Here is a 71,874-nt window from a genome sequence, read left to right as displayed (position 1 = left end):
GTTAGGAATCCAAGACTCTGGTTTCCTGTCAAACATCTGCACAGAGCTTTGTTCAGCTTCAAAGCTTAAGTCAACTGCGTTTAATGTCTGAATTTGTCTCTGAAGCAGCAGCAGCAGCAGCAACTGACAGTAACAAAACCCTACAGGAAATAAACTTGGAGTAGAGCATATGTGAGCCAGGTCTCGGTTAGATCTATCTCAAAAGTCAGGATAAAAGGCAAAGCCAAGAGGACTTTGCATCAGCAGGTTAAAGCGTGGTTGCCAATTGCTTGTTGGAATTAAAGGCTCTGATGGGGCTGTTCTATTCACCCCCCTCACACAGCGAGGCTTTAAGTCAGCCAAGGGTCTTATATTTCTAGCTATTTTGGTGCATTCTGAAATTGTTTCTATTCTTAATGTTCTGTAGTCATTAAATTACAGCCAGCTGCGTCCTGTCACTGACATCTTCCTGCAAACTGCCTTTAAAATGTAGTGCTTGCAGTTCATAGACATTTGGTTATCCGAGAGGTGAATGGCAAACCAGCATTTAACAGAGCAGAGAGCAGCCTTGTCCTGCAGCATATCACAGTCAATGCAAAGCACAGTCAATGTGTAAAAGCGGCTGGACACTGAGGAAAACTGGCCATGAAAGGGGTTTAAGGCATAAAGGAAATTAAAGCACAAACTGACTTTGCTTAAAGGGGCAGGAGTGATGTTTTGACATGTGATGTAACGTTTCCCACATGGCTTCAACCGCAGTTGGTTTGAAACCTTTGTACACATTTTCCTTGTGTGCAAAATGACCCTTTACAAGAAAGGAGGGAAAAAAAAAGGCCCCAAACCAAACACAAGCCCTTTGGCCATCAAAACCACTCTAATTGAACAATTGAACCCGCCTGTGTCTCCCAGGTGGGGCAGTTTGGGATGCTGCTATAAAGCAGCAGCTGCTGGGGAAGGGGCCTGGTTGCTGCAGGGGAAAGGGAAGGGGTGAGGTGTGATCCTGCTCTCAAGCCTGCCTCCGGGATTCAGGGGAGCTCACTCAGTTCTGGCCACTCGGATCTCCTTCCTGCTGTGTGTTCGACCGAGTAAAGGTAAAGATTGTTGAAAGCAGTGTCTGGTGTTGGGGCTGTCAAGGGGTTGGTGTGCTGAGATGGAGCTGCTGTGTGAGAGTGTTGTTTTCCAGCTTTGCCCTTTTGGAAGGTGTGGGTCAGAAGGGGTATGGCATGCTCCACAGTCAAAACCTGCCTTTGCAAGCCAGGAGCCCAAATGTACGCAGCCTGAAGCTTGACTGGTCCCTGTCTTCTTCTTCACCAAGTTTCTACTCAAAGCTCATGTTGTGGAGCTGTGTTACTTGCTCTGCATCACCTTATGGTTCCCCTGGGAGGCAGGAGCTCTGCACAGCCCAGACGCTGTCTGGCACTTACCAGGAATAGCTGGTGAGCAGAAAGGTAAACCAAAAGGAAAGGGCAGATTGTATATAAAAGAAGTAAAAAATCCCAATGAGAAACCATAGGATGCTCCTGTAAACCGGGGACTGAAGAGTTGTATGCAAGCTACAAGCAAGTAAGCAAATAGTGGTAACCTCCTTGCCAAGTGCCCTCTGCCTGTCTTGCAGGGCAAGTGTGAGCCCTTCTTAGCCCTTGACAAGCACCCAAAGGGCAGGGGGATGTGGATGTGTGTTTTGCTGTGCCCTATCATCCCTGCTCAAGGGCAGCTGTGCACTAGGATGTCAAAGGTCCTCATTCCACCACTGCCTGCCTGCAGTCAGGGGTTTCTACTCAAGGGACAAAAGCAGAACTACTTCTGCCAAGGCCAGAAGCCATAGGATCACGGGGAGGTTTGGGTCGGAAGGGACCTTAAACATCCTCCAGTTCCTAGGGGAGGGGGAGCTGCTTTGCAGGGCAATTGGCATTTGAAGTGCCCAGCGTGCAATGCTCAGAGGACTGATGCTGCTTTGCCATAAAAATACCACTCCGAAGTGGCTCTTGACAGGCGTTTGCCTCCGTGTGTGTGGTAGGGTCAGGTCCACGTGCTCAGGACTCTTCCACAGTGTCTATTTCTGTGGCTGTTGTCTGGCTCTGAGGACAGTGGATTCAGTCCCCCAGCACTGCCAAGTAACACCTGACAGGCAACACTTCCATTTCCTCCTTTTACATTGGAGTTATCTGGTGCAGAAAGATTACCTGATAGCCCCCTGAAGAGCAGGGAATGCTCCGGATCCCAGTGGGATAGCGAGCAGCAGAGCTAATTCCTTCTTTCACCAATTATCTAATTTTCAAGCAAGTGTTGCTGCCAAGTGCTTTGGCAAATAGACTGAGGCAGTTCAGGCTGGGGGAGGAAGAAAGCAGACAGTGACTAAGATCCCCTGTATTCCTTATTTTCAGTGGAAATGAGCATGCTGCTTCAGAAAACAGAAGTGAGGGGAGGAAAAGCAGGGGTTGGTTTGGGGTTTTGGAGGTTATTAAATGTGGATGGGGTTGCAGTCAAGGTCATGACAGCTTCTTGAAGGGGGGTATTAGCCCATGGTTGAAACACGCACAGTTAGCAGGGAGAACAGCTCACACGGTCACTCTGAACATGCCGAGTTGTATGGGAGAGGGAAATAAATCAGTGCGCTTGTTAACCGTGCAGCATCAGGTCACAGATTGCAGTGAGTGGGTGAGACAGCAGCGATGAGGCAGCCCTGCTGGGTGATCAATCACTGCTGCCATGGCCTGGTCTCCTCCGTGTCGGAGGCTTCCCTCATGTTGGTGTTTGCCTGCTTCTGTCCATCCGTGAGTCACTCCTTGGCGCGCTGCCCTCCCCACTCCTCCACACGCGCAGCAGCAGGAGGACCAGGAGGAGCATGTCCCTGGCCAGGCATGGGGTGGGCTCGGAGTCAGTGGCTGGTCTGCAGCCAGAGGACTTCCTCCAGAGTGTGTTTTACCAACAGGGGGGTCTCTGGCCCCAGTGGATGATGTCTCGCTCTATTGCAGGCATCTGGCTTAGGATGGGGTACCGAACCCACCGCACCAGTGTGCGGCTGGTACCAGGGCATCCCTCACATGGGATTTTTGCTCTAAGCTGTTTCACTGATGGAACCGTTGCCACTGCCCTTGAGATGTGATACGACCTTTTAGCCCTTTGCAGGACGTGTTTCTGAACAGCATCCTCTGATGGGAATGAAGCTGTGGCTGCCCCATCCCTGGCAGTGTTCAAGGCCAGGTTGGACACAGGGGCTTGGAGCAAGCTGCTCTGGTGGAAGGGGTCCCTGCCTGTGGCAGAGGCTGGAGTTGGATGAGTTTTAACATCTCTTCCAACCCAAACCAATCTGTGAAACCTCTGATTTCCATCACAGGAAAATGTGCTGAGGTTTAGTTTTAGCATCAGACTGAATTTAGGCAACTTCTGGAGAGGCACGGCCTGATTTCAGCATCCAATTGAAAAGCTTTCTGGGATATTTAGAGGAGCTACACCTAGAGCTGAGATTTCAAACAGTAGCAAGGTCCATGACCAGAGTAATGTCATAAAAGGTAAATGTGTTCCACCTGGGGGTGCTTCTTATAAATCCATGATAATCCAGCCTTGGAGACAGGGTACAGGACAGTGCATGGGATGGATGGGTCTGAACCAGTGATGGCAGTTCCTGCATCCCTACAAGAAAGAATAATGCAAGTGATAGCTAGAGGAAGCTGAGCGCTGGGGACAGCAAAAGCCTCTGGAATTTATTACTGCGTAGGTTAGTGCAAAAAGCCCTGCAATTTTGCACAAATGCAAATAGGAGGCAGGCACCTCAGCATAAGCCAGAGAGAGAATGGAATGCAGAAAGGGTATTAAATAAGAGATGAGAAATGCTGATAATAAATGATCATGGCTTTAAGGGAAATGGATGACTCTTCTAAGGTGATTTTAATGAGCAAGTTCGGAGAGAGAAGTAATTCTGGAAACACAGCTCAGAGCTTTGCATTGGGAAGCACTGCAGTGCATCCAGCAAAGCAGCCTGGGGTGAAGTATGAGTGGGTATCAATAACATGTTTGGAGAGGAAAAGCTCGCCTGAAAGTGCTGATGCATTCCCAGCACCTCTTGGCATCAGGCTTTGTTACCTGGGGCTGATCTTTTTTGCCCTGTGCACCAGGTTAAAGAAGATGCAAGGTTCACTGTGGTGTGAGAGTGCAGTCACATCGCTGGACACTTGGCAGGCTTCACTCACAGCCTGCCCACATTTACTGGTGCAGGGAATGTGTCATCTGCCCATATTCCCACAATGGGGAACCTAAAGCAGCTGTAGGAGCTCCCAAAACACATTTCTCAGCCTCCTCCTTTGTGTGCATCCCCGCCAAGCTCAGCTTCATCCACGGGGTCCTATGTGTCAGGAGCAATCCAAGGAGCAGTTTTACAGCTCTGCTGCAGTTCAGACACTAAGGCTCTCCTCCGCAAGGGCAAAAGCTGTGTCCAGATAAGGCTTCAGCATCCCTTAGCGTGGCCTTTATGTACTCACTGAAATCCCCTTTGTTGTGTGGGGTGGATGTCCAGCACCGGAGGTTTCCGTTCCATACAGCACCCACAGCCTGTGCAAACCCAGACACATCTGCAGAACTGTGGCTTTGCTGCACCTTTCCTTTCAGCCCTCCCATCGGTGGCCCCTTTACTGGGCAGGAGATCTGAGCATCTCGGACAGCAGCCTGCTTGGTCAGTGATTTGTGGATCCTCATCATACACCGAGCAGGAAGGACTGCTCGCTCTCTCCAAGGAGCACTTGAGGACATGATACAGGCTGTGCTTGTTGCTTCTCAGGATATGGTGACCTTGTAAAGGAAAGGAATTCAGAGTGCAGCTGGGTTGTAAGAATTACTGCGCTTCTCTTCACCACTTCTGTTGGCTAACAATGGGCTGCCTGTTTTTAGGTAAACAATAACATCAAATATTAGCAAACAAGGGGATGTGTGACTTGCTGCAGTGTATGAATGTACAAGTGGGATGCTGATAATCCTGGGACCAGAGGCAGCTACTAGATGAATAGTAGTTATGGCTATTAACAGCTGAAATGTGGAACTAGACCCATTCCCCCCCAAACAGGCAAGTGCTAAGGTCTGTGATAACCAGTAACCTGGTGACTCATGAGTGAAAGAACAGGATTTGCAGTTGCTTTTTTACCTGTAAGCAAGAACGGATTTGGCTCCTGGTGATCCCAATAGACAGGAGGTTCCTGGAGGAAGATGCTCAGCTGTCCAAGGGCTGTTTCACTCTGGAGAAGCCTGCATGCTGGGCACAAGGTTGTCTTTGATTTGCTACCAGTGATCTATTGAAGATAACATTAATCTTGCAGGAGAGCAGCAAGTCCTCCTGATGACTTCCCCCCCACTAAAAAGCCCTTCCAATTCATGGGCCACTTTGGGACAGGCTCCACCAGCTGCATTTGGGGTCTTGTTTGAGACCTGGAGCTGCCTTTCAGCTGCAGCGCAGAGTGGAGCAAGCAAGGCTGTTCTCTTGAGGGACTGCTTCCTTCCAGACTGGGACCACAGGATATCCTGTCCGTGCAGCTCCCAAGGAGCGCAGCCCAGCAGAGCAGCCTGTCTCCATCATTTGCAGCAAGATAAACACATGGGCTAAGTTTCCCTTTCCTAAGGGCTGTGTGCTCATAGGTGTCTGCAGGGCAGGCGCTTGTGCTGCCAGCCTGCCACTCAAACTGCAGGCAGAGCTCTGAAGGTCGGTTATAGGAAGTGAACCAGAACAAACAGCCTCTTTATCAGGCTCTATTTCCTAGCAGGAGGCTCCAGCTTTGCTCCCTGAGGGAAGCTGCCTGCAGTGAGATGCCTGGGGAATCATCTGGCTGTGGCTCAGCTCACTTCCACGCTTGGTCTCCTCTCCCACATCTGCTTCCTCTTCCACCTCACGCTTGGCACCTTCTCCTTCTGGTGGGTGAGCGCAGAGGCGCTGCAGGAGCCGGTTTGCTGCTCTCTGGGTGAATCCTGTGCTGGTGATGTTATCCTGGATTGAATTTCCCAGCGTTTTCCTCCTGGGAGGTTAACCTGGTTTGTGCTTCCACGAGCTACCAGGAACCCCTGCCTGGGTTGCTGTGTACAGGGTGTTTCTGATGCCAGCTGGCTTTGACACAAGCTGGGTGTGCTGTGCCCTGCTCCACAGCCAAGGCAAGCATGATGCTGCTTGGCCAAGCCCTGAGAGCGCAGTGACCTGTTTCACACCAAGCCATCTGAACAGGAAAGGGAACAGGCCCTGTTATCACTTCCCACTCACTGAAACAAAGGCTTGTTCACAGGGTCTGGTGCTTTTCTCCCCAGCTCTGTTTCTCCATGGACAGTTGCCACACACCAGCACGTACCGATAGCATCAAAGTTTTCCTTGGAAACCCTCCAACGGGATTCAGCTTGGTGGACCACACAGTCACTCGTACGCAGTTTGGGAGCTACTGATCTGCCTGAATCCAGCTACATGTTTATTTCTCTGTGCCATTGATCTCACACTTTTCTCATTCACCAGGATGCAGTTAGTATTTAACATCAATCTCAGTGTTATTCTTTGTGCATCATGCATTGCATTACTTGGTATGCCTGCACCCACCCACATCCATGTACCCCTTGGAGCAAGACCACCCCATCCTTCAAGGTTAAACTCACTTACTCTCTTGCTTTTAAAATATACTGAACAGTTGCATGTGCCTAAGCAAGGACAGAACATTTAGAGAGGAGAGGGCTCAATGTGTGTCTTCAAGGTGTGCTGCAGGCGTGACCATCCACACCCAGAACTATGGGACAGAAACACAACATCCCTGCTATCAAGTCTCAAGGAACTTCTCCATGGTGGTTCCTACCTAGGACTTTCTCCCAGCTTTTCATGGGTCTCCAAATCATGCGAGCATAGGGGAGCTACTGGGGTAAGCATCTTTGCATGCTTTTCGCTGGGGTTATTTGAACCCCCCCGATGTTGTGGGGCCCATGATGGGGATTTAGCCTCTTCGGTGTCACATTGTGGAGTATATCTTAGCCTTATCCCCAGGTTACTGGTCTGATGTCACTGCTTTCTGCACGCAGTTCACAGGGCAGCATCTGTTGAAGAGCAAGAAGGAAGCTTTGCTAACTGGCCTCAGGCAGTGGAGCAGGAGGCAGCACGGGCATAACCTGTGCTTTCTCCTGCTCAAGCTTAACACAAATCTCTGCGTGTTTTCTGTCCCTGCATGATTTTATCCTAACGGGTTTGCCATGAGGAGAATCCACTCATCCTGCAAGATCTTTATCTGATGTCTTGGGTGTTTGCTTTTGGGGATAAGCACAAGGTCTGAGAAATGGTTTGGTGGGCTTGTGTTTGGCTAAGAGGTGCAAAAACTGCAAGGCAATTCCGTAGGGCTATTCCTTGGGAAACTGCTGAAATCCTGTTTCTGTACGCGGGGAGGGAAAACAGCCTGGAAGAGGTGCTGCTTCCAAAGCTTTCAGCTTGTTCCTACCAAACTTCACTCCAGCTTGGCTTACACTGCATTAAAAGTATTTTAATTATGTTTAGGGCCTCATTGGCAATAAGCTAAAACAAGTCTGACTGCAGCTGAGATTACAGCATAAATAACTTGGAAAAACTGCTCTTTAGGAAAGGTTATTCTGTTATGGGTAGCTTGTGTAGCAAGAGGTCTCCTCAAGGAATAGCTCTGGCAGGAGGACCTCAAAAGCAGTGTCCTGTGGGGAATGGGTGTTCTTCAGTACTGCCCTGAATTGGAGCTTACAGAAGAACATGTCTGCATTCATGCAGTCTGAATAAGTTGTGATTTCAAAGCGTGCCCTGGGATGTGACTGTTGCTGCCATCGTTCCCGCTTCTAAAACAGTTTGTTGGCAAAATGAAGCGTGAGCGTCTGACTCAAGCTGTGGGAGCTGCCATCAACCCTCCACCACTGCCTCATTCTGTGGCCTTGGGCAAGCCCTGTAATTACACTGGGACCTTGTTTCCCAGCCCTGAAACTCGTGTAATAAACTCACCCTAGTTTTTCTGTGACGCTTAAAGCCAGCCACTGCTTCTGCCTTTCTCCTTCCTGCCTCCTGCAGCAAGAAGCTGCATTAATTTCGCTGAAGATGCTTATTGTAATGAGGGCTTCTCTGGATAAGGGCAGCAGTGAGGTCTGTGGTGGCCAGCCAGCACTTGGGAGATGTGCAGGGGAAAGGCACTGTGTCGTTACAAACAGCTAATTACATTATGATTAAGTTCATTACTGTTTCTTGCTGAAAGGATCAGTATTCAGAGCCTGGTGCGTTCTCACAAGAAATCAGAGGGATACAGGGTCTGTATTCATCTCTTTGAGAGCTCAGTAGATCCTTAGCAAAGACAGTGAAGGGCATGAAATGTTATTTAAAGAGTAGCTACTGTGCCTGTATAGGAACCCATGTGAGGTGCAGCATGAAATTTGGGGACAATCTATCTTTTTAAGTAGCAAGGTTTTATTCCTCCTAAGTTAAGCAATAAAAGCTTACAGCTATGTGTTTTACTAACAGGCAGTTTTAGAATGGCTGAAGTACTCTTGCACCTTCCCTCTGTGTGAACCGCTCTTTGTGGCCTCTTTAGTGAGCATCTTTCCCAATTATAGTCTCTTGCTCCCCTTTCCCTTCCTCCTTTGATTCTTGTTGCTGTTCTAGACAACACCACAGTCTGCACAGATTTGGACATTTCTTTATGGACACACAGGGATGCACATTAACATTCTGGTTATTCATCAGAGGTTATTCCAGTATTGAATAGTCATCACTGTTCCAGCTGCCCTCTGATAGGAACACCAAGCTCTCAGATAAGCAGAAAGAAGGCTGCCCGATTTCACTCTAGCACTAGTGTATGCCACTGAGTTTCTTTCCTTTCTGACAGCTGTTAAATAACTCCAGGTATGCTCTGTACCCCAGTGACTATCAAGGGATGTTGCTGAGCTGAGTGACTGCCCTCCAGCTGTGAAAAACCCCAGGAATGAAGCAAAAGATTACTAAATTAAGGTGAACAGAAGCTGGGCTTCTGGAGGTTCAGGATCAGTACAGTATATAACAAATGGGAGTTTATTGCATATAATAAAGGAATTTCTCACTAGAGTAAAGCACTACTCGCTACTCCGACGCGTTATGTAGCTCTGCTATTTCCTTCTAAAGCATCTGTGCTGGCCAGTGCACATTGGTAAACCAGCGAGACTGGAGCAAACTGCATTAGGTGTTTTTATTGAGGTGCTGCTGGTTTGCGATTGATTCTCCTGGGCAGAAAGCAAACAGAGACAAAACACAGCCTGCTTTGGTTTTTCCTTTTCCAGGTAGATACATTTTTCCAGGATTGGGGTTTTTGTCCAAACCATGCTGGACATCATAACTGGTGTAATAGAAGACCTGGACAAGCTGTTGATATGGTCATTTACAACCACTCCTCAATCTGGGACACGGACAAACCTTTGGTTTTTTGTGGGATATTAGATACGTAGCAGCCTCTAAAACCACTGTGGACCAAAAGATACAGATGGCCTTTTAGGCAGGAGTATGGATTAGTCTCTCCTAGTCTGTCAGCTCTATGTGATGTGAAACTTGCTATTTCCCTGTGGATTTTTGTTTAGAGAAAAGCTATCACACTAACGCTTTCAGGATCTAAGCAGTAGAGAATTTAATACCATTTCCCCAAGTAAAACCTGTAAATAGACGTTAGGAGGGTGCATTCCTTTCTGTCCTGCTTCCCGAGATGATGGATGGGTAATGCCAGGTTGTGTTTTGTCAGTGCATGTGTCTGTGTTTGTTCATTTCAAAAACCCAAGACTTCAAATCTTAATGGGAAAGTAGGTAAAGGGGGCAGAATGGAGAAGCAGATAGACCTCTGGCTTCGTGCCCGGAGCAAACTTCTCCTAACTCATGTTGATGCCAAACCTCCTGATCAGCAGCCAGAAACTTATTATTCCAGCAGGTTTATTATCGCACTGGTCCTATGGTGAAAGATGGGATGGAAACAGGAGTTGCCCACGGACGTTGTGTATTGCTGGAACAAAACAGAAACCCCCCAGAGAGAGCTGCTTCCTGTGCAGTCCAGCACCACACTGCAATGCACTGTGCACCCATCCAAGCATTGACAACAGAAAAATTCCAGTAATGGTAAATTTGCCACAGCTCAAAGGAGAAGTGCAGCGACACCAGCCCAAAATCAGCTCCCCTGTGAAGGTGAGAGGCATCCTGCATTACACCCCCCTCTCACAATGGAGCAGCTCTGGATTTACACGAGAGCAAATCGGTACCAAACTCTGGCCATTGTGCCCTGGTTTGTTCTTGTTTGCCATACACAAAAGACAACTGCGTTGAGTTCTGTCTGAGCAGCAGCTCCCAGCTGAGCTATTGTCGAGGGCTGCCCCATTGTCAGGAGGTGTGGTTGGCACTTTGAGGTTTCTCCAGCCAGGCACCAAAAATCACAAGCAGCTCCTGGGAACGCAGGCCTCCAAATGGCCTTTCTGAATTCTTGTGCAGATTATCAAATGCGTTGTCATTAGGGTGGAAACTGGCCCTGCCAAAATCAGTGGCAAGAGTTCTGCTGGGCTAGTTGGAGGCTGAGCTACCTCATCCCTGTTTTAATGGCATTGCTGGTCATTCTCCAGGGGAAGAAAAGGGAACTTCAGGGGAAGGTTAAATTCGTCTAAGTGATTCTTAGCCCCTCTAGCTAAGGGATAATTTGAGTGCAGATCCCATTTGTGGGTTACACTCTAACCTAAAGGGACAAATGGAGAGAAGAACAGAGCAGAAATCCCTTCCTATTGCTTAATAAGCAGTTATTATTCCAGAGCCAGCAAAGCCAGTGGTCTTAATTGAGTGAATAATGTTTTTCCACTATTCCTGATCTTCTGTAAATTAATTACTAATTGTTTTCAGCAGCACCCATCTGTGACAAGCATGATCAGGAGCTTGAGTCAATTATGAGATCACTCTGAACCTACACCAAAAAGCAACAAGAGTGAAGGAACAGCTGCTCCAAAGGCGAGGTGAAAATGATTTGAAGGTACTTCATGTCCCCAGGTAAGCAGACAGACATTGGGAATCCTCCTCCTATGAATCGCATTGTGCTTATCAACAGGGGGTTCTTTGTGATTTGCTTTGTAGAACAAATCAAGGTTGCTTTGGCTCTTTTGTCCCCAGTAACCTTGCTAGAACTATACAGTCACATCTGGCTTTTAGGTCTCCTGCTTTCAGATCCTGATTATTTAATTGCTTTCCCTGCCTTTTCCAGAACTCTCCTCAAGGGTATTTTTGAATTTAAGGCATCCTTTCTCTCTTGCACAAAGACATTAACAGATGCAACGCGCCAAAAGGAACTAGTTCTGAGCTGCTCATCACCTAGGGAAAACGTACTAAAAGGCTCTTGAGAACAAACTGTAGAGAGAAGTTGGTAACTGTGGAGCTAATGTAATTGTGCAGGCTCTGTGAGGATAGTGGGTTTGGGAAAACATACTGCTCTCAGAAATTCCAGGCATGAACTGCTGCAACAACGTGCTCCTTTTGATTGCATAGCGTGTGTTTTGGGTCAATACTGTGCAATGCAACCTTTCATCCGGAGAAGAGACCCCAGAGATTGTTCAGACAACAGGCTTGGTTGGGAATAATACGGTTCCTCTGATCCTGTGGAAGCGTGTTGGTGCTCTGTTTTTTCTTGCAAGCATGTATGACATCCCCCTTCAGAGAGGCCTGTTTTAAGATCCAGCATTGCAGCAGGCAGCTAAGGACCAGACCCCCAGCTGCAGAAAACCAATTGAGGCCTCTCGGTTTTAATGAAGTTTTGAAACTCCAGCATCTGGCCCCCTCATCTTGGGATGCAGCTAATTACAGCCAATAATTAGGTTTCCTCATCCTCCCCAGATCCATTCTGTAACCTATTTTCAGTACTCCTGCAACAGTAGGCTGTCTGTACCCCCAAAACCTATCCAGAAGCCCCTTCCCCATAGTGTTCCTATCAATAGTCATTCCTGTTTTCAGTCTCACCATCTGGCTATAAATAAATCCCCATGGTTTATTTCTAAATGCTTTAGAAGGGGGAAATAGATCTTTCAACACCTTCGTATTTCACAGAAAGCCTTCAGGGTCCCACTTTTCGATTTCAAAGGTCCACCTGGCAATGAATGGAAAACCTGCGACAAAGCATGCTAATGGTGGTGCTTCACAGAAGGACAGGAGTCCAATCACGGTTTGCTTAGTCCATCTCTTGGGGGGGTGGAAAAAGACTCCAATGATTTCCAAGACCAAGTGGCCTCCTTCGCTGCAGCAGGCTCTGTGTGTTAATTACAGCACAGCTGGCATCGTTCGGGTTCAGAAGAGATCTGCAGCACACATCAAGCTGCGTGATGCAAACCAGTGTGAACGCGTTCTTCCCACCTCTCTTGAGATGCCTGTGTTTTTAACATATGCTGTGAGCACCTCGTTTTGATATTGTGATTATGGAAAGCAAGAAGAGGCAGAAAGCTGCTCCCTGGGAAAATGCTTTTAAAGTGGTTCAGCAACTTACTTGCTTCCGAACTACAGCTTGTAATGGGTTTTAGTGACAGCTTAAAGCTGAAAAGGACCATTCTGAATGCACTGAACTCAGGCTGGTCTTTAGACATGCCTGCTGGTGCTGGGAAGCATAGACAAGGTCTTTTTTGGTGGGTTTAAGCTGAAAAGACTTTGTGGAGAGAGAGGGGTTGCAATATAAAGCCTCTTCTGTTGTTCTCAAATGTATTTCTGCTTTCTTTTGCTCATGTGTCTGGGCCTTATTCTAAACTGCGTGGAATGGATGCCCCTGAGGGGACTTAGGGATTTCTGGAAACAAAGCAGTAAACTTCTGTTTATCCCCAGTTGAGAGTAAGAGGGAGTGAGGGGGTGAAGCCATGTGTGTGTGTGCGACAGATACACTCCAATGTAAGCTGCTTGTCTGCTTTTGGTTAGAGCAGCTGATTTTGGGTGCCATGGTTTAGTGTGAGGTGTCCCTGCCCATGGCAGGGGGTTGGAACTGGGTGATCTTAAGGTCCTTTCCAACCCTAACTATTCTATGATTGTATGATTTCCCCCCAGCAAGCCCCAGGTAGCAGGGATGCAGTGGCACAGTGAGGGCTTTGGGCTGGCACAGGGATTCCCCACACTGGAGGCAGTTCATGGTAGTTGTAATTCCCTTTTTATGCCAGTTGTGGGAATAGATCAAAAGGAGAGAGAGGGTGAGCTGGCATCTGGCTGGGTCTGATCCAATGTAAGGCAGAGGTGACCTGGGGTAGCAATGTCCTGTGTGCAAGCAGTGAAACGCAGGTTGATCCACAGCTGCCAGAAAGCAGTGTTTGTAGTGCTTGACGGTGCAAAGAAGCCCTCTAAAGGGCATTATCTACTGCTCCAGGCTGACACAGCAGTCCTGTGAGTGTGCAAGCTGGCCATAAGAGCAAAACAATGACCTTTTGGAAAGCACCAAATGTTGGGAAGCATCCCTGACTGCGGTAACTGGTTTGGTATCCTGTGGGAGAACTGCCCAGAGCACTGAAAAACCAAGGAGCTGCCAGCAGGGATGGATGGGTTCCCATATAAGAGAAGATTTGCACTGCAACATCCAAATGGCAGCATGGAGAGCTCATTGCTGCTGAACACAGAGCTGCTACCCATGTGTAGGATGAGCACAGAGATGTGTTTTATCAGCTGTTTAATAAGGACTCGGTTGGATTTTGTGTTGTGATGCCTGCATCTTGCTGTTTTACTGATGAGTGTCAGAATCCACAAGCTGATGTAATGGGGTGGCTGCAAGCCATGGGAAGGAAGAGCCTGGGAGAAAAACAAAGGAATAAAATCGACTGGCTCTTGTCAAAACAACCCTTTGATGGTGGGATAGGTGACAAAAGACGGGGTGGGGAGAGGGTGACATAGCTGCTGCCTTTCTGAGATACAATAAGCCCCTTCACTATCATTCTAAAAACAAGTGTGGCTACCAAGGGAGAGAATAAGATGACCTGATGGTTGGTAAAGCAGCAAGATGAACAGTTCATGGAGAGCAAAACAGTGAGAGGAACAACACGTAGGAATGTGTGCATGAGCAAAAGGGACAACTGCTGCTGGCACAACTAGGAGTGATGCCACCCAGGCAGTGGGTCAATCTACTGCAAAAGAATGAGGTTCACCTGTTTCAGGGGACTCCCAGAGCAGATTCAGTCACATGCATCAGGAGACCCCAGTGCTCCTTTGGATATTTTCCTTTGTTCTTGTCAGGCAATTCCAGAGAGAAATTCACAGCAGAGGAGGAAAGACAGAAATGAAGCAGAAATGTGTTTAAATCCTCTTGGTGATGATACAGGTGTTTAAAATACTGAGAACCAGCTCCAAGGGAGTTAAACCATAACCAGTAAGCACCGAGTATTGTTGCACTAGGTCAACTTTACACAGGCTGAGAGACTCCATCTCTTCCATGTGAGATTTCCAAGGAATAATGGAAGAACAGGGAATGGCATTGAGGCCTTCACTGCAGGAGAGTTAAGTGCATGAAAGCAGGGGGCATCAGAGAAGCACTGATAGAAAAGCCCAAGCAATGCAGTTGGTACATGCACTGAGAAAAAGGTACAAATAAAACTTCGGGGCTAACTGTAGATGGGAACAAAGTAGTTCAGTCCTTCAGCTTGGTGTTTGTTCTTGTTTGATTGCTGTGACACTAAGGGATATGCAGTTTAGTTGCATCCTCTGTAAACTGAAGTATCTGCATCAAAGTTACCAGCCTCTGTTGTAATATCTCTTTATAGCGAAAAAGAAAGCAGGGTCTGAAATATTTGACTAATGATACAGGACAGAACATGAAGTCAGAGCTAACAGTAAGATGTAGGTGATAAAGCCAGCATCAGGACAGATAAGATATGGACAGAGACGTTATGCGATAGCTCAAATCTGGTTAAAAACAGAACAAAGTAAGGTTTCTTTTGAGAGCCAGTATTTTTCAAGCAGCTAACCGCCTTCTTTATCACTGGGAGGCATAGGGAAGTGGGTAGGTACAGGGGAAATTCCAGCCACATAGAAATTCTCAGCCTAGAGAAGTGTTTCAGGCCAAGGCTCCAGCACCAATGCCTGCAGCGTGACCTGATACTGAAGTGTGGGGACTGACATCTGAGAAACTGCCTTCTGAGGCATGGCAGATCCTACCTGTTGCTGAGGAGGTGGATGAGCCTTCAGCAGGTAGGAATGTACAAGTCAGAAGAGTCCAGTTTCCTGCTGAAGCAAAGCAGGAGTCTCCTCAGCAGCAGAGACCAGCTGCCTCTCCAAAGAGGTGACTTAACATCCTAGGGATGCTTGCTTCATGCTTCTCGCAGAAAGCTCCTCATCCTTTCCCTGCTGAGCTCCTCACCAGCTCTTTAGACCCTGTTTCCTCATGGAAGGGGCAGGAAATACAAAAGGAGTTAAGATCACACTCGCATCAGGTCAGCTGCCACCCTCCAAACAGCAGGGAGTGCATCTGACTTGACAGTACAGCGATGATTGAGAGCTGTTTGCAGCATGTAGGTATCCGATGTGCATGAATGAGGACAAAACTGGGAGGAGAAGGGAAGGAAACCAACCCCCAAACCATGTCAAGTTTCACATGGTCATGCTTTCTGTAATTTAGCCAACTTAAGACCCTGGGAGGGGGGAAGTTTCCCAGCAAACAGCACCATGCTTGAGGGAGGAGCCTGAGTTATCTTATTTGAGCTTTAGAAAGAACAAGATTCATCTCTGTTGGAAGGAAACATCTTCATCGCTTCCTTTAGAAGGTTTATCTTGCTCTTTGTCAATGTGTCGTGGTTTAAGCCCAAGCTGTAAATCAGAACCATGCAGTCTACTGCCCCCCCCACCTTTCTTCCCTCCGCTTCTGGAGGGACGGGGAGGAGAATCAAAAGAATGCAGCTCCCACGGGTTGAGATAAGAACAGTTTAATAACTAAGGTATAACACAAATCACCACTGCCGCCACCAACAATAACAACGACAAGAGAAATAACAAGGGAAGAGAATACGATACCGCCCGCCGGAAAAGACAGCCCGACCGACCAGGGGACGTGCCCTTCCGGGTAGCTCCCAGTTCCATCCCCTGGCATGACGTGCTGTGGTATGGAACACCTCCTTGGCCAGTCTGGGTCAGGTGTCCTGTCCCCGCTTCCTCCCGGCCCCTCCTCCTCCCTGGCAGAGCATGAGACTCACAAAATCCTTGGTCAGTCTAAACATCGGTGTTATCAGTTTTTTGTTCCCAAGCCAAAAATCAAAAACACAGTGCTGCAACAGCTACTAAGAAGGAGAAAAAAACAAAAAACTGACTGCCACTGCTGAACCCAGGACACAATGTCTGCACTGTACTGATGTCTGTAGGGCCAACGTGCACTCTACAGCATTATCCCTTTGAAAGTGCTGCTGTTCTGAGCAGATCTGGTGGGCAGGCTGGATACGGTTTGCAAGTTCATCCTGCAAAACCCTGCCCGCATTCGTTGTATCCTCTCCCTCTGGGTCCTTCCATCAGTTGCACATGGTATGTAAGCATGAGGCTATGTTTCCTGAGGAATGGATCAGAGCTGATAAGCCAATTAAGAAAAGTCTGGGAGCTGTTGTCTTGCTGGTTTTGCAGTGCATGTTTCACAGCAGGGGATAGCAGCACTGATTTGATCAGAAATCATTCGTCATTATTTCTTCCAGCAAAGCCTTTGACAGCTTGCTTTGTGTAGTGTAGTGGAATATTCCACAGGATGGCAAAGCAACATATATGCAAGGATCTGTGGAAGACACTAATTGCAACCGGGCATGGGGACAGGCATGGAAAATACCGTGTAGTGTGCCACCTTCATTGACACATAGACCATTCGATTCCCCATAGGTCTTGCACCTCATTTCCTGTAGACAAGACCATTCTGTAATACTATCACAGACAGGGAAGAAAAGGAAAAGCAGAACTGGCAGTGGTTTGTGGTGTTTTACACTACAACAAGGCAGCGGGGAGCTCTGGTTAACAAAGGCAATCAATGTGGAAGTTTCTTCTCTTTGCTCACAGCCGAAGCAGAGGTTTTGCCATCCTCCACCTGCACACAGGTTCGAAACGAGTCATCGGCACTAGCGGGCAGTGAGGAGAGTGAGCGCTTCCACAGAACAGCTTCTGGTGAGAAATCCTTTAAAATGAAACCGTAGCCATCTGTCGTGGTAAAGCACAGACACACTTCTCACCTTCGCAGGGCTGACAGGCATTGACAATTAGTCCTTGGGACCTAAGAGGTCTGATTGGTTTTCTCCTCAATTTAGCTTGGGAAGGCAGCAGGGGCATCTTGTATCCTGGGGCAGGAATTCGGGCTCCTGCAAGGCAGGAGAATTGCAGTCCTTTTGTAGCAGCCAACGTTTTCAAGCGGCAGGGCTGTAAATCTGAGCACTTCTACCCCTCCTTATGCACTTAAGTGACAAATTAAAGGCTTGAGTTTTCTTTTCCCACAACTGCTGCACATCCAGACACTCCTCTTGACTTCTAAATCCTAACTGTCCAGTTTGAATGGGAGCTGCAGGTGCTCAGGCCTCTGAATATCAAGCTGTTATAAAGGGTGTGAATGAGACTTACACAAGTAAAGGGTCCATTGATTTGTTGGCTGAACTGGAAAAATATTTCCCATGCTCTGAATGTATTTGAATTGATCTGAAAAATGGTTTCCTTTTAACCAAAATGACCTTCTGCTACCACATGTTTGTGCTGAATAAAATATTTCATTTCATTCTCTGCATTGGCTTAAGGAATAAGAACCTCAGGTAGCTGAAGTCTTGGAAGATCAGGAGCTTTGCTCTGTTCTGTCATTTACAAATGGCAAATTAAATACTTCCACTTTTCTTACAAAGAAGAAATCATTTTCTACCTGAAGTGTTCATCAAGTTTGATATGGACACAAGACCGCTTCTTATTGACCCAAAACTTCACATTTCAGCAAATAAATCATGCTCCCGTCCCAAACTTCAGGCTTAGGAAGTGAACTTAGGACATCCAGAGGTTGATGGTGGGTCTCCAAATGAAAACCTTGGATTCAAACTCTCCTGCTCCATGGTCTGTATTAGTCTGACTGAGCCTTACCTAGCCCTTGTCCTCCTCTTCCCCTTGTTGCTGTCATCTAGGAAGGAACCTATGCCAAAGTCTTGTCAATGGATGGCCCTACTTAGAGTAGGGAAAGGTGAGGGGGATGTTGTAAAGAGGTGAGGAGTATTTAAAAATAGTAGGATAAATGTGATGCAGAGACCATAATATGTTAGCAATGAAAAATATATATGAAGGCTACAGCTTCAAGGCCTTGACATAAAGGAGCAGACGGTACTTTGAACTGTTGAATGAAAGCAGGATGGCAAAGAGGGAAAACCAAAAGGAGGCGTGAAGAATGGGTGATGTAAGTACCTAGGAGAAACACATTAAAACATGGGCTGTGGGAATGGTGAATCACCTCCATCGGGTTATAATAGGACAAGGTGTTACCTGAAAGACCTTTGCTGCAGCTTGTCAGAGTTCCTGTAAATCAATACATAGTCCGATGATGATGTGAATGAACCATAATATTTAAGGCCTTCCAGTTTCTCTGAAGAGTTCCATACACTGAAGAGGGTCATTTTGAAAGCAGCAGGCCAAACTTTCTTTGTTCTAAGCGAACCTTGCTTAGGCTGTAGTGCTGCAGCATGTATTCAAAGATTGGTTTGAACAGTTCTTTGTAAGCAGCTCTAAAGCCTCATGAGTTTTTGTGGCATGGACAGTGGCTTTCAGCCACGAGCACTACACTCGTCAGTAAGCGTACATAATGAAATGTGACAGCAGAGCAAAGCATTTTATAGGCAAAGTGACTGTCCATGATGATGGAATAATAAATGCAGAAGGGGAAAGGCCAAGTGCAAATGCTGAGATGCATTCACAAGTGCATTTGTTTCTGCAGCTGCTGGAGTGCCTCTTGCTCCTGTGTGGATCCACTCAGTGAAGCATTTGTAGTTAATCACCTCATTAGGAAAGTGGGCACCTCACACACCTCTGAGCAGGGAGCTTGTGCTCTTTATTGCTACTATGGTGCTGGCAGATCGACCTAGGTTATGAAAGGATTAAAATGGATGATAGAACAGTCTGTTATCTCCAGCAAGCAAGGTACAAATCTGTCAAAAGACTTCTCAATAAGTCCTAGGGCGGTTTGCTAGTTCAGGATTCATGATGCTGCAGCCTGTGACAGCAGGATTTGACCTTGCTGCATAGTGAATTGTGCTGTGCCATTGCTGGAGACCGGTGGAGGGCTCCTTCTGTGACTTCCTCTGTACCTGCTTGTTTTCTTTATGTATTAAACTCTGTGTTATGGAGAAAGGGTGGCATTTACCATGAGTTAGGGCAGTGTTTGGCTTTCTTGCTAGTTGATGTCTCTGCAGCCTATTGCAATATAAATAACACCACTGCTGCCCAGAAAGGATGGAACTGGTCTTCAACATTAAAGGTCTGTAGTGGTAGGTGACATGGCTTAGCACCCTTCAAACCTCGATGGTGCCTGCAACACAGCTGCTAAATTGATAAAAATAGGCCACTTTTATCAAACATTAATCTGTATAGAACACAAGGTGACTAGAAAATGGGGGAGTGACAAGGAAGATTTGCAGGCTGTGGAAGGAGCGAGCAGCCCTGAAGCTGTGTGGCCTTCACCATTGAAGTTTTCTATGGTTTCTGCACTAGTGCTATTAGCTAGAAACCCAGCAGGATAGCAGGCTGGGTACAGAAGTAGAAGCCTCAGTCAAAATGCTCTGAGTTTCTTCATAAGGCTGGGATTATTAATGACAACTGTGCCATGGTTGTATCAGGAGACCCCAATTGAAATTGGAGCTGAAATACATTGGTTATCCACAAATAGAGGGGAAAAAAATCTGATTCAGAGAACTTACAGCTTAAAATGACAAGGTTAAAACCCAAACAAGCAAGTAAACAAAACAAATCCCAACAACAGAGCAAAAGAGCCAAAGTAGGAAATGAATTCCCAAAGACAATACAGTCCACCCACAGTTGTATGGTGGATTAAAGGGCACAAAGTTGAGTCAGAGCTCAGGAGTCCCAATTCCCTGCCTGCGCAGCTCTATCCTTTCAAAAGGAGGGGGAAGAAAACCCAAAGGCTAAAATGAATAGAAAAGATATTGATCCCTAAATGTGGTTGAGATAAGCAGGAGGCTTTATCATAAAAGGTTACTCTGACGGTAGATATAAGATACCATCACTGGGTGGCAGAGAAGAAAACGCAGCATGCAGCAAGTAACTGTTATGTCTTGGAAAGGTGGTTAAAATTCCTCCAGTGTCTTCTCCAAGCACTTGTCAGAGTGTTTCTGCTTTCAGGCATCTGAACTTGGTGCTGTGAAGAAATCAAGTTTGCTTGTATCTGCTAAACTGTGTTCACAGCCACTGTTCATAAATGGCTGATGTTACATAGAGTGCAAACTCTCTGGACAAGGGCCTGTAGGGACAGGCCAAGGGGAATGGCTTTAACCTGCTAGAGGGGAGACTGAGATGAGCTCTTAGGCAGAAGCTCTTCCCTGTGAGGGTGCTGAGGCACTGGCCCAGGGTGCCCAGAGAAGCTGTGGCTGCCCCATCCCTGGCAGTGTTCAAGGCCAGGTTGGACACAGGGGCTTGGAGCAAGCTGCTCCAGTGGAAGGTGTCCCTGCCCGTGGCAGGGGTTGGAGCTGGATGAGCTTTAAGGTCCCTTCCAACCCAAACCAGGCTGGGATTCTGTGAAACCAGGGATCTCATGGTGGAGGTGTCTGTGACCTGAGGTGATTGATAATCAACTTCCCGTTCCCGAAGTCAAGCACCAGCTGTTTTCCTTCACTAATGGAGGGTGATCCAATGCTGTTTCTACTGAAAGTGAGCAATTTCTGCTTATTGCCATAAAGGGTGAATTAAGCCATGGAAAACGGAGGGAGAAAAGCACGTTTACTGGTTTTCTCACTGGGTTCTGTCTTGAATCTCTGGCAGAATAATTTAGCACAGAGGAAGACTTGCCACAGCATTGTCACAGAAGAAATGGCCCAGTTAGTGTGGTTTTCACAGCGGGCATCCTGGCATGCTTTAATGGTGCCAAAGAAGATTCTCTCTGCAATCACTTATACATGATTATAGAATCATCATAGAATCACATGCCCGGTCCAACCTGGCCTTGAACACTGCCAGGGATGGGGCAGCCACAGCTTCTCTGGGCACCCTGTGCCAGCGCCTCAGCACCCTCACAGGGAAGAGCTGCTTCTTTATATCTAATCTAAATCTCCTCTCTGTCAGTTTAAAGCTATTTCCCCTTGTCCTGTCACTGCTGCTGTAAAAAGTCCCTCTCCAGATTAAAATATTGATTATTATTAAAGGCCACTCATAAATCCAATAAGCACAGTAAAATGTACCCACCTTCACTGCTGGACATAAAAAAAAGGCTGCCTTGAATAATCTGTGCCTCAGGAAGGTTTTGGCCAGAACTACTCAGGCAAAACTCCATCAAAAATGGTCAGCTTCTCTTTCATGGCAGGATCTAAGGTTTTCACTGCCAAGAGTGATTAATGGCTTCGCTGCTTTCTACAGTTTTGGGACAGTCAAGTTGAGATTTCTATGGGCCAGGATTCAATAGGTGATTAGAACCTACCGGACTCTCCTGAAACACCCTTGTTAGCAAAGCCAAGCAGCAGTCCTTCCTGGAAATGCCTTTACTTATTTATCTATGCTTTTGGTTTTTTTTAAGGTTGGAGCTGAAATAGCCACACAGGTTAAAATGCTTAATTCTTGGTGTTTGCTGTTCCTGCACTCCCTCTTCTGGATTTCCAGAATTATTTAGTAAACATCTTATGCCCACATCATAAGAAGAACTCGGGTATGGGTCGTAAAAACCATCAGTTGTAGTGATAAGATGTGCTTTGGTAGCAGACATCACAGAAAGGAACTACTCCTAAATAAATCAGGGTACAGCCATAGCAGCCAAGCACTTCTGTGCGTACATATTCCATGTGAAGGTTCCCTGGGATGTAGTAGAGCAAAAATAATCCTAATGGTGGTGCAGTAGTTGCAGTACTATGGGTATGAGGTAGGGATAGGGATAACCCAAAGGCATCACTGGAGTGTGCTCTCCAGACTTCTAATTTGCTCTCTCTTGAGCAGTGCAGTAGAGCCCAGTGTTTAAATTTGTCCTCCTACATGGAGGATCATCCCCCCCCCCTCAGTTTTTCTTCCAGATGGTGGAAAAATAGCATGGTTAGATCAACATTCTCCTGCCCTGCTTAAAACCCAGCTATTGTGGGAACATAGAGCTGAAATCAAAGTTAATGATTTCTGTTTGCTGAGCCTGAGGGAAACATAAAACCATGCTGAGGAAAGCGTTGCATTTAATGTTCAAAACCATTAAAAACCCGTGTAGACAAGGTGGAAGTGCCATGGGTTAGTGGTGCGCTTGGCAGTACTGGGGAACTGTTGTACTTGATGGTCTTAAAGGTTTTTCACTACCCAGCTGATTCTATGATTCTATATTTCATGCTTTCAATATTCTTCTAAATCTGTTTCCTACCACCATTTATCTGCACATTTATCTCCACAGCCCCTGGTCAGCATGCTGGGAAACTGAGCTAATAGTGGAGGCCAACAAAAGTTCCTTGCACACCTGTATTTACAGTGCCCTTTTCTAAGTTGCAGACACGTTTTGCTTTCATTTCGAGCACCAGAATCCGGGTAACACACAGAGAAAGAAGTCTCAGTGTTACATAAAGAGTCTGAATGGAAGCTGAACAGTCACTTGGCATTGATGTTGTTCCTCTTTCAGTCAACTCTGTGTAGCTGTAAGAAAGTCTTGAGATGGTTTGATAAGTGTTTTCAGTGTGTAATAATTAAGCTACATACACACCTCATTTTAAGTTTAAGAGGTCTACCTTACCTTAATAAAGTACTATGGAAAGGTGCTTTAAAACATATACTGAACACATGCTGGTTCAATGTGCCAAGTCAGCTTCTTCTGGGATCTGAGCATGCAAAGAGGTCCCAAAACTCCATGGCTTTAAAGAAATGTTCCTGGATTGTGGGGAATTCCTGCCATGAAGAAGTTTCAGAGTGCAGAACTGTGATGTTTCCTGCCCAGCTCATCACTGCTGTCCCCCATGCCATGCTGCAACCTGCGAGGCAGGCAATTTCTGCATGTGTGGAAAGGAGCTTCCCTGGCTTTGGGGTGCACTCCCCTGCCATTTGAGAGAGTCTGTGCTCTGGTCCTATAAATGCAGTGATGTGTGACTTAGGTGAGTCATGCCAGCCATTGCTTCACACCGGGGTACTTGCTCAGATCTAGCATATTGCTGATATGATGCGTCACAGCCTAAGGAGAGGACCAAGTCCTGCTTCCTCTTCTGGAAAGCCCCCAGCAATCCTGCGGGGTAGAAAACCCTCCTAAGAGGCTGTGCTACTTTCAGAGTGATGAGCCTTATAAACATCAGCTGATGCATAACAGTATTATTGTGGTCTGAGCACCTGGGTGTTGCAGGAGAGTGGTTTTATAGGACATCACTGGGAATTACTAACCTGCATAAAGACATTCTCATACCTCATTATTTGCAAGACTAGAGCCAGTAATTTTTGCACGTTTTGGTCTTTGTGTGCCGTGTGATGGTTCAGACAGAGTAAGGTTTGTCATAGCAGGCAATGAAAGTTGCTGCACCACAGTAAGGCTTCATGGCTGCGCTGTCAGCTGTTAGCAAAGAAGTGAAATTGACAGGACTTGGGGAAGAAAAAAACATACCAAAACAAAAACAGAACCCAAAGCAAACTCACTCTCTGTAATATAAGAAGATACAACTTGATCCCTTGTAATGTCACATATCACCTGTTGTCATAGAATCATCACAGAATCCCAGACTGGTTTGGGTTGGAAGGGACCTTAAAGCTCCTCCAGCTCCAACCCCTGCCACGGGCAGGGACACCTTCCACTAGAGCAGCTTGCTCCAACCCCTGTGTCCAACCTGGCCTTGAACACTGCCAGGGATAGGAAAGACTTCCAGATGCTTTGCCGCGAATGGAAGCTAAAGCTCTACAGCAGTTATGACCTATTTCATAGTAAGTGATGCCTGTGCCCCGCAGTAGCTGTGAGTTAAGGAATTTAAACCCAACCAACCAAAGCAACAAAAGCTTCCTGATCTCTTTTCCTTTAGGGAGGCTGCGAACACAGAGCAGAGATCTGATGCCCCGCTTATCCTGCGGGAGCCAGGCGCTCACCCGCACCGGCTGCACCGGGATGCTGAGCACGGCAGCCGGCGCCCGGCGGTGCGCAGGGAGCGCAGGCACGGCCGCCCCCTCTCGGTGGAGCCCCCAGGGGCTCGGTTGTGCTCCGCCGGCTGCGGAGGGGACCGCGCGTTCGGCGCTGCAGGGGGAGGGACCCGCACGCCCCCCGCCCGCAGGTGCTGCCGAGCGGCGGGACCCCCGCGGCGGCCGGCCCGGGGCTGCACGGCGCGGCGCGGCCAGCAGGAGGAAGGAAGAGGAAGTGAGAGCGGCAGCGCCGGGGAGCCGCCGAGTGCCTCGGCCAGTGCCGGGATGGGATAGCGCCGGGGCAGCGCAGAGCGGCGCAGGGAGCGCGGCCCAGGGCTGCGGGGCCGGGGCGGTGCTGCCCGCCCTGGGAGGTAGGCGAGCGGCGGGAAGCGGCGGGAGTCGGTGGCCGGGGCAGGCTGCGGCGCCGGGGAGGAGGTCGGGACGGAGCGGAGCAGGGCAGGCGGGCGGCGAGCCCCGCACCTGCCCGCGTAGGGCGCCGGTAGCCGGTGCGTCGCGGAGGGGAAGGGGGCGGCCGGGGGGAGCGGGCGCCGTTGCCGTGAGGAAGAGGAAGCGCAGCCTCGTGCTTGTCAGTGCGGAGGGGCCTCGGCCCGGCCCGGCCCGGCCCGGCCCGCCCAGCGGCTCCTCCCGCCGCCCTGCCCTCCCCGCCGGCCCGCGGCCGCTCCTGCCACAGCCGCACGGCGCTGCCCGGCGCGACTTGTGCGGCGCCTCCTCCTCCTCCGCCGCCTCCTTCCCGCTCCGTCCGCCCTCAGCCCCCTCCCGTGCCCCGGAGGTCGGAGGCCGCGGGTGAGGGGCAGCGGGCGGGAGCCACGCACCTCCGGGCGCCGGGAGGGGGGGTGAGTGTCGGCGGCGGGGCCTCGCCTGACCCGGCGGGACCGGCGGCGGGCGGGCGGGAGGGCTGCGGGGCAGGCGCGGTGAGGGGCTGCGGCCGCAGCAAGTGTGCGCGCAGCGCGGGAGGAGGAACCTCGGCGCTGGAGCAAGTGCATCCGTGCGGCTCCGCGGGGTTACCCCCGGGGCATGCATCCCCCCGCGGCTGGCCTTTGGGACCCCTCGGTGGGGTGCGTGCGCTCATGGGGCTGATCAGAGCGAGTGCGCTCGGGATGAAATGATGACTGTGGAGTGCGGGGTGGTGGTTATGCAAAGCGGCGGTGTGCAGCCTTGCAAAGCGAGCGGGGCTCGGGTCCGAAAAGTTACGGTTGTTAAAGTTTCTTGGCTGGAAGCCTGTGCGAAGTTTGTTTTGAATCTCTTTTCCTTGCAGAACTGATACAGCTGCCCAGCTCTTCCCCCCGAGAATGGTGTAAAGTAAATATAGGAGTTCCTGAAAAATAACAGTGAGTACGCCTCAAATCGGCACCGTTTTGTTGTTAACTTTGTAAGAATAGCTCTGAACCTGCCAGGGCTCAAAGTGTGCAACAAACACGTTGAGAGCGCCAATGATAATAACGGTGCAGGAAATGTACCGTGTGTTAATTGCTTTAGTATAAACAGGGCTGCCCGTGAGCCGCGTTTCATGATACAGCAGTTATGGTGCAATCTCAGCAAGGGATGTTTTGAAGCAGGTTTGTAAGCAAATGGGTTTGCTTTTGCTTTAGTCCCAGCTGCCTGGCTAAAATATTTATCTCCTGGTTAAAATATTTATCTTTTGGGAAGAGGAGGAAATTGAGTGAGAGCCGGGCAGAGTCCTGTGCCTGTGGCTGAGCGTGTTGTTTCCTTTGTGCTCTTCCTCCTTGCTGTCTCATCCTCAGTTATATAATCTCATAGACATTTATGGATCATTCATTGTTCGCATTAGTCCCATTCTTTCCATGTCATGCTGCCTGATTGAGTGTCTTACACAGAATATTAACACAGCAAGGAAAAATACGTTTGAATTTTCATAGAGTTCTTCCAGTTTAAGCCGCAAGTTTGCTTCCTTTGGAGGTTTTCTGTCCCTGATTCTTCCCTCTCCCCCCCTCCTTTCTTTTAGCTGTATCAGCAGGTGGTAAGGATCTAATTTGATGACCAGTAACTGGATAAGAAGGAGGGAGAACAATGACAGTGTGTTGGTTAAAGCCCCTCTTGTATACTGTTAGGAAAATCTCCGTTAACACAGGTGTCATAAAGCTGTTCAAAGTACGGCAGCAACTTTTAATCACTCACCTGTTGGAGCAAATGAAGATTAATTTGGCTAAAGCATCCCTGTGGTGTGCAATGAGTATTATTGAAAGGTGCTGTCAGTGCAGTCTGTGGATCTGAGTGTGATGTGACCGGTCTAGAGGTGTACCTGACCCCTGGTTTACTTGTGCCAGGCATATTGCACAGGGGTAATTGACTTTCTTTCGTGCTGTACAACACAGTTGGCCTCCCTGTAGCTTGCAACTTTCCTATGAGTGTCATTGTCTGGGGAGTTTTTTAAATGAGGAGCTGTTTTCCATACTTACTGTTCTGATATTTTCCCTTCTGTTCTCCATGTGCCAGGAAAAACTTAATAGGCATACAATACAAATGGAGTTTGATGAGGGGATGGGAAAAAATCTTACCTACTTCTTCTGCAGCAGTCTTATGTGGTCCCTGAAGGGATCTGCAGCTCGGTTGTCATTACATTAACTTGCCTCTGTGTAGTTTTAAAAGCAAGTACTTCTGTTTCCTCAGTGTTCAGGTGCGGCATATTGTGTATGTAGTCCTAAGAAGTGATTTATTGTTGTTTAATGCTCTTTCACCCTAGTATTCACCAAAAAACCCCTTATTATGCTATGTAAAGGTGCAACTGTTACTGAAACCTTGCTGTGTCCCTTGTACTTCCTGACAGCGAATTGCAGATCAAGGGTAGCACGGTGCTCCACCCTTCCTTCCGTTGTTTTTTCTACCTAGTAGAAGTCTGTTTGATTTTAAGGTTTGTGCTCACAGACATGCTTTCTCACAGTGTCCAGCCTACGAAGTGGTGTTGGACTATGATCTCATGTTTTCCATGCTGATACACAAGGACCAGAGCTCCCATGTTCACATACAAGATGTGGGGCTTTCTTCTTTTGATACTCTGGATGGGTTCAGCGTGTGATGGAGAGAAGGGCTGATGTCTACAGATTTAATTGTAACTAGGAAGAAGTTTCCATAGATCTCTGCCAGTGCACCTGCAGAGTGCATGCAGTGTCCTCCTGCTCCAATGACAGGCTGCTGCTTTTGCGTGTATTACCAACCACAACGTTTCTAATTCTGTGATTCTCAGATAAGGATTGCTTGGGACTTAATTGAGGCCATCAAGTACAGTTTCCATCTCGAACTGTGGCTGCTATCACTTCATTCTCAGTTTCCTTGAAGTGAATGAGCTCTGTAAAGTTTAGGAGCTCTTTTTGTCCTGCTGTGGTGTGCATGTACAGTATGGCCTTGAGTTAAAAAAACCTGTTTGTAGAAAGTGATGGGATTTTGGGAGCCGTGGAGGCTTGAGATCATCATACACCCTTGGAGCAGGCATAAGTACTGTTTTCTTTTCTGGTTTATTTCTCTGCACGGTTATACCTGGGTCTAGCAGATTTCTCCTGCATCCCTGCACTGGTCTGAAGCTCCAGATTTGAGGCAGGATAAGTTGGTTGCTTTTTGCCTCCTTACTCAGTCATTATCCCGTGAAAAAGGAGGTTTTACAGTTGTGAAGTCTTTGTGGTTTGAACACTTGTGACTAGAAACGGCTTTGTAACAGCCATCAAACAACCAGTCAGGTCCGTGCTGTATCTTTAAAAGATTTCCCTGCTTTGAATGAGGTTTTTTTATTGCAAAAGGTTCTTGTATTCGTGGCAGGAGGAACGTGCCAAGTACACGTTGTTAAGCTTGTGTCAGTTTAACAGAGCAACTGTTTAAAGGATTTCGGATAATTTTCCTTCTACTTGAGTCAGTTGCCTTTTTTTTTTCTCCTTTTTCCCCCCTTTCTCCAAATATAACACTGGAAAAGGAGAGAAAGAGAAACTAAAAGCAATTGGCAGTATGTTGGCAGGCATTTGATAGTAGGGACTGTAAGAGGTGATAATATGTATGTGACACTTAACACAAAATAAACTGCATGCATATGGTGTTAGAGAGATGAATGGAAGAATAATCACAAAATTGTGAAGCTGTCTTTCAGTCAGCAGGTTTGCATCAAGCTGTTTGCAGGGATTTGGTTTTGTGGCGTGATCTTTCATTACTGCAAGTGTTGCGAGACACAGAAGAGAGGATGAAAGGTAATGTCACAACCTTTCTGCTGGTGTCCTCAGCTTTCTGATCACTGTTAGCATTTAAGAGGAATATTAATGAGCAGACTGTGCCCCAGGGGATAGCTGACATGCTTCCTCTTCGCTCTGTTTCAGATCTGACAGAGGTAAACTTCTGCATTCTGGACAGGCACTTAAGTGACTGGTGGCACATGTGTGGTACCCATCAGTAAGCTGCTGGTTTCTCAGGCTGCTGAACAGGTCGGTTTGTGAAGCTCATGCTTGCACTTGGGAGTGAGGTGAACAGTGATTCACGTGATGCCTGTTTGCAAACACTTGGAAATGTATTGATATATTTCTCCTAATGGCAGGTTTCCATTGTGAGTACTTGGTTTGTCTGTAGTAGGCTTGTTTTCAATGGCTGCTAGGAGAGGGAAGTTGGTTGTGAGAGAGTGGAAGTGATGGACGAGCCATTCTTCTGTTCACCAGTAAACTGCATGATGAAGAAGACTTGGAGAACTGTTGGTAGGGGATCTTCTAGGAAGCTGGTTTAGTTTATGTACGAATGAATTTACTTTGGTACATTTCTAGAGAGCAGCCTTTGAAGTTCTTTAGAAAGGTAAATATACTACTTATACAAATGTATGAGTGACCTATTCTTACTGCTGTTGAGGAGCTCAGTCTCCTTGCTGATGCTTCTGCTGTGTTCCATTTACAGTCAAACAACACTGCAAAACTCCACAGCAGCTAGCACTAGCACAGGCGAGGGAGTGGGAACTAGCAGACAATGATGAGGGAAAAGATTTTCTTTTTCAGATTGAATCCAGTTGATTTAAAGTGTTTGTGAAACAGCATCTCAGTAAAAAAGTTGGGGGAGGGGGGAATAAGAAAACAAAGTGCTCCCAAACAGATCTATTACAAAATGATAGCTGTGTCCTTGCTGTGTGACTGTTCTTGCCTTTTGCTTCTGCTTTCCTTCAGTTTCTTATTTCTCAGAGCTCCTTCTTGCATGTTTGCCACCCCTACATTGGTACCTCGTTCTTTGGTCTTTCATGTGTCTGTTTAATCCAGCTCTCCTGGTTTCCTTAGAGTCTTTCCCAGGCACCCCTTAAATTGTTACTCAATGAAATTATTTTATTCAAGATTTGTAAGTAAAGTGTGCATCCCCTGCTGTGTTCTTTCGAAGTCTCTAGCTCAAAGTGTTATTGTACAGTCCTAACTTATGGGGGCATATGAAGTGTAAAACTGTCCCTGAAATACTGCATCATCAGGGACTGGGTCATTTTTATCAGTCACATGAGTACAAATATGATGAGTATCTGGCTTTTTTCCTTTTGAGCTTGCTTCAGCTGAAAGGGAGGCTGGGTCCCTGCTTCTAAGAGACCCTCCAATTCTGGTTATGTGATGGCTTAGAACTCCCATTCTTTAATGGGGAGTGATGGAAAGAGTTTAACAAAACCTATATTCTGGTAAACTTCTATGAAGTGGAGTTGTTATCACACTTTTTTCCATAGATAGAGAACTGTCTTAGCTCACTGTTCGTATATTCTTAGTGCAGGCATGAATTTTGGTGCTGAAATTTGTAGCCAAAGTGAACGTATTACTTGACTATTTTTCTGTCTCCAACCAATGTGCATGTATTGTGTAGTTCAGCAGAAGCGTGATGGATGTGTGGGTGTGCAAAAGCATCTCATGTAAGCTGGTCAGGCTAGACTGACAACCTGCTGTACGCACCATTGGATCAAGCTGGAGGACCATAGTGGGCTGACTCTTTAAATTGCTGTTTCATATAGGAAGGGAGATGGTAATCTGTTGAGGAGAGCTAGGAGGAATTTGTAGTAGTCACATAAACCCCTTTGGCCAGGCAATGCTGATTTGCACATTTCTTCTCTAAGAGGAGAAAAATGGCTGACACAGGTTGGTATAATACAGTTTTTACTGCTAGTGCCAATGCATGGATTTGTTACATTCCGGTACAGTCTTTTCCATTGCTTTGCTTTCTGGAATACAATTGCACATTAATTTTCATAGCAATGATTGTGGCTTCAGCTGGAAATTGAAACCTGATGAGTGTTGGCTCAGTGCATGGACTTTTGGATAAACTTTTTCAATAACATTGAGCCAAACCAACCCAAAATAAGATTTTCCTCAAACGTAAGTACTGGTCCTTGTGTTCCAGAAAGGATATCTGGTATACCCCTTGGATGCTAGGCTTTTAAATTGCAGAGTATTTTCTCTCCCAAGGTTTCTTCCCCCTTTCCCTCCCTTCAAGCACCAGGGCACTCATCTGTTGAAACTGTACCCCCTGTGATTCAAGTACATTTCTCCTATCAACCTTTTCACCCCACTGTCCCTCTTCACGCATCCTCTGGCATCTCTTCTGCTCACTAAACTCACAAAATTCAGGTCTTGGATGTGGGGGTCTCATTCTGAGCTATACTTTGTTTAGGTCCCTGATCTCTTCTCCTATAGATACACATACAAGTTGCTTGTTGCACTTAATCTTTTCTGGGAAAAAGAAAAAAAACAAGCAGAAAACTTAAATGAGAGCATCCATTGCAGAGCAAAAGATGGAACATTTGGCATGGTGGTGGTGGTGGTTAACTGCTCGGAAGAAGATTGTAAAGGGGAAGAAAAAGATCCAACCGACTGAAACGCCTACGAAGCTAGAGGAAAATGTAAGGTGTTTTCCACTTTGGGTCACTTAAGGCAATTTTAACCGATTCTATGACAAGTACTTAAAGATTTGACAGCTCGTGCCAGTTCCAGAAAAGGAAGAAAAGGGCATGAAAAATGGGTCTGATCTCGAACAAAAATGCCAGGTTGTGGCTTTAAAAATTGTAGTTAATGCTAGAAGTAGCTCAGGTGATGCAGTCTTTTTTGAGAAGCCTGATTTTCATATTTTGTAGCCAAAAGTGATTTTTTTACAAAAGGGCAATTGTGGAAAGCAGCGCATGAAGTTTAGAAAGACAAAAATCATCTCTGCTGCCCTATGCTGCTCCTGGCTTTCTTCTCTGACATCTTTGGACTTGACCCATTGAAACTTCTGCATGTGTTCTTCCCTCTGTATAAAATGCTGATGAATTCAGTCTGTATTTCTTGGGTTAGCCTTGGGATGTAACGTGTGCAGCACCTTTCATAAACCTTTCTATTATGCAGTGACCTGGGCATTTATTTCTTGACCTGCTCAAAATAACCCATTTTTTCCTCTCGCTGCCTTAGGAGGTGAGCTTGTTGGAAGAGTGTGTGTGTCCAACAGCAGGAGTCAATAGCATTGTGCTGGGATGGCTTTCTGGAAGGCAGAGGTTTCAAAGACTTCATCCCGTGCAGCTGCGAATGAGTCAGAAACCACGTTATGATAAAGGAGAGATGTGTGCAGGGGGAGAAGGGAAGAAAATAATCTCTGTAATTTTAAATCCAAGTTGGAATTTGAGTTCTATTTTAAAACAAACACATAAATGAAATGGTCTTGGGCTATTTGCACTGGAATTTTACGTTTATTTCCTGGCTTGTATGCCAGAGGGATCAAAACATCCACGATTCAGTGGTGGTTGGTGAATTCAAATTGAAACAGTAGGTTTCAAGATTATTCATTTTTTATATTCCAAATTGCTTAAACTTAGTAAATTTATTCACCTTGCTCTAGAGATGGAGAGGCTTTTAGCTTTGAATTAGTATTGTATAATTGATACATGAAGGTGGAAAAAGCAGCTGTGCTGGCCTTCCTGTAGCTAAAGGAATGATGGCATAAGGGAAAAAGCAGTCGAATTCCCTCTGCTACATCGGTAAATAGAGAACCACCAAACTAGACTAGGAAATCAAACCTAAGTCAACCCGCAGATCCTTTGTTTCCAGCTAATTGTTCTTGCTGTGTTCACTGGTCCCCATAAGCTTGAAGAAGGGGATAAGCCTTGCTTTCCTGTCTTGAGGCTTTTCTCTCTTGATCTATTGAAATTCAGAGTGGAGGGCCCCCTTTAGAGAATGTCCTGTTGGTAGCTGTCTCCTCTGGAACAAAGAGGCTCCAGCTGTGGATATGGATTGAAGGGAGAGGTAGCCTCTCAGGCAAGCAATTTGGAGTCATTTAGGAAACCAGTAGGTTTAATTAGATTTGGAAATGGGAAGTCTGAGTCAGTGCAGCTTTCAGACTGCTGATGTCCTGTGCTTGAATTCAGAGAGGACCTGGGGATGCCTGGTGTGTTCTGCTGCTCCTTCCATTTCTGAGATATGTAATTGTAATGGAATTACATTGTGCAGCTCTGTAGTTTTAACAAGATGGGAGAGATGTTGTGTGTCACTGGTTTGACAGTGGGAGGATGCAGCGTCAGTCTTTGCATCAGCTGAAGGCTGGTGTCCTGAGTAAGTGCATCCTTAGGATTGCTGCTTTCCAGTGTTTCAACGCTAGCAGTGTTCCCACAGGAAGAAGAGAAGAATTCATGTGTGTCACGTAGTGCAAATTCAGGTAACAAGAGATAGACATAACCCAGTTAAAAGGGTTCATGTAATGTTTTCCTTATCTTTCAGCTTCTTCATCCTAGTCTGTTTCCAGCAGTCTCGTCTGTGTTGAGATACCCATGCATTAGCTATGCGTATGTAATTACAGCTATGCATGTAATTAACTGCATTATCAGTATTAGCCAAAGGGAAGGAGTTGTGTATTTTAAGGATGGTTGTCATGTGTGTTGTCATTTCATGTGCATACTAGATAAGACAAGAAGCATCACTTAAAGAGAAACCTTGGATCACAGGCTGGTTTGGGTTGGAAGGAGCCTTCATGTATTGCATAGTCCAACCCCTGGGACCTATTGTTTTGACAATAGTACCACCAATGAAAAGGAGTAATCAGTTTTAATACCATGAGCTTGCAAATGCTGCAGTAACATCTCTGAATCCACAATGTTTGTTGAAAGGCACAGGTAAGTCATATACTGTCAGTGTGGATACTTGATCTTAACCCATTCTGTGGAGAAGTTATGAGTGGGAATAAGGCATGGGTGTGTTCTGTATTGATAAAGATAACCTGAAGCAATTAGAAGACTTGGAGGTTGTTTTGAGCATCTTCTCAATGTTACTTTGAAAATACAAGGGTAGATAACAGGCAGAATGCGGGCAGAAAGAGATCTATTTGCAAGCTGTTTTCTGAATAAAAGCTGGAGTTGCCTTCCCTAGGGACAGCATGGATGGCATACCTCTGCAGTGGGAGCTCTAGTTCTCTCCTACTGTTTTTCAGATTGTAATATGAAGTTATTGCTGCAGGTCTAGTGCCTTGGTGAGCTGATTGAGCCAAATGGGCAGAAAAAATGGGCAGAAACAATCCTTTTTTTCATCAGATACAGACAGAATTGTACTGCTCCATGTACCAAATAATGGGAGAGGAGCTCCAGGAGCTCAGGGCAGCTCTGTTTAGGTCTGACTGCCCAGTATTTGTATTGAATAAATCTACTGTGTCAGCTGTAGGTAGCGATTCTGGAACTCTTAGTTTATGCCAAAGGCAAAGAAAAAGATATTTGATGGTTGGATTCCGTTTGAGATAATCTATTATTTGTCTTCATTTCCTAATCTGATGCTGGCACAAAGCCTTATGAACATGAAGTCAAAGGAAAGGGGGTTTCTTAGACGGTGCTTTGTCAACAGATGTGAACAAGGGTGGTTTTAAACTGTTACTGAGCCATTGACACAAGTTCTTAAAGAAGTGTACTGAGACTAGAGAAGTAAGAATCCTTCCTTTGGGAGTTGGAACTGGATGATCTTAAGGTTCTTTCTCATGCTAACCTTTCTATGATTTCTATGATTCTATGACATCTAGGTTTTGTGAAGGGAAGGACCATCACCTCTGTCTTTCCTCACTGAAAGAGAGTTGGTTGTTCTGATAATTCCATGGGCAACAGCTCTGTCCCTTGGGCCGTAGTTGCTGTGTATTACCAAAGGTTGTCAATAGATGAAAATCACAAAGTAGCAATATGATTTAGTTGAAAAAGACTGATCCTTGGCATTCTCCATAATTCTATGGTTTGAATTCATGCTGACTTCGTGTCTGGATGTCTATACTTAGAACTGAAAGAAAAGCTTGAGTGTGTTGGTTTTGTTTTCTTTTACTGAAAGAAGAACTTAATCTGTAACTTTTTACTGGGGAGAGCTGTGTAGGTGATTATCTTGGTCTCGTACAATGAAAGGTGGTAATAATTTGCCATAATATTTCCAATAAGAATATTAACCAAATAATACTGAACTCCTGGCATAGCTCAGTTCTTCCTGCTAACAACATCATTCAGTCCAGTGAGGTAAACCACTAGGGATTTTGGCCTTTAGAAGAAGAAGGAGAATTATCTCAGATACACAGTGCTGTAGATGTTGACTCTTCAGCTGGGACAAGCATGTAACCTCTGTGTGCAGAGAATCAGTCCCTGGGTTCACGGTTCAGCACTGAACAGTGTTGAATGAAAGAGTAAGTTCAGAGAAAGGGAAAAACCTTCCTTTTGGAGAAATCCATGCAGACTGTAACAATAGTCAGATGTACTTTTGCTTTCCTAAGGACCAACACTTGGGCTACTTCTGGTCCCATTTTGCTATTTGCAGAACAATTTGGATACCATAAGGGAAGAAGTTGTCTATTTCTTTCTCACTGGTGTGCTACCAAAGAAGAATCATTGCATTTAGGAAGAGAAGGGTTTTCTCTGGTTTTGTGGTAGTAGAGCAGCTATGTCTTAAGAGCAGCAGTTTCCCTTGTACACGATGTGATTGTGTTGCTGAAATGTTTGCATAAAATAACCTCTCTTTCTGCAGCAATTCCTTTAAACCATTTCTTACAGAAAACAGCATCTTCCTGCAGTTGTCAATGGCTTGCCTTGTGCAACTGTCAAAAGAAGAGCAAGGCTGTGTTGGGAAGAACCAGCAGGAATTCAGATCACTCGGCCTCACCATTTGCTTCTGCAGAAACAGGGTAGAATTGCTGGAGCATTGCTTACAATGTACCCACATTGTGGGTACATGATGCACAGCGGGGCATCTTTTCCTCCTTTTCTGCAGAGCATTTGTATGTAGGTAGAAAGAAGCAGGTGCTCGCTGCTGCTGAAAGCCATTGTGTGCTACCTGCCTGTTTGGAAAGGGAGAGAATTGCCTGCATTTCGGTTAAAATCTGCCAATGCCAGTGGCATTTTATGTCATTTTAATTCCCCTTTTAAACCCCACGTCTTGGACTTCCTTATCTCCTCTCACAAAAAAAGAGATTGTTCGGTTTCGGTCCCTTTGTTGGAGCTGTACTGCCAGGAGCCTTCCTTGCCCCTGGCACTAGCAACAGAAAATGCTGCTCTTGAAAGAATGGAGTGTAGTTTAGGAAGGGTTCTGGGGTGGGGGGGTACCAAGGCTGGTAGCAAAAGGCAGAACTTGGCATAGCAAAGAAGTGGCTGAAAAGACATTCATGGTCCTTGAAACTTTTGACAATAAGGTTAAAAGGCAGAGAAGAAAAGAGAAATACAACAAGCATCAGCAGTCCCAAAAAGGGGAGGGTATAATCATGTATAGGCATCATGTGTTTTGCAGGATAAGCCTGGAACAGGGAATTGGTAATCCCTAGTGTTTTAGCTGAGTAATTTAAATCTATGTGGCACGTAACTACGTATTTTGGGTTCCCCTCACTTACTCAGCCACGCAAGCTTAGTCTGTCAAGGGGTATGGACTCTGAGTTTGGATATTGCTGGGCTGTTGTATAGCTTAGAGCTGCCTCTGAAGAATGGAAGAGTGAAACGTGATGGCACATCGGTCAGGTGAATATCCCTCTGACACCTCCAGAGCTTGAATACATGCTTATTTTGACATATATTGTCCAACTGGGTGAAAATCACTAGCTGGTGGCAGTGCAGGACTGTAGCATGTTCATCAACAGCCTTTGCACCCTGGGTGAATGCTGTTATGGGTTGTCTACCCTAAGGCTGCCTTGGGAGTAGGGAAGCTCTTCAGCTAGGAAGCTTATGAGCTTTTAAGGCCAATCCTAGATTATTCTAGGTCCTTTAAGGTGTGTGTGTGTGAAGACAGGAAGGATTCTTATTGCAATATAATTACAGTTAAATATGTGCCTAAGGTTTTGGGATTTTTTGCATGTAATGCTGTTGATTCTGTACAAACCAAGGCAGATGTGGGTCATGCTCTTATTTTGCAGTACAGGCATGAATAATGGTGGAGATTGAATGCATGCGGCAGATCAACAGCGTGGGAAGCACCCATCTTATGCAGCTATGCTTCTGACAATAGCTACTTTCTAAACAGCTTGGAAAGTCTTTCTAGGAAGGTTTCTGCTATTTAGAAGACAAGAGATTGTAATTTGCATTTGGGAAGCATTCATTTAATTGAAATACTTGGCTTTTACATCCATGCACATGTGTGCAGACATGCAGTATGACAGCACAGTAGGGCAGTAGGGTCATTGCTTGTCCTTTTTAATGGTTGTGAGTGCTAAGAAATTAGCCATTAAACTGTAGATGGGAATGGAGTTCCTGCAGTTTAACAGGAGCTGTGGTTGGATGAAGGACACATATGGCTGTGTTGTGTATGAAGGAGTCTGAAGTCTGCTGTATTAATGGTTTCCATCTCATTTCCCTGACCTTTGCCCCTGGGAATTCTGTATAGCTGATAAATTAACCCACCAGCGGCTTGTTTGCTGTTCATTTCAGAAATCCACTGTGCTACAAAGCCTGTGATGTCCATCTCATGGTAAGGATGAGCGTTCTGCTGCAGCAGTTGGGGGTCTCAGGTGCGTAGTGAGGCACGGAGCCAAAGCCAGGCTGCTCCTCAGTGCTGCAGACACACTGCTGGCTTCTAGCTCTTGGAGCATGGTCCACTGGATCGTATTAGTGCTCCTAGGAAGCATTGGGTGTTGGGTTTTGTTTCCTACCTGCCTGTTGGAGGGTCCCCTTTTAAGGGCCGGGTATCATTTGTAATAAAGGGATCACAGTGTATTTTCCTGAAAGCTGAAGATGAATGACATGGAACAGTCCTTCGTGCTCCTCTGCCTTCTGCCTTAGAGCAGGATGGTGGCTGTCGGGGTAATAGACAACGCATCTGACTATTTTCTCTCAGCGTTGTTGCAAGACCCGTGGAAATGAGTGGATCTCCAGAGTGTTAAAACAGAATCAAGTTTTATTGCTAGCTGTAAAGCTACTGGTGGAGGGAGTAGTTACACCAAGGCAAGGTGAGGTTTAAATCTAACCCAGCCTGCCTGTGCGGATCCATATAGATATACATCTGAAAGAAGCACCTCTTTAGAAGGTCTTGCAGAGGAGAGGCGGTGAGTTACTGTTAAGAATAGTTTAGGGGCTTCTGGATTCATTTAGATTGTCTGCTTATACTTGCTCCTGAAGAGGAGCTGCGCTTCTTCCAATACTTAAAGGGTAAAGCAAGAAAGCTGGAGAGGGGCTTTTCACAAAGGCAGGTAGTGACAGGACAGGGGGGAATGGCTTGTAGCACTTTGCTTTCAATGCACATTTTACCATGGAGGCAGGCAAAAGGAGGAGAAAGAAATAAACATCTGCAGGTATAACCTGTCCTGACTCTTCTGGCGGCTCTGGATAACCAACAGTGCATGGAGAGCTGCTGGCAGCCTCTTTACAAGGTGTGCAGCTTCCACAGTGTAGCCGATAATGGGCTAACTGCTCCCATCACACCTGCATGGACCTTTCTATCTCTGCGGAACGCATCAGTGTTCATCAGAAGCCACAATGCATCACAAACTCCTTTTAAGTAATTGTCTTGTTGTTCTCCTTGGGCCGAGTGCACCTTTCCTTAGCAATACCTTATTTTTATACCCTTTAAAACCCTTTGGGTTTTTTAGTTAAAGGGCTGAGAATTGGACAAATTAAACCCTCTCTGTGTATTCAAGCTTGCCTTTTAATGGGGACTTTATACCCCCACGTCTCGCTTTTTACCTCTGAGTTCCATCATTATAAAGCTCTGCTCTGTGCTGGTTTTATGAATGCAGTAATACAGCTGGATTGCATAATGTGACACATGCATTGGGGAGCTTTGGATGCCAATTCTCTCACCTCCCTGAGTGTTCACTCAGTTAACAGCTGGCTTCTGCGAAGGGCTGTGTTCTGCCTCAGTATTGCTCATTGATCAGATGATGGTTACTCAGACTGCACAGGAACTCCGTGAGCCTTTTCCATAGGCGAGGGCCTGTGCTTTTCCAGGATCTTGCTGTGATCTCACCAGTATGTGCCTGCCAAGCGCTTAGTTTGATTTACTATCCTCATCTTCTATGTAGACTTAGGCAATCATGAAAGGAAAGATTAAATCAGAGTGGGAATGACTATGCAAATAGCTGACGGAAATACAAGAATGGACAGCAACAGCTACAAAGTTGTTTAACTTCAGATACTGGTTTGAGAAATTCAGTAACTACAGAATCAACTAGGTTGGAAAATACCTTTAAGATCATTGAGGTTGATCAAACATGCTGTGTTTTGCTGGGGAGATCTTGTACAATGGAATTGAAGTATTAACTGCAACTGTGTATGAAAGAGAACCTCAAGTGTAATTGTGCTTATTAGTTGATGGTTCCAGCATTTGTAAGCCAAAGCTTTAGGATGGATGTCTGCTGGCAAAATGTATTAGGTGTGGAGAGCAAGAAGGGCTCCTATGTCAAAAGCTGGTCACCCCCCCATCCTCTCAATTTTTAGCTTGGTACCCTTAGAAACAGCAACTGATCCAGTTGTGCATTTGTATGGGATCCGAGTCTCTTTTCCCCTTTCCCCTCTACAGTGACTTTTGTTTGGGGAGCTGGTCCAAGCCAGGTCAGCAGAGCAATCGAGGTCTCAAAGATGGAGCAAAAGTTCAGGCAGGTTTTGTGAAAGCAGGAAGCTGGATGGAGCAGGAACCTGTAAGGGAAAGATTCTGCTGTGAGCCTGGTTAGGCAGCTGGAAGCCTGTACCAGGGGTTCAGATGGGTTTGCCTTGGCCCTGCTGCTCGCTGGGAAGCTCTTTGCTTTTCTCAGTTAGACAAATGTGTGAAAATGAGAACAGGAATCTCTCACTTTTCTAAGGAAAAGCAAAATGAAAGGGCTGAAAGAGGAAGCTTGTGCTACAACCAGATTGCTGTCTCATGGCTTCCTTGACTTCTACTCCTCAATGCATAGCGTGTGGTTTTACTGCACACAAAGCCTCATGGTCACAAAGGGTCTTCCAAATGAGTGAGGTTCAGGCTGTTCCAGTGTTTTCATCGAAGTGTTTAAATAAATATACTTGGGAACAAACTTACTTTAAACATTAAAAACCTGAATCTTCAATGCAGCACTGTATCTTGCTCACTTTTAGGCAGTCCTGTGCAAATCATACAATGAAAGAGCAGAATTGGGGGTTAATGCTGCTAATGAAGGAGCCTTAACAAACATAAAATCCCCAAGTACCGTGTGTCCATGTGGGATAGTGCTGTGCAGATGGCAGACAAATACAGATGATGAGGTATAAAATCTTGCTTTACTGGGGAGCTCAACTAAAAAGCAACTTTTTACTGCCCAGTTGGGGCAGTATTAATTTAGGTTACAAATTAATTATCTGATAGGGAGTCTTTTGGAGCTGAGGAACATCTTCAAGCACAAGCCCATGCCGGGTTGTATTGCCGCAACTGTAAAGTCCACAGATTACATTTTGTCTTTTTATAAAGTACTTTATATTCTGCAGGGATGCAGAAGGGAAGTAAACCCTTCCCTGAGCAGGATGGTGAAGGAAAACAGGATGCTGATTGTTTCCAAATGCTGCTTGCTTGTTAGGTAAAATTTATTACTCATTTCCCATTGGAGAAGCCATGTAAATTGAGATGGCCGGTGGCAAGCAAGGCACCAGGTCTGGTGAAGTCGTCTTAGAGCTGGTCTGACAGTAGCTTCTGCTTGGCTTGCTACCATGGCGTTCTTCAGGCCTCGGTTGGTGGCTTAGTTCTGCCTTTTGACCTGCAGCTGGCCAAGGGCTTGACCAGGCTGTTTCTTCCAGCTGCAACTGGGAGAAAGAGCTTAGGGATTTTGTTATTCCTCCTGGCCAATATTGCTTGCTTCTGGTGCCTGTTCATAGATGAACTGAATCGGTGCTGTAACTCAGCATCTTCCTAGCTTTTGGAGTCATCAGTTCCCCTCCCTATGCTTGGCATAAATTGCCCCTTCAGCCGGAGGAAAGCGTGCTCCCTTGAATTTGTCATGTGTCTCCATTCTACAGGAAACCTGGAGAGGGGCTTTGGACAAGGGCCTGCAGGGACAGGCCAAGGGGAATGGCTTTAACCTGCCAGAGGGGAGACTGAGATGAGCTCTTAGGCAGAAGCTCTTCTCTGTGAGGGTGCTGAGGCGCTGGCCCAGGGTGCCCAGAGAAGCTGTGGCTGCCCCATCCCTGGCAGTGTTCAAGGCCAGGTTGGACACAGGGGCTTGGAGCAAGCTGCTCCAGTGGAAGGGGTCCCTGCCCGTGGCAGGGGTTGGAACTGGATGAGCTTTGAGGTCCCTTCCAACACAAGCCAGTCTGGGAATCAATGAAGAAGTACTTTCTTTTTACTGTTCTATTGTTTGTTTTAAACAATATCCTAAGCCCTTGTGGCATCAAGACTCAAGGACTGTTGTGAAGTACATCCACCGATGGCGTTAGAGCTGTCACTGCTGTCTGTGTTTCAGCCCATGCCAGTCCTGGCTGCCTCTTTTCTGCTCTAGTCCCTGAGGCTTTGGTGTTTAAATTCTCACGTGTCTGTTTCATTTACAGTTCTTGAAATCAGATTTATTTTCAAAGTCCTTTCTGAGAAGGAATGTGTGGGAATGTGTGTATAAGCCATGAAATATGTTAGTCCTTTGGGAACCACATCATTTCACAGTTTGTGTTCCTACCTACTGATATTTTTAACTAGGCCATGCTTTCCTTTCTTTTCTTCCCTGTCCCAACCCCAGGGAACACTGTTTGAGGTGAACTTTCTTCCTTTAGGATTTTGAATCGCGGTCAGAGCAGGATTATTCATCTTTTGCAGACATCAATTCTGAGTTGCCTCTTCTGTAGCTGTTCTGGATGTTATATTCCTCTTCTGGGTTTGTGGGTTAATGTTAATTTAATGCAATTATTTTCAGCTGCTGTCTTTTCCCTTTAAATCCTATACTCTGCTAGGCTAAGCTAAAGAAACACAGCTATTGTGGCATACTTGGCTGCACTGCTTACTAAAGGCACTCGTAATGTAGAATGCACTAACTGAAAGAGATTTTCCTGTCTGCAGCACATGACAGTTCGTAAAGGGCTGCAAGATTTCTTTGCCCCTCTATTTTGGAGGTTTTGGCTTAGTTTTGCTATTTCCAGTTGGAATTCTCTTCTTACGTGTCTTGGTTGAAAAAAAACCCCAAAGTAAACCAGAAAAATCCTAAAATCAACTGGTGATGGTATGGAAGGAAGGAGAGTAAAAGCCTCTCATCTGCTGGTTCACCTTTCTTGTTAATAGAGATGCATCCCAAGTGTCTCTGAGGTGTTTTAGGAACCACATGCCCAGGGTGGTGGAAGTTATGCTGGTTCTTCAACGTATGGCACGTGGACGGTGTGTTTCAGGCTGTTTGTGGTAGCAGAGCTCCTGGTAGCTTATTGCAACAAGAATCACTGCTCTCGGGGCTGGACTGCTCTCCAGGTGAACTAAAGATTCTCACCTACTTGAGAGGGTGCAGGATTCGGCTTGAAGTCAGCACGATGACTTCACTGCTGTATCATGTAGGAGGAGAGGATTCACTGCAAGGGAGGCAACATATGTTTAAACTTAAATATCGTATAATTAGCCAAACTGGCAAAGGAAGCTGTGAATAACATAAGGGATATGTATTAAGTCCATTTTATGATGCTTAAAGAGTTCCCCAGTGCGAGAACCCCTACCTCAATATTAGTCTTTTGAACACGTTGCTATCCCACTAATGGATAGGTCCATGTGTGTCAGCAGTGGTTGGTTTGCTCTGCCTCTTTCTTAGGTGTGGACCCACCTGTTGTGGTGGGGAATAAGCTCAGTCAGGGAACCCATCCAGGTTAAAAATAAGCTGGTTTTCAGATTACTCCTCTGCTCGCTGGAGGCTTGGATCCGTTCCCCACGTCACACTGCAAGTCCTTTACCTAATGTGACCGGGGGGCTCTGCTGGAGAAGGGGAGCGGAAGGACACGAATGGAAAACCTGGACCCTGGGAGGAATGTCTCTGTGAATAAGCCTTCAGGGGAGATGGTGGGCGTCAGCAAGGATGCAGCAAACTTGTGAATGAGAGCAGCATGCCGCTCCTCCGGCTGTATGTGTTTCTGAGGACTATTAACAGGTTTAACTGTGTGGGTATTCTTCATTGAAATGAAAAGATGGGCTTATTCTTGGCAGAGCGGATTCTAGTGAAATCAGCCCCTCTTTTACTAAGCCATTATTCAAGCCCAGAGGCTGTTTCTCACCCAGAGTTGGTGACTGTTAGGTTTTGTGGCCCCATCACACTGCCCATCACTTCAGCTTTCTGCAGTAATCCCCTTCATCTCCTAGAGCTATACCCAGAGCTGGCGTAGCGGAGAGAAGGGAGGAGGAACAAGGAGTTTTATTTATAACCTTTTCTCTGTGTAGCGTATGGTGCCTTGAAATTCACTCATTCTGATGTAACACGGGTTGTGTAAAACTGCAGCCGTGTGTGTGTTGGTGCCTGCAACAGGTACTTGCTTTAAATGCACCCGCGTGAGGCCTCAGGGTGAAAATCCTTTAGCAGGGTGATCCGTTCCATTACCTCTCAGTGCTGACTGAGAGCATTCCTGCTGCCTGACTTAAACCCATTGCTGTACTAACCTGGTGTTTGAACCAGGTTAGCTCTCAAATCCCTTTGTCCTCAGTGTGAACTATAGCACCTGTGTGTGCAGGTCATCAGCCTTCTGTTCTGAGGCCGCACTTCGGAGGACACAGTGATTTGTATGACCTACAGTGAAAGAGTTGCTACCAGAACAGATTTTATTATGCTTCTTTGCAATTAGTTACCTGAAGCTTTTCTGCTTGCATATGGTTTCAGTGAAACCATAGAATCGTAGAATCATAGAATAGTCAGGGTTGGAAAGGACCTTAAGATCACCCAGTTCCAACCCCCCTGCCATGGGCAGGGACACCTCACACTAAACCATGGCACCCAAGGTCTCATCCAACCTCTTATTCTGTGCACAAGGTGCTGTGAGGAGAAAGTTCTGCTTGACTAGCTTTGTGCTGAACCTCCATGCTTCATTGTAAAAGGCCCACTTCTGTTCCTAGAAGAGCTTTGCGCAGCAACTGGTAAGTGATGAAGAGCTGGAGAAAGAGCTTTGCAAAAACCCAGGAATGGATTTTCGTAGGACAATGGGGTAATGGGCTCAGACTTTAACAGGGGAGATTGAGGTGAGCTCTTAGGCAGAAGCTCTTCCCTGTGAGGGTGCTGAGGCGCTGGCACAGGGTGCCCAGAGAAGCTGTGGCTGCCCCATCCCTGGCAGTGTTCAAGGCCAGGTTGGACACAGGGGTTGGAGCAAGCTGCTCCAGTGGAAGGGGTCCCTGCCCGTGGCAGGGATTGGAGCTGGAGGAGCTTTAAGGTCCCTTCCAGCCCAATTCTATAATTCACTTGAAGGCTTATGTGTAAGGATGGCTCTGTTGGTAGCCAGGTACCATCTTATTCTTTGGGATAATGACATTGCGTATGAATCATGTTTTCATATGGGTCTCATTTGTTCACTGCACTCCGCTGTCATCTGTCAGAAAAAACATCTTATTTCTGAGGTTACTCACAGAGCTGGCACAGTGAGGTGTTGTATGGAAAAACAAAAAACCCACCCTGTACCGTTGCCAAGGGTGTATCTGCTGTCCTTTTCACTTGGAGTACCACCAAACTGGGGAAAAACTGGTCTGCTCTCAAGGAAAGAAAACAAAGAAAGTCTGATTCTCCCTTGTCAGTGATGAGAGGAAAGGGAAAGCTGAAATTTGGGGGTGGGGGAAGAACATCCATTAATAAACCCCCGTGTGTGTGAAGCCATCTGTGACAGCGGTGGGTTTGCACCACCAAAGGAACTCTTGGCTGGTCCTCTCAGAAACTTTACGCAGAAATGTGACTTGTTGGACCTCTCCTAATGAACCTGCTCCCACGACTGAGGTTGGACATAGAATTACTCATCCTTTCTTTTTTTTCCTAACTACATAATTATTTGCATCACACGAAACAGCTGATACTGAATTCCTTCAGTGCCTGCTTATCAGATGGGGCTCCAGAATGGCTGTGTTGGTTTTCTAACAGTTCTGTTAAGCAGGGTTATCACACAATCCCAGACTGGTTTGGGTTGAAGGGACCTTAAAGCTCCTCCAGCTCCAACCCCTGCCACGGGCAGGGACACCTTCCACTGGAGCAGCTTGCTCCAAGCCCCTGTGTCCAACCTGGCCTTGAACGCTGCCAGGGATGGGGCAGCCACAGCTTCTCTGGGCACCCTGGGCCAGTGCCTCAGCACCCTCACAGAGAAGAGCTTCTTCCCAATATCTAATCTAAATCCAGATTGCTCTGGTCTATCTTGCTACCATTGTTGTGATTTCTTACAGCAGCTTTGACTTAAGTTCAGGCTCTTAAATGCCAGGTTCCTGCAGTTTTCTTTCCTCATCTTAATCTCTTTTCAGCTTTCTTAAGGTACACTTCATGGCACTTCTTCCATCGCTAATAGTGATTCCAGACATATCTTTTTGCCTCACCTTGACTTTGGCTTTCTCTGTGCTACTCCTGCCTCTGAAATGCCTTACCAATACTCTGCCACGTTTGCCCACATGTCAGCGATTCCATAGCAAGAACTGGAGCTCAGAGGTGCTGACAGGAAGCAATCAGATTCAAAACAGTCAAAATATTCCTCATTCATCACTGGCTTCTCGCTGCACCTTGTCTGTTCCTTTTTGTCACTTAGATTGTCAGCCTCTTAGAGTAGAAGACAATTTTCTTTGTAAATTGGATAACACTGAGCACTTCATAGGTACTTAATAAATAACAAATCAAATAACTTATATCCATGTAATAGCCTGTTTTTACACAAATCACATACGCTTGTCTTTTATATTGCCTATCCCTATTTTTTATCCACCTTGCAAAGCAGCATTTACATAGTGCAAGCTAGCACTGGAAAGCAATGCTTTGAGTCAGACTTGCAGGTAGATTTTCTTATAGTTCTGTGTTGATGGTTTTTGTCATGCTTGTGTTCTTTGGACTGGTTATTCCTTTGAGGTTAAAGATATGTTGTCATTCCAGTGCTGCTTGGATGGCAATATACCTTACGTTACATAGCTCATTAAAACTATGAAGCCATCTGGCTGTGGATAAACTTGGTCCCTTGCTGTTAGGGACCTGACTGATCTCCCTACCCTTATCTTCCGTACAGCTTTGAAGCCAGGCAGTGATGGGCATTTCTGCTGTTTTCCAGTTGATTTTCTATTCCGACTCTTATTCTGCTGGAGCCTTGTAAAAAGCCTGTGGGGAGGAAGGTCAGTCCAGACCAAGCTGGGAATGTATTAGGATGCTACAGCTACATCCAAGTTGTGTGGCAAGTGTATATCATGGTCACATCCTGGTTGGCTCTGGAGGGGTAGCCCAGTCTGGCATCCACACGTGGGCTTTATTCTACTAGTTCAGCCTCAGAAGGTGGTGGCTGTATCTCAGACTGAAGGTGAAATCATGGTGTGACTATTTAACTTGAAGCAAAGGTCTAGTCAAAGGTTTTCAGAGGCATCCGTGCTGATGGCTGTTTCATCACACGTGAGCTTTCCATGGTTCCCCACCACGTACACCGCTTTTACTCTGCAGGACGGTGTTTCAAATGCCACCTCGTTTGGACTGAGTGAATGTGCGCCAAGTTTAATGTTGAGGCATCGTGTGAAGAAAAAGGGACTGGGTTGTTGTTGCAATGGGGTTGGAATTCATGAGGTTCAAAAGCTGCTCTTGTGCCTCTTGATGTGACTGAAGTATCTGCCAATACTGTTGTATTCTGTGCAGCGAGCAGTCCCGGTCATATCAGCTGCACATGATGCTGTATCCACCACATCAGCTGTAGTTACCCATCTCTATTTCCGTGCAGTTTAAGTAGTTGCTCCAGGCCTATAATGGAAAAAAAAGCACCAGTTTCTCTGGTTTATCGCCTTGCCTATATTCAGTTAAGTTGCATATGCCTATCCTCACTTCACCCCAGATTTTGTTCTCAGTTCTGTTTAATAGGCACAGGGTGAATGCACTTCACATTTATATTGCTTGCATGTTTTGTGTGGAGTTGTACCTTTCTGACTTTTCCGACCCCAGTTATTCTCACAAGAGCAATTGAGCTTCAGCCTCTCGTGTCACAGGAGAAGATCCTGAGTTCTGTTTTTTGCTGCTGAAGTTGAGTAAATTTTTATCATGGTTCCACTTAAATGCTGGTTTTACTCCCATGTTCTCTGCTTTTTGTGTGCTTCTAGTCTACAATAGAAACCTACTTGTTTTCTATTGATTTAGTAGCTAATGCTGTCTGGTATTGCTCTCTGAGAGGGGCACTGTGAGAATAAATGCATGAAGAGTTGTGAGGCATTTAGTTCCGTAACAATGACCCGCATAAGAACTTAGAAGGAAACAGGTTATTTGCATGTGTGCAGTTAAAATATTCAGGCAGTCTGTGACTTGTGAACAGTAGAGGATACTTAGATAATGGAGCTGTAGCAGAAGAGCAAGCACAGAGCTACAAAATGTTTTACTGGTATCCAGCATAAATGTTCCATTTCAAGTACATTACTTGACTGAATACTATAAATCTATGATTACACATTTGTGTCTATAAAAGATGTATCCTAATGTTTCTGGGAGATTTAGTGTGAAATATCAAGTAAATAACAAAGCAGCAATGATGTGTTTTAGAATGCCTTTAAGTTAATGAGAGAGATTTATTTAAATTAGATGATACTTCATAGAAAGCTGTGCTCTCTTCTAGATTACAAATCTCTGCTGTTTAAATATTCTTCTGTGGGGGTTGGTGATAGGAGTGGGAGGAGATGCATTTCTAGTTTCATCTGTATCCTTGAATTAACTATGAAAAAGGTGGGTTCTTAATTTAAATCACTTAAGAGAAAATCTTAGTAAAAACACAGTTTATAGTCTTCTGCACAGGCTTCCACAACTCGATTTAGTTTTAGAAGTGTTTTACTTTCATTAGTTCAAGTGTTCAAGGCCAGGTTGGACCCAGGGGCTTGGAGCAAGCTGCTGTAGCAGAAGGTGCCCCTGCCTGTGGCAGGGGTTGGAACTGGATGAACTTTAAGGTTCCTTCCAGCACAAACCAGGCTGTGGTTCTGTGATATTGGGAATGTAGATTTTTCACAGCAAGACTAACGCTGTGCATTAGTTCCTGCCACTTTAATAGCTGAGCCTTGTCTTCCCATCCAACTTTGGCCACTGATTCATTTTCCCCTGATGGTAGGGCAGGGTAGCTTTCTCCTCCCCTATCTGGGGGACCAGCAGTGAAGCCTGGTAGAACCTTATTGCCTGGTTTCAGGTCTGGAGAACTCTGTGAAGGAGGCTCATTTAATTTCGCTGAAGTTAAGACACCTACATGAAATTAATGCAGCAAGCTATATCAACTTATCAGTTGACAACCACTGATCTTGCCAATGGTAGAGAACAGAGGTCACGTGTGGAATCTTCCTTGTGGATTTAAGGGACAATAAAACTGAGAGATCTGGTTGAGATTGTATTTGAAACTGGTTTTGCTACAAGTTCTAAAATAAAGGTTTAGTTTCCAGTAGATAGGAAACATTAAACCTCAGATGAAGGTATCTGCGTTCTGTTACTTATGGGTATGTAAGTGGGATATTGGTGTGTCAGGAGGTGACACATAGGGTACCAGCAACTCATCAGTAATCTTAATCTATCATGCGAAGCGTAAGGTAGTTTATCTTCTTTGAGAAAGCTGCCTATGCATTTAATGTATGCTGAGGATTTGTCTACATAGGAGCACTTGGAAAAAATTAATCTGGATTAAGGTATGCTTTGAAAATGGATTAAATTACGTAGTACTCCTATAAAAGGACTTCTGAGCAGAATTTAAGTGGCTTTAGTTTTAGTTTCTTTACTTCCTCAGTTAAGTACATTAAATCAAATTAAAGGCATTTAAATTTTACTCAGACGCTTGTAGAAGTTTAATGTAATCTTATTAACCTGCTTATGGTAAAGTTTATCTGCATTTGCATTCATTATTTTCTTGTAGGCACAATGGAGGCATGTTCAAAGGAGCAGCGGGTGAGCTCAGTCAGTAAATTTATAGCAGCTATTTCTCGTGCACTAACGTTTGCAGGTGCACCAGCTCTGTCTCTCTACTTGGTGGTATTTCCCAACCCAGTCTTCTGGATCTCTCATCCCTCAGTGATGGTTTTGATATCCTTGATGGGACTAATAGCCCTCCGTATGAGAAATGCTGAGGAACAGCTGTCTGGTGGTGTTTGATTAGCATCCAAATGGCAATCTGAAGTTTGGCTTTGTTCATTAGTGTCATGAACAAAGGTGAAGGTGGAGGTGGTGAGAATTAATGATCTACAGGAACTTTACCAAGGAATATAGCAATTTTTCTGTAAAATTGACAGACACAAGCTGTGCTTTTAATGTTGCACAGAGTTCAGGCGTCTACATCTGCTTTTGCTGCACCTGGCTTAATACAGTTGTGTAAGAAACAATATGCCCTGTATGCGCAGGCTCTTAGGTGAGGGATGTATGCATACATTAACCGATAGATGGTAAATATGAGGGGGGAAGAGATATCCCATATAGAAGTGGAGAGAAACTTGCTTTGGCTGACCAGAACCTGACATTGCAGAAGTTGGTTTGCCGAATGGCAGCAGGAGCTTTGGACCTTTCAAAAGGCTCTACTTTTTCTTCATTGTTCGAGGCTTGATATAAATCCAGTGACAGGGGGTACTTGAGAATAGTAAATATTGTTATGCACCAATAAGAATGAATGGCTTGCAAGTTTCATGACAAATTATTCGTGTTGGCATTGCAGTGTGAGGGCTGTATAATGCTGCTGTACGAGACAGACAGTGATTGTGAGTGTTCCCTCTGCATATGCAGAACCGTGATCTCTGGCGTGTGTTACTCCTGTATGTGGCAGCGTATTAGCAGTGGGCAGTTGTAACATCTGATGATTTGCATTGCCAAGTGATGCCTTTACACTCAAATCCATAAGAAACCAACCTTTTCCTCTCCCACTCACAGCCCCATTGAGAAGTGAAGCATACTGAGTTGCAAAAAGTATGTCAAATATGCATTTAAATGCTTTGCTTCTCTGACGTTTCATTTGATATCTGCTACATGTGACTTGGAAGCATAATAGCACATTGTCCTAGTCTGATGGAGTTAGACAGTGTTTGATCTCTTCAACTGAACAAATGTATTGTTTTAATGCTAAGCGAAAGACCTTTTAAATAGAAGAACTGATTTTATACATCTTTTTGAAGAGAAACCAGGATGTAGCTGTGGCTTCTTTTTGCTTTTGAATTGCCAGCAGTACGACAACAGATAAGTAACGTTCCCTCAGGCTGAGTTTTGAATGCACAAGAGATGGTAAATCCTGGGGTAGTGCTAAGCCCCTTAAAAACCAGTTATTGTTACTGTGCACTGTGTGTGATCAACTTTGTTTGGGGTTTTTTGTTGTTGGTTTGTTGGGTTTTCTGTTACACTCATAGAAGTCATTAACAGCTTTGGAAGCTAACATCCTTCCAGAGCCAGGGTGGATGGGGTTTTGAGCACCCTGCTCTAGTGGAAGGTGTCCCTGCCCGTGGCAAGGAGTTGGAACTGGATGAGCTTTAAGGACCTGTCCAACCCAAATCCTTCCGTGATTCTAGGAAAATCCCTATATTCTAATGAGTGTATTGGAAGATTCATAACTGTTGATGTGCTGATGTTCATGAAACATCTGGATGGTGTACCTGAGAGGAAGGAGCTCGTAGCTTTTCTTACTGAAATGATGCTGCTATGAGTATGGCACAGGTGAGGGAGAAGGAGAGGCTTCCAAAAAGCATTCTTGGCAAATACTGACTTGTGCCAATAGCCTTTCTTGCCATCTTCTGGCAGCACTTTGGATAGAGGAGGTTCTAAAATCATGAGGCATCAGCTGTGGGTACAGGTAAATCAGAGGTCACTAGTTTGAATGAAAGTAGATCCAACACACTCTGTACTTAGCCAGCATTTACTGAACTACTGCTACAGTTGTCCATGCTCAGCTGCTGTGAGTGCAGATCTAACGGGCAGCTCTGTGGCAAGAGTTTTGCCCTCAGCTTGTTCTTAAACTTAACCTTCTGTTTGCTTCCTGCTCTTCACCCCCTGTTTTTGCAATAACTCTGCATTTTGAGGTAACAAATTGGCTGTTATCCTTTGTGTACGGCTCCTGGCTATAAACAGTTAGGTAAGAGCGTGAGCAAAATGTAAAGTCTTTGGTAACTCGGCAGAAGATACTATTTCATCACAATTGCTATTTAATCTTTGCAGAAGAACCTCCCACGCTGAATGTTCTTTTGAGTTATTTGGGGTTGATTTTTCATGAATAAAACTCTTAGTCATCTTCAGAATCTATGCGATATCTTAGGAATGAAGACTTTGTGCGTTTCAGTGGTTGCTTGCTCTCCTCTTGTATCGCTCTGGATTCCTGCACTCTTTGTAAGCGTGTAAGGAGTTGCTCTCACAGTGGTAGCCTTGGCTTGGGGAGTTAAGTGGTGAAATCCTTCCCATGTGGAAGCCAGCAGCAAGGAAACTGAGTTCTCTTTTCTCCCTGAAGCTCTGACAATGGCTTCCTGTGTGACCTTGGTGTGAGGATCTTGTCAGCAGAGTTCATGCAGATAATCGGCACTTGGATCTTGGGCAGGAATGCCTTGTGGGCTGCCACGTTGCAAAGCTATATACAGGTAAATGGGACGTTTGGCAGCTGGTGTGTTCCTCCTCCTGTATGGTAAGGACTCCCAAGGATGGATGGGGTCCTTCATGTTTCCTCAAATCTAGATGGGAATCCTGAGCCTTCTCTTCTCCAGACTGAACCCCCAGGTCCCTCAGCCGTTCCCCATCACACTTGTGCTCCAGGCCCTGCACCAGCTCCGTTGCCCTTCTCTGGCCCCATTGCAGCACCTCAATGTCTCTCTTGTAATATGTTAGCATACCTAATAGTATATGCTAATAATATATAAACTGGGACGTTCCAGTGCATCCTTATGGAGGATTTTGAGGTCACTAAAAGTTAGCAGTGAAACTGACTGCTGTGGTTTTACTGCAAATATCAACTCTTGATGCTATTGCAACATCCAGAGCTCATCTATATGACGGCATTAAAAAACTCAGGTTTGTTCATGGGGATCAGAACTCTCATTAGTCTAATTGGTGTAGCTGGAGAAGGTAAACAGTCTAAGCTGCAAAAGAACATTTTCTGTCATGAAGTAAAAAGCAGCAGACTTGAAAGCTAAACCCAAGTTAGAGAACACATGCTTTGAACTTGCTTGGGTTTGTTTCAGGCTGACTGAAGAGGATAGTTGGTATGTGCAGAGAAAAGGGCATGATAATAAAGCAAAAGATGAAAGAAAACTGTCGTCTATGGGAAGGAGTGAGTCAAGTAACATATGGTCTGTAAAACACGGAGACATAGTTTATAATGTGCAATAAAGCCACTGTCTCTGATTTTCATCCTTTGTTGTGCATTGCAGCTGTGATTTGAGGCTTGTTGCTGAAGGCGGGTGGTAGTTGGTTTGTGGGGGTTGCTTATTTGGTTTGGGGGTTTTGTGTGTGTTCTTTTACATTTATTAAACCCCAAGCAATCGATTGTTGTTTCTGTTGGGTTTTATTTGTTTTAATTGGTTACGTGTGTGAGTTCGCTCTGGTGCGTAGCAGTGTGCATTTAACAATAGCTCATTTAAAATTGCTATGTAAAGCTATTTAATGAAGCATCCTGCTCTAGTGGAAGGTGTCCCTGCCCATGGCAGGGGTTGGAACTGAATGAGCTTTAAGGTCCCTCCCAACCCAACCCAGTCTGTGATTCTGTGATATTTAGGCTCTTTCCTATTGCAGGGTTTGTATTCTGAGGTCACTCTTAGATCACTGAGCTTCGATCACTGAGCTTCGTGTGGTGCAGCAGTGACAGGCATGGGACGTTTACTTTCTGCATGAAATGAAGTTTTACATTGGATGTGATGTGTTCCTTTAGGCTCCTGCCTGGTGTGCTACCCTTATTGCTAAGGGGAATACCAAAGTGGTTTTGTCCTATGCTGTGTGTGGAATATGAGTGAACTAATAAGAAGTAGTAACTATACTTGTTTCCAAGAGGAGAGACTGGAGCTGAGTAAGCTTAATGCATGAAAGTTCAAATAACATCACTGTGGCTTGAGTGTGAATTTCCTTTTTGATTAAAAACTTACTAATTTCAAGTCTAAAATCATCTTTACTTTGAAGTGAGGTTTCTTTTTACGATGTAACGAGGAAGTGTTATTCCATCTGATTAATGTTATTTTACTGTTGGGTGGAGGTCTAAAAGCTATTGACTTTGCAAATGCAAGGAAGAAGACCTTTCCTCTTGATATGAAAAGCCAGTTACTGTGTTGCCAGGAAAAGGCCTTAATGGCACTGGCTCACCTAATGAGGGCATTATCAAACAAACTCCCATTCACAGCTTTATAGGGTGGTATTTCTTAGGCTGAATTGTCTTTGAAACTGCCATTTGATCTGAAATTCTTTGTAGTGCCATAGTTGGTGGGCTTTTTAGGTGTTTGTTTTTGATTCCACGTCAAGATGAAAACATTTCTGTAAGCTTTATTTTCGTGTTAACCATAGGAGAAAATCTGCTACCAAATCCCTCAAGTCATAGAGTCATAGAATCATAGAATAGTTAGGGTTGGAAAGATCGTCTAGTTCCAACCCCCCGCCATGGGCAGGGACACCCCACACTAAATCCCTGTAAGAAGTTTGTCTAATGGTGTAGTTTAGGTGCTAACGTGAAGTTACTGCTTTAGATTCATCAGTAACCACGAAAAGTAATCATATGAATAGAAATAATTCGTGACAAAGGTCCCAGTTCTTAAATGCTGAAGTTGCAGGGGTTTGCTTTCAATTATGAAGAGGTTGGGTATGGTTGGGGCTGAGTTTGGTTTGTTTTCAGATTGTGGTATGTTACAGTTTAACGGCGTAGGCTGGAATAGGAGAATTAATTGCTGTTGTGGTGTAGGGGCATGTCAGAGTTTGAAGAATGACGGAGTTGTGCTGGATGGGGGTGATGAAGTACAGATAGCAGGCCACAGCTGTGGCCACAAATTAGGCCTCTCAATTCGATGCTGAAAGTATTGCATTAGAATTGCTCTTCTAGGATTACCATGCGGAAAATCTGATGGCTAAAACCAGATCTGAACTAGTGAAGCTAGAGCTGCGTGCTGCTGCCAATGCCTGTTGGAGCTTCAGTGTTCTGAAGTAGTCCTCAGTAGTTCCTTCCTCTTACAGCCAGTGTGGTCTAGGGGAGGATGGGAGTTGTGGACCCACAGAACTTGTCCTTGTGCGGGATCCGTCCAGAATTGGGAGCGTGGGGTTTTACGGGAGGTGTTTTGGGAAGGTGCATCAGCTTTGATCCAGCTGAAGTCCTATATGGGAAGGACCCAGTAAGGAGGTAAGCACCACCTTATGAACTCCTGTGGGGACGGGAAACTTCAGCACATGGGTACTGCTCTTGTGTTCTGTGGAGCTACCCCACTGCTGTGGGAGTATTAATGTTCCAGGTGTTTCCAGGCACAGGACAGCAGTATTGTACTGTCAAATCAGATCTAATTTACAGGGATGATTCTGAGCAGTGATAGTTTTGTTAGCAGAACTGCTCAGAAGAACGGAACTACAGTGCTGTTGTCCTGTGTTTGGGTTGGCTGGCAGACGTACAGTGCTAGGTGCACGGGCAGAACCAGAGCATGAACTGGAGTGGACTGGCTGAAGCCGTCACAGATGTCTCATCATTGCCAACTACAAAGTTGGCCGGGGCATTGAGTTCTTGTGCAACCAAGGGATGCTTCTGGCCAAGCGAGGGCTGCATGCAAACTGTGCTTATCCCACAAAGGATAGGGGCTGGAACCAAGAAGACGCTGAGTAATAAAGGACTGTGCATGGTCCCGTCCCCCACCCCTTCCTAAAATGTTCCTATTCAGTGAGTGTAGCTCTGTCCTGACCTGCAGCATCCCCTTCATTGTTTCTGTGCTAGGAGTTTCCTGAATGCCCCATGGAAAACGTGACACACTTTGTAATGTAGAACAAATACCTTCTGGAATGGGACTCAACCAAGAGGATAAAACCTCGCTCTGCATTGTGACTTTAATCCACATTTGCACTCCAGTGAAGGACTCTGGTGGGGAAGGTGCCTGGGACATAGATAGTGTGATGTTAAAGCACACGTTTATTCTTTGGTTTTGAGGGTTTATTTATGCACAACTCAGAAGATCTCTGACCTCTTCAAAGGAAGAGTCCCTTTTTTCTTGTTGATGCTTCATTATCTTTCAGGTGTATTTGGTGTTTTAGTGGAGTGACAGAGGACAAACTGAGGTACAGTAATGGAGGCTATGTTACATTTGGGATGTCTTATCGGCCAACTTTTGTGACTTGCAAACTGGAATTACCACCTAGTCCTTCAACACTGTAAGTACACGTTTTTGAGAGAGGAAGTAAGACTGATGGCTAATGTAGTATTTGATGTATGAGGTTTTCATGATGAATTGTGTTCTTCTACCTCCTCTGTTCGTACTTACTTTCGTAATCATGAAAAGCAAAAACATGAGTAAATCACAGTGGGTTAAAGATCAGGCACGTGGTTTTATTTTAAGAAGGGATAAAGCTGAAATCTCACTGAGTGTACATTGTTCAGCACTTGTTCTCTGGGGCACATGAATCAGTCCCTTCATTACGGATCCGTAAGCGTTTCCTTTCGTGGTTACAGTGTATTTTCATTAGAAAAACCAATGCAAGACAATACTCGGTGTGTTACTTTTGGTGCTCATGTGCAAAGTTAACGTTGAAAACCAAAAAAAGAAGCCATTTGTGGCCTTTTGTAAAGTTTTGACTTCACAGGGTAAGTTTGCTCGCTTGATTTATATCTGTCAGCAGGGAGGGGACTTTGAGGAAAGGCATAGTAAGGCTGCAAGCTTGAGAAAGAGGTGGAATGTTCATGGCTATGCCTGGTGTGTCTGGGACATGTTTTCCCGAAGGATTCAGGGTAAAATGTGCTTTTGGGGACTGTTTGCTCTGTGTGTGCGTGGGAAGACAGCAGGAAATGTGTGTTTCTCCTTGCTGGTGGTTAGCATTTGGGACAATGTGCCCTGAAGAGGGTAAGGTCAGAACCTGATGGAGTCATAAATAAGAGCATTAAAACCTTTGAGACCCATCCCCTTGCGCCCTTGCTGCCGTACCTATGCATCCGCTTACTCTTTGGCCTCCTTTAATTGGAATTGTTGAAAGAGGCTGCTAAATGAAGAAACCAGCTTTCCTTTTGAACTTTTAACCTTCGTGAAAGCTCCAGTTCTTGGCTGCTGCTGAGCACAGGTTGTTTGAATCTGACAGTTAAAGGCAGTAAAATAATAAAGGAAGAATTGACATATAAGTGCGCGCTTCTGAGATTCCCTGATTGCCAGTGAAGGTCGTGCTTCCCTGTGCTGTAAAAGCCGGGATGTGCTTCAGGTGAGAGGGAAGCGCAGCAGTTGGTACAAAACCCCCACCAAAGGCTAGTGTGTGTGAATGGAATCTCTCTGAGGGAGTGGAAGCAAACCTGAAGAATGGGTCATATAAAAGGAAATAAAACACTGTCGGAAAAGGGCGGTGGGGGGAATGGCAGAGGTGGGAGAGATGAACTGTGCTGCCTAGGCTAAAGGTGTTAGGCATAGATTCCTTCTATGAATGAATGACCTGTTTAAACGGAAACAAATGAGTGTTTCCCTACTTGGTCCTTGTTAAAAAACCCCGCAGTAAAACTCCTGACAGTTGCTAGCTCCTGTTCATTCTAAGAGTTGATATGTGAAACTTTGATATACTAAAAACAAGGAAAGCACATTGAAGTCTAATCGCTGCTTACTCTGGTGGGTTTTAAAGCTGTCATCACTTAAAAGTCATGCAGAAGCAGAACCAGGATCTTAAATACAAATGATTTTTTGCTTCCAGTGACTTCTAATGCATATATTGTAAGTATTATATTATATTATATTATATTATATTATATTATATTATATTATATTATCTCAAAGCAGATCCAGGTCAGATCATGCTTTAGATGACATGCAATCTAAAATGCTTGAAAGCAGCTTTCATGGGTACCATTGCTGCCTTGGTCATCTGTATAAGAATGTAATATGGTTTCGGCGATGACAATCTAGAGGGCTGCAGCCTGCCAGCAGAGACTGTTGCCCTTCCTTCTCACACACAAGCTGACAGTCGTGCTGTCACACATGTGGCTGCTCAGATGGAAACCGTGCTCAACAAGGCTTCGTACTTGTCAGCTGCTAGAAGAAACTGGCAGCCCTTGGCATGGCTGAGTTCCAACAGAAAGCAGCAATACGTATTGCAGTTGGCTTGGCTTGGGGCATGCAAAACTGCCCTGCTGCCTTCTTCCTTTTGAGGTATGATTCTTCTTTCTTAAATAAGGTTGGTTCATGAGCCAGGAGAAATAGTGATGGATTTAAGAAAGGAATGGTCAAAAATAAAAAATAGGCAGCTCTTCAATTTATGAGTTTGGTCTTGCTAGATACGAAGTGTTTCCATGGAGGATGCTTTTAGTCTTACCCTGAGAAGACTGGGAGCCTTTGTAGCTATGGGATTTTTCATCTTGCTGTTGTGCTATGTGTCCTCAAAGCAAGAGGCAAGTGATTTCTGTCCTGTGCCTGCCTCTTTTACTATCTGTATTTCCACTTCAGCCATTAAATGACCAAAAGCACAGGTGGGAGGGTGAGGTAGCCAGCAGCCATGAATTCATTTCCCTGTGTAACCCTACAGAGATTATTTGGGGCCGGAAAGATGTAGCTGTCACAGGACAATGGCCTCGTCCTGTCATGTGTGTACTGAAAATCAAGCAGTTGCCAGGAATGACTGTACCAAAGAGCCAGATGAGGACTTATTCCCAAGTTGAGAACAAATTAAACTTTCAGGGCTCTAAAACCAAAGCACACCGTGTTTGTCAGAGTCCCCAGTATTAAATGATGAAAGCCCGGGCAGGAGGAGGAGCATGGTAAGGAGAGCAGCAGTAGTTGCTCGCTGGGCTGTTTCAGAGTATTTGCATTTTGATTGGCTCCACAGACGTTTCTGCATGCCTCAGGGACTCTTAGCGTAAGGAAAAACAGCTTTATATGTGAACATAAATGGCAATGAGGCTTCAGATTTGTTCCCTACAGCATGTTCTGTGTGCTCTTTCAGTCTTGGTTTAAATGGATATAATAGTGATGCTTTTATTTTGCCTGGAAAATGAGTTTCCCTCACTGATTTGCTTTAAAATATGTAATCCACCTAGAAATGGATTTGTCATTTTGTGCTGCTGTGTATCTTTGAATTTGGCAGGCTAAGAGAATTAGAAGACATTGGCCAATAAATTTAGCCACAAAATGGTTTACCCCTTTCTGTCCCCCCCAAAGTCCATACCTGGGATTCTTGTGAGAAGCCTCATCTGATGGATAACTGCAATAATGTGCTCTGAAATGCCAGAAAGAGCACAGACTGCTTCCAGCAGACTCCGGAGCTGCGTCCTCCACTTCCACCTCTCTGGTTTTAATGGCAGATGTTGAAACTAGGGATGGAAGCAAGAAATAGGTAAGCCTGTTGAGGGCTGGGAAGGGTAAAATGTGGGAAGAACTGAGTGAGTAAGCTGCCTGAGCACATAAATGAGGAAGGCAGCTGCCCTTTCTGGGCAATCTGTCAGTCTGATTTAGGTACAACCCCCTGTAGCCTCTAAATGCCTCTCAACTTCTCAGAGGAAACGGTGCCCCATTTTATAGTTGGCGGTTGGCGGCACAGAGGACCAAAGGGCAAGTACGTGGCCACACACGAAGCCTTTGAATGTAAGAAAATGAAACACAAGTGTTCTGGGTTCCAAGTTGAACATCCTCGTCTTTGGAGCAGACTTTCTGTTCATTTAAGCAGTGTGATTACTATGTGTGGTAGGGACTTTGTCTCTTTAATCAGTGCTGCGGGGGGAAAGGCTTGATAGATGCAAGGGCTATTTGTGGGTGGGTTTTTTCAGTGTGTTTCTCTCTGGTGTATCTTATGCTATCTGCTAATGATTACATCCTCTCCAAGACTGACACCAAGGTCAAATAAGAACCTGGGGCTTTTACTTTTCAAGAGGTTTGTTTTGCAAATGCAAGAGTACATTTTCTATCTTGTTTAAATGGGAGCGTTAGACTTTGTCCTGGGCACTGCTCCAGTGTATTTGCCTACTGGTGCTGCTGCTTCAGAGTCTCCTTCAAGTGCCTTCAGTGGAGTTCGTGTCGTCATTGTTTTCCCCAAGCCCTAGTCAAAGTTGTTGGCGTAGTGGGCAAGACCAGCGGGGTAAGAGATAGGACTGAAATCTGTCTAATTCTTTAACGCCCCAAGAAGAGAGCTTATGAAGGTGGTGTGGCTGGTGGGAGTATACTGCAGGGTATAGAGGAAATGAACAGGAAATGTCAATTATCTTCCAAACCCTCCCTTTTTTCACTCCTCATGTGCACCGTCCTCTTAAATTTTGCATGCCTAGATCAAGGAGAAGCAGTTGGGAACTGTGTGTTGTGGAGAGCATGTCTTTGTGAGCCCTGTGTACTGGAGTAGTCTTCCATTACAAGCAAGGTAGAAGGAAATCACATCCAGCTTTGACAGAGCAGCAGAATTCCTTGCTGGGAGTAGGGGATTGCAGTTGTAATGGGACACAAATCCTATTCTTCAGAGTTGGGGAGTCCACTTCTTGTTACAGGGCAGCTTTGGGAACAGGATATCTCTTTCCTGATCATACCCCTTACTCCATCTTCTGATGGGCTGTGGCTCTGTGAATGCAGCATGAGTGCTGTAGGATGGGGAGCGGGCAGAGAAAAGGAAAGGGTCTCTTTTAGTAGAGATGCGCACTGCGGCTTTGTGGAAATGATTATACTTTCAGTGTACAACCTGTGAATATTGCTTAATACAGCGTAAAATGAGAGTGGGTAAGGCTTCCAGTAGTGTTTACTGTTGTCACCGTGCTGCCAAACCTGCCAAGCTATGCTTTAGACTTCACAGCAGAGTGTATAGTGCTTTAGCAGAGGGCAGAAAGAGGACTCCATTCTGGTTTAAAGAGATTAATAGCTAAATTGCACTTACGACTTGAACATTAGAGATCTACTGAGGTTAAATTACTACTGAAAGCACATGAAAAGTTCCTGTGTTGTGCTTTGTTTTAGTGATGCCGTTTTCACACAAAGGGCTTTTCAGCCAGGTATTAGCCCTCTAGGAAGTTCAGCCTGGTCAACCGCAGTTGACAGCTTTGTTTGGAAACACTTCTAACCGTGTCTAAGTGATGTAGACAGTTAACTGAACAGGGATTTGACACCCCTCGCCCCCAAGTGCAATGGGGAAATGTAATTTGGGAACACTGAAGGCTGAAAGCAGGAAGGATAAACAGTGGTTACTCTCACAGGGGGTTTAGTGAAGGGATATTGCTCTGTGTGTCTGGAGATACAAACTGGCAAACATCAGGGCACTAAAAATGTACTTGGATTTCATCCAAATACTTTAATCTTTTAATGCCTCTTACCATTATAAAGGAGCTCATTGAGTTAATGAAACATACTGTAATGAACTTAGTAATTGCATATTCTTACATCGTTCTCCCCTGTGGAACTGAATCTCAGCTGTTTGCCCTGAACTTTGCGCAGGTGAAATAAGCATTGGGTTTTTGTCTCAGGACATGTTTTCATGATGGTTTAAGATGAGCAGGTTATATTCCTGCATTCCTTTTTACCCCTACCCATTCTTTAGGGGGTACTGATGCTCAGGTGAGTGAGTGGCTGTCGTGGTTTAAGCGTTCCGGGGGGTAATCCGGCTGCAGATGTCTTTGAGGTTTGTTGTGTGGGGTTAGGTTTTGGACAGTCCCTCTCTCTGAGCTGACCTGCTGGACAAGTGCCACTGCTGGTACTGGGGAGGAGGAGGAGGAGGCCAGACCATGACATTGGGCAAGCAGAGACACCAGACTTTGAATGGCAGAAGCCTGAGGCTTTCGGAGAAGGGTTTAATGTTAGCAGAGAACATGAAGATGGTGGCTCAGGATGATGTATGTATTACAGTATATATTTAACGTTAAACAGTTATGAGGATCCATTTTTGCAATATAAGAAGTTGGAAGCGTACACGTTATCATGCAGCAAAGGCATCCTGTCCTTCTGCCTGTTGCTGCCAGCCTCTCCCTGTTCTGTAGTCAGCATTTATAAGTTCTGAGCAGGTAAAGTACTTGGCAGTAGCTCCCGGATGGAATCAGGAGGGTATTAAATACTTGAGGCCCTCTATTTGTTTTGAGGATAATAGAGCAAAGCATCACACAGCAAGTGCTGATTCATTTTGAATGGGTGTTCTGATAGAAGCTGATTGAGTTGCAGCAGCAATCGGTGACAATTGATGTTCTGGCTCCTGAGAAGGAAACTGCCACAAGTCGTCTTGCAGAATGATGTGGCTGGCACAGTGGAGTCCTCAGTGTGCAGACAGGGCTGGTTGCCTTGTCTGGAGGCATGTGTTGAGGGAAGGTTAAGCACTTGGTTTATTGATTAGCTAATTTGGAAGCAGGGAATGTTTTGCTCATCCTTGGCGTAACTGTGCGTGTTCCCAGAGAGGCTGGAGCAGGAGCTTCAACCGGAGCATGGAGGTGGGGAAACACAGCTGTGCCATCATCAGCGTCTGACAGTGAGAATTAGCTGGAGCCATAGGGAGGGTGTGGGGAACCTTTGCAATTGTAGTTACTTATGAGATAGGAGATGCTTAGAGAAGCACATCATGTATACTACAAAGGTGACTTTTTAACTGATAATGCACAGCAGGGCCATACAGCTTCCGTTACTTCCATACAGGTAAGGAATGACTTTTATTTTCCTTTTTTTCCCCTTAATCTTGAATTTAAAATGACAATAAGAGATGTGCATTTAGCACTTGGGGTAAAACTTCATCCTGTTTGTTTCTGGCACTGGAGATTTGCCCCAGCTTTTGAGGGCGGTGTTTCCTGGCAAACCCACTCCTGCAACAGCAGCCAGTTGCTGAGTGGAGATGAGAAGGCTCCAGGGAGACCTTAGAGCAGCTCCAGTGCCTAAAGGGGCTGCAGGAAACCTGGAGAGGGGCTTTGGACAAGGGCCTGCAGGGACAGGCCAAGGGGAATGGCTTTAACCTGCCCGAGGGGAGACTGAGATGAGCTCTTAGGCAGAAGCTCTTCCCTGTGAGGGTGCTGAGGCGCTGGCCCAGGGTGCCCAGAGAAGCTGTGGCTGCCCCATCCCTGGCAGTGTTCAAGGCCAGGTTGGACACAGGGGCTTGGAGCAAGCTGCTCGAGTGGAAGGTGTCCCTGCCCGTGGCAGGGGTTGGAGCTGGAGGAGCTTTGAGGTCCCTTCAACACAAACTGTTTTATAATTGCATGAGAACGACGTTTTCCCTAGGCCATGAAGTCAGCACGCTCACTGAATTAGCTTACTTTGTTAAAGTACTTCCGCTTTTGTTTGTGATAATAAAACGTGAGACAGTCATAGACCTCTCTTTGGCTTTAACGGCAGTGGCTGAGTTGCCGGCCATCCCCTCCCCCTTATTTATTATTTTAGTAGCTGAGCATAATATGGTAAATTGGATTCAGTGGGGTTTTAAGTTCACATGTGGGTTGCAGTTTCAGAGTGAACTCGTTGCCTGTCCTGCTGTCCTAAAAGGGAGATAGTGAGATCTTCAACTGCTGTCTACTGCTTTAATGGCAAGAATCTGCAGAGCTTATGACTCAGACTGGTAGAGGGATGCTTATATCACTATTCCCTCTTTCCTGGGGCCATGTGGATTGTAATATTGAATAAAGTGTGCAGTAAAATTAAGGGGCGATCACAAATTGTACCCAGTGCTTGAATGTGATGTATAAAACTGTAATACAGAAGCAATTTTCAGTAGTTTTTCTGTCAGAAGTGAAGTTTCATCTTGATCTATAAAATCTTAGTTCAAGTTATGGAAGACTGAGATCTTCTTTGAATGAGTGCTCTTGGATGCCAGCTAGGAACAGTTACAGACTGTTGTTCCTAAGTTGTAACTGAGGACTGGTTTTAGCGTGCTTAGAAAATCTTGCGTAGAAGGCAACCTGCTGCAGAAGCAGCTCTTTTGGCTCATTGCGTGCACAGTTGAGTACAGAAAAAGCGCAATATTGGAACACAGATGGGCAGCCCAGGGCTTCAGGAGTGCTTAGAGTTATTGTATCAGTGGACTCGGAGAATCACGGGATGCTTGGGGCTGGAAGAAACTACTGGAAGTCATCTTGCCCAACTGACCTGCTCAAGCAGGGTCATTTGCTCCTTGTGGTTTTGCGTTACAGTGATGGACAAGGGATAATCTTGTGTTAAAATACCCAGTGTCACATTTAATGCCATGTACCAAGCTTTTACACAGGACACATGTCCCCTGGAGTGGGGCTGGGTGTTGGCACTGCCGTCATCTTGTTTCTTCTGAAAGGTTCCTAGCACCCCTCCAAAATGCCCTTTGCATTCTGATTGTATGAGTGTGGAGCTTTCCTCGTTCTTGGTCTCTTCGGTATCTTTTTGCTTGTGATCTTATGCTGGATACTTGACAAGATAACTCAGGTATGCAAGCTCTTCCGGGTCTAGCATTATAAATTACAAATGATGGCCCCAAGATATGTGTTGGCATTGAAAAAGAAGGTGACAATCTGGTTGCCGTGTCCTCAGAAGGATAGTTCCAGGCCTGTAGGTACAATGACTAAGCAGTGCTCAGCAAAGCAGGGTGGGCTCAGTGTTGAGCACTGGCATATGCACAGTTGTTTTTCTGGGATGTGACTGTGTCCACATTTGTTTCTTTAGCGTGTCTGTATTCCTGTTTCCAATGTGAGTTTATTAATGTCCATTAGAATGCCAGATCTGCCTCAACAACTGATGTTTGGAGATACAATCTCGTTAATGCAGATAGCTCAAGTTTTCCCACAAGTTTAGCTATAGACAGGGTCTCTGATATTATCTGTGCCATACTTCTTCCTTTCCCGGGTTATCCCTGTGTTTCCTGTTTGCAGTCTCATTGTTTTGCTGAATATCCTTCAGGCAACCGGCATCTGGAGGTCTGCAAGTGTTAAAGGCAAATTGTTCCTTGTAGATAGGAGAGTGTGCACTGACAGAGAGCTAGGAGTCTGCAGGGATGGGTTCAGTGGCTGTGTAGTGCTGAGAAGACAGGAAAACACGGGGTGTTTTGGCTGTTAGCTGTTTTGATGCACTGATTTCAGTGAGTACAAGAGAAGCAATGCTGGTAAGAACACCTCTGTAGTTGGAGCTGGTGGGTTTTTTCCCTCCTCTTTCTTTTGTCATCTTTGAAGAATGGTGTCAGTGCCTGAAGACAAAGGTTGATGTCTTCAAAACTTTCCTGTCCTCATTAGGCTCATAAGTGGTACCCAGTCTGTCTTTTGCTGTTTCTGTTACTTTGGGTGAGCATGATGAGCGCCAGGCTCTGCTCATTCCCTGTGGAGCATCAATGTGTGTCTCTTTTCCACAGTACTTTTCCTTGCAGAATGATTTCTGTAGAAAATACTTCTGTTGTCTCAACCTTCCACATCCTGCCTGTGCTGTCAGTTAGCTTGGTTACTTCCTTTAGCATTCATGCATCTCTGTTACCCTCTCTTCCTCCATTTGACTGCAGACTTCCTGACTGTGCCATTGGTTCCTTTGTATGTGTCATAAGTACTGATAGGGTAAAAAAATCTCTCTTTTTATGCCACTGGTTTATCTTGCTTCTAGTGGGAAGTTTAGGGTTTCTCCCAACATTGAGCTTATCTTGTATCTGTTATCTCCTTTGGGATATAGCCAGTCATCATTGGCTTGATTTGGCCCCTGCTGCAGTGAAGCAATGAAGTGTCATCATCTTGACTCAAGATCCTCTTTTCTGTGTCCCTTCTAGCCCCTGATTTATCCAAATGCCAGGAAAGTCTGAAGTACCCGAGCCAGATCATGCTGGAAAAGAAAACTGTGACCTTTTGGTATTTCTTTATTAGTTGAATTCTATTCAAGATTGCTTTCCAGAGCCACAGCACTTTGGATGAACTTTTTCAGTTTCTCTTTCTATTTTCAAATAGCCTCTAACAAATCCTCTCCATTTCCAATTACACCGGACTCCTTTGGAGTGCGTTGAGCTTAAGTATTAAAAAGCCACCTCCTTTTTCTCCCTCCCCAAAAGATTGCATCCATCCTTTTGAGCTGTAATATTTATCACTGCTTTATTTAATTGTTATTTCACAGTACCCATTTCTTTTTTCCTTTCTTCTCCCCTTCAACTTTCTTATTGCTGAAAGCATTTATTCTATCCTTACAGCCCTTTAAAAGCAGCAGCACCGCTGGCTGAAATTAAGGCTTCATCTTTCTCTCATTACTTCCCTCCTACCTCTCAGGTTATGTGGGACTAGCAGGAAAAGAAATTGGATTCAGCTGGATTTTAAGGGATATTTTCTGCTGCTTGCTTCAGTTTAGAAACATCTGGAGTACAGTCCAATGGCAAGAATCAACCCCACATGAAGCCACAAGCCCTGATAAACTGCATCAAGTTTAAGTGGATCGTGAAGTTTTATTCAGAGCAGTATTTGATGTTTTGTTTCTTTACTTGATACCTGCCATGGTCTTTAAATGTCACATTCTTGCAGGTACCCAGCGCCTCTGAAAAATCATGGGGTTTTGGAAGCCTTACCTCTTTGTTGGTGTGGTTTTGGCCTTTTGTATTGGTTTGGTTTGGTTTTGTCTGTGTTTGTCTTAATTTCTTGGAATAGTCTTGAATACACTTGAATACAGTGCTAGATTTCGGCACTCTCCTGATCTCTAGTGTGAAGAGCTCGGATATTGACATCTTTAGTAAACAGAGCATCTTCCTCTGCCTGGGTGGTGTATGAGTGTTGATTAAACTGCCACAAAGGTTCGGATACCTTCAATAATCAAACCCATGGTTTTAGTCCTCTCTCCTCTGAATTATAGACATGTAACTAAAAGTTCCTTGGTAGAAGGAGAGCAATCTTCCAAGAAGCGGGGGAGTTCCAGTTAAACAAGTACCTGGATTTTTTCTGCTATGCTTCAATATGTGCTTTAGAAGCAAGACCAGACAGCCTGCTTGCTTGAATTCTGAGTACATCCAGTCTGTTGGGTTTTCTTTCACCTCTCCTTTTCAAGCACCCTTTAAAGCCTTTTTTTCTCCCTAGTTTTGAAGAGTACTTTTTTGAAAGTGAGCCTGTCAATGATGGTGAAACCTCAGCCACATAAAATGCTTCCTAAAGAGAGGAACAAGATGACTGTGGAAAAGGTAAAATACTTGGAATGAAATTGTGAAGAGAGGTTGTAGGTATGTGAGACAGGAGAAAACCACACGAGTATTCACCATCTTTCCTGGGAGCCTCATCAGTGGGGAGAAAACTGTCCTGTTCTGTACGTTTCACACCCATGCTCCTACAATCTTCTCCAATACTAGGTTTCCAGGTGTTTGGAGAGGAAAAGTGATGTATGTAAACCTGAAGGGCCCAAAACTCATTTCTCATGATATTAAGTGGTGCATTCCCGGGCTAGTGAAGCACTGTTGATCAGCAGGTTGCAAGTTCAGCATCAAAGAAATGTTCCTGTTGGGAAGCTGATGGACCACACTGAACCGTGGAAGCCTATTGAATGGCGTCAGGTCTTCCTGCAGTGTGGGTGGCTGCTGCAGAGGGGGTAGCAGCCCCCTGGGTTGTCTGCTCACCCTTCTTTTCCATCGTGTGCTATAAAATAGCTCATAACTGCAGCAGAGCTTTAGCTTCCATTCGTGGCAAAGCATCTGGAAGTCTTTCCCATCCCTGGCAGTGTTCAAGGCCAGGGTGGACACAGGGGCTTGGAGCAAGCTGCTCCAGTGGAAGGTGTCCCTGCCCGTGGCAGGGGTTGGGACTGGATGAGCTTTAAGGTCCCTTCCAACCCAAACCAGGCTGGGATTCTGTGATCTGTAGGTCTTATTGACATGGGTCTGCTGGGCCTTTGGCTCCTGCCTATTTCAGTAGCGAATAGCACTGAATGCCTAACAAAAGGGAAAAAGGCAGCATGAGAGCCTTTTTCTGTACATCCACCCCCCGGCTTCTGTGCCCTGTTTCTCGCAGAGATGCTAGAGCATGTTTACAGCTCCTTACGGTGCGCTGTTCAGTCATGCAGTTTAACTCCAGAAATAACTCTCTTGGGGGACATTAATCCAGCGCTGGATTATCCTTCTAAAATGGTTAATCAGACTTGCTCCCCGAGGGACCTTCCAGCTGAACTTGCCACTTAAGTTTCTGTCTGCAGCAGCCGAGCGGAGGAAGCTGATGAGGTTTGACAAGAAGCGGTTCCTTACGTAAGGTCCCGAGTGCAGGGACCCGTGTGACTCCTCCTGCTGCCAGTCCCTGCCTGGTTGGCACCCGCTGTGTCCTGCCTTCTCCTGGCTCTTATTGCCCTCCCTTCCCTTCACCTTGTTTCACCTTGAAGGAATACCATGGGTGCAGGGGGTCTGTGCCAGCTCCAGGTGATTCCTGTGCGTGCTGCCTTTTGTCCAGGCGGGAGAAACACGCACTTTGTTCTGTTAAGTTCTCAAATGCACATGGCATTCATTCCCTCGGTTGCTTTCCGGTCATCAACTTCCTTTCTTGAGCTGTTCGTGGAATGACCTGGCCTGCTGGTTGGATATTACCTTTCTTCTGCAAAAGAAGAAATGAGCTGTTGCAGACTGCTGTTTTCATACACAACTAGAGATGCGAGTCGCATTAACTCCTCTTAGCCTGCATTTCTTTCTGCTGTCTGTAGAGTAGTAATAGAGTTTATTTATTGAGAGATGTGCTCTGATAGAATCACGGAGTGGTTTTGGTTGAAAGGAACCTTAAAGCTCATCCAGTTCCAATCCCCTGCCACGGGCAGGGACCCCTTCCACTGGAGCAGCTTGCTCCAAGCCCCTGTGTCCAACCTGGCCTTGAACACTGCCAGGGATGGGGCAGTCAAAACTTAGGCAGTGGAGCTGCTCTTGAGACCTCCCCTTCAGGAGCCTTCTCTTCTCCAGGCTGACCCAGCCCAGCTCTCTCAGCCTGGCTCCAGAGCAGAGCTGCTGCAGCCCTTGCAGCATCTCCATGGCCTCCTCTGCCCTCGCTCAAGCAGGTATAAGTTATTTAAGGTACTTTGAGATCCTTGCATGGCAAGTGCTGAGAAAACTGCAAAACAATTTTAAAAGAAAAGAGCTCTTTCTACAGAGATTTAATTTCATACATGAATAAAATCCTTTTTTTCCCACATGCAGCGCATAGATAGAAGGAGAAAATTCGTTATGTTTTACTGACACATGTGCTGAGTTAATCCTCAGAATCATGCTGGTAAATTGAGAGCTTGAGTGTCTGTGCCGATGCATTTTTGCATTACATGTAACATACTTTGATTTCCAACTTTAGTGTTTATTACTCTGGCTTAGTAGACCACTGGAAGCACTGCATGGCATGATTGAAGTGCAGAAATATCCTGTGTGTGGCCATAACAGTAACTCACAGAATTTGCACTTTAATGGGCTAATCTGCCCTAGCTCTGGAAAACCCTCTTGATGTAAGCAGAGTGTACTCAAGTGGTGGGGATGCTTTGGTTCTGGGGGGGTTTCCTTCAAGTGTGCTGCTGAGCATGGAAGTTGCTTAAACCTCCTCCAGCTTACAGCTGCGTTAGGGAAAATAAAGGGAAGCTGCCTTCCTTTTCCTCAGACCCCCTCCCCTCCACTTCATGCGCTCATGCCTGCACATGCATCCTGTTGCTTTCAGGTTCTGCCTTGAAAATGAATGTTGTAAAAATGAGTTGTAGAGCTGCTCTTGCATGTCAGTGTTGCTCCCATCCCACTGGGAGAGAGGAAAAGGAGTTGTTGCACTTGAGAAAACTCCATTACTAGGCCCTTTAGTGACTGATGTCCATATCCTTTTCATTGCTTGACTGCTGCTGGCATGACAAAAAGAAGCTGAGATCGGTTCTAGTTCTTCATTCACCTCATGAAAATTGCTTACTAAATTGGAAGCGTTTCACACCAGGGCTTGTGCCTTCCTTATTTCACTCGGCGGTGTCTAACACACTGTGTGCCACTGGAAGAAACAGTAGGTAATTTGTAATTGTCAGCACTGGAGAATGCAGAACTTGCTTTGCAGACCTAATTTTGTGATGACGGCTAAGCATCTGTTTTGACTTAAAGAGCCCCAGCTTGTTTCTGGCATTGCCACACAGGTAGAATGAAACTGAACTCTCTTTTGGATGCTGCACTGGATTCATGAGATTATAAACTAGGAAGAAAAAAGTCAGCACATTTGGCTAAGATGTCCACTGAGAAAGAGGAAGAAATGCAGTGATTATTTTATATAAGCTTTTCAGCATCCGGACCACGTTGATGTCTCTGAGTTGGTCTTCTCGTGGGAGAAGTGGAACTTACATCCATTTGTATTAGTTAAAGATCTGTCGCTTCGCTTTGTGTTTTAGGACTGTAAAAGCATACGTATATTAATAATTATAATTATGTAGGAGATCTGTGCTAGCCTGCATTAAAACTAGTCACATTGAAATTGTCTTCTGAACGCTGTGGCAGACTTCTCTTGTACTTTGCTTTGGAATGCAAATGCTTAGTTTCTATAGCTGAATTTGATTAACTTCTCATCAACTTTTCCTTGATTCTTCTTTCTTAAACCATTTGCTTTCCTCTGGTGTGATTCATTAGGACGCAGACTTCAATTCGCTGGTCACAGTGAGGGTTAATGCCCACATTTGATGTGAGAATGGAGGTCTTCTGCAAATATATTGCTGTGTAATGTTGTTTTGCTTTAGTAGTCATGGCCAGTGGTCGTGAATCAGCATTTTCTCTTCAGTGTTCATTGTGAGCTTTGGCACTGGCTAATCTCTATTGGGCTGTGAGTTACCTTCTCTCTGCCTGTCATGGTAAGAGGTGACAGTGCTCCGAATTGCTTCCCTGTCTTCCCAGTCAAAGAAAACATGCTTGACCATGAATCAGGTGGATTCTATGGTTTTATAGCTCTCCCTTCTCTATATATGGGTATGTGGCCTGGTTTTTATGAAAACTGTAGAAGAAACGTGATGGGGCGGTGAGGGAATAAAACTGTTGAAAATGAGGAGTTGCTCATTTGAAGTTATCCTCAGTCAAGTTTGTCTGGAAGGAGCTGCTGTTCTTTTTGTGTTGTGGCCAGTAAACCCAAGGGTCTGGCTGGGGATTCCAGTGCCCCTGGTGCCAGGGATGCAGGGAGAAGCCTGTCAATCTGGCACTGGGTCATCCAACTCCACTTAAGTGCTTAATACAAAGCGTTTAATACCAAAATGTCACTGAGGCTGAGACTACCAAGGACTGTGAGTATGGGAGCAAGAAGGTGCCAATGTCTCGTTTTCTTTTGGCTGTGGATTGAGGTGGATTAATGGCAGCTCATTGCTGCCAGCAGGCTTTACTTTTCTGCCCATCACAGTGTGCTGCCTCCGGGAAGCAGTTTGACTTGAACGTGGTAAAAACCGGATGACCAAAAGTCCCTTTGTTGCTGGTTAGTTGAGTCAGTGCAGGAAAGGGAGTGCCTGTGGGAGATGCCAACAGCGGGAGCGTGAGGTGTCCAGGGAGAAGGGGCAGGAGCTTTGCATCCACTCAGGCTCTGCGAGGGAGAAGAGGACCAAAAGTGAATGTCTTGACTACTGTTAATGACCAGCAAGCCGCTTGCGTGCTTTAAGTGTGTTTATTCCTTGTTGCTGTAACATCTACCAAATGTGGCTGTATCACTGAGATTTTAATCACGTTGTTTAGTCTTTCCAGGCGCTTCCTGTGATCCGGTCTTATTTATAGACCATCCATTGTCTTATTTACTGCCTTGCGCCTCACTTTGTGGTGACATGCAGTCCTGTCAGCATCACAACTGGCATTGTTGGAAGTAAATTGCTGGGGTGTTAAAGTTCATAAACTGCTTTTATAGCATGTGTTGAGAACCCCATGTGGAACGTAGCAGGACTTGCAAACATGGGGCACTGAGCCTTTTCAGAGCAGACCAGATGGGACACAGTAAAAGGGAAGGTAGAACCTTATACGGGAAGGCTGGACCAACTCATTTATACGTAGTATGAGATGAGGGCACGAAACTTCTTAATAAGGGGATGGTTTGGTGGTGGTGTTCATGCTGGTCCGAGTTCTGCAGTTGGAGAAGGGTTGTTAGACTGGGATAGTTGAAGCAGCAACAGAAGGTGGTCCGAGCCTTTTATTCTTTTTCCTGTACCTGTTGGTGGCTTTTGGATGCTTGGTGCATTCTGCCAGCCCATCTCTTGCTGCAGCTCTGTCAGGGGGTATCCGTGCATGCATATGTCCGTGCTTTCACCACTTCCTTCTCTTTTCTGCTAAGCAGAAGTGGGACTGCCCCCACTTTTGGGGGTTTCTGCAGCTTCTCTGGGTTTGTCACACATGCTGGGTCTCAGCAGAGGGAAACTGCTGTGCTTGGCATGGAGGACATGGCAGAGCAAGCAGGAGCATCCCGATCTGCAGCAGGGTGCGCAGGTTCTGTGTCTGAGATCTTCGCCTCTTGAGTGGCTGTCCTGCTGGGAGAGGGGTGAGGGGGGTTTGAGTGCAAGCCTGGAGAGGCTGGAAAACCCTTGTTGTTATTGAGGTTGTTTGTTCCTGTTGTTTGTGAGGTTACAAACTTTGATGAGCCAAAGGAGACAGAACTGAAATTCTGCCCAACTTGAGGGCTTGGTTCTTCCCCTTTCCTCTCCTTCCCCAGAATTCGCAGCCTGAGCTGTTTGACATGAGATCCTATTGATACTCATATCTGTTGACATTGATATTCATGTTCTTGCAGAACTATGATGCTTTATGTAGCTGATTCTGTCGTTACAAGTGCATACGATATCCTCGTGGTCTGAGATTTACCATAAAGAAGTATTTCTGTAGAGGTATCTCTGAACCCGTTAGGTGAGGATGTCTCTGTGTGTATATGTGGAAACGCTGTGTGTTCTGCCTTCTTCCTGACATCCTGGTTGCTATAGTGCAGTGATCTATTTGTGAACACCCAGAAGATCATTGCTATAGTTAAAAGAAACAGTGTTTCCTGGCCACAACTTCCTCAGCAATCTCTTCTCCTGGTTAAAGCACCAGGTTACAGCTTTAACCCATTCGGTCACCTTCCCTGGGACCCCAGCAGCCCCGTTGTAACAGGAGCTTCCTCCAGTTTGTTGCTTTTCCCCCACCAGCGTGTTTTAACAACATGTAAAAATAGTTTCTCTATTTAAATCTAATGCATGCCTGTTATTCACCGTACGTTCCAGCGCTTCAGCCATCTTTCCAGCAGACTGTCGAGCTGTGCAGCGTGG

The sequence above is a fragment of the Psittacula echo genome (genome assembly GCF_963264785.1).
Source record: "Psittacula echo genome assembly, chromosome: 2".
Classification (NCBI taxonomy): Eukaryota; Metazoa; Chordata; class Aves; order Psittaciformes; family Psittacidae; genus Psittacula; species Psittacula echo.
Note: the sequence above shows the minus strand (reverse complement) of the source record.